General features: G+C 39.6%; 1 pseudogene; it reads right to left on the bottom strand.

Moving 5' to 3' along the window:
• Positions 1–25,348: 25,348 nt before the first annotated feature.
• LOC142840538 (T-complex protein 1 subunit zeta-like) lies at positions 25,349–59,886 on the bottom strand (annotated as a pseudogene).
• Between the last annotated feature and the right edge of the window lie 12,203 nt (positions 59,887–72,089).

Raw genomic sequence — 72,089 nt, 5'->3', positions numbered from 1 at the left:
AGGATGGTGGTTTTTTTTTTTTTTTTTTTTTTTTTTTTTGGTTTTTTGAGACAGGGTTTCTCTGTGGTTTTTGAGCCTGTCCTGGAACTAGCTCTTGTATACCAGGCTGGTCTCGAACTAGGATGGTGTTGAGTGTGGGTTGTTTTTTCCTTCTAGTACCTTTTGTAGAGCTGGATTGGTGCACAGAATCTTCTAATATTTGCTTTCAATTATGAAATATTTTTTCTTTCTCTAGTGATTTTGATTTATAATTCTGTTGAGTTAAATAGTGTGGTGTGACTTGGAGAATTTCCATCTAGGCTGTTCTGGCTTTAAGAGTCTCCATCGAGAACTAGGTGTTTATTTTAATGGATCTGCCTTTATATGTGACTTGGTCTTTTCCCCTTGCAGTTTTTAATATCTTTTCTTCCAACTGTACTTTTAATGGTTTGGTTATTACATGTCATGGGAAGATTCTCTTGTGATTTTGTCTATTTTGTGTTCTATATGCCTCTTGTTCCTTTATGGGAATCTCTTTCTTTATAATGGGGAAATTTTCTTCTATGATTTTATTTTATTTTTTTTACATTGAAGTGATCTTTTTTATTTAATTTATTTATTTATTAAGGATTTCTGCCTCCTCCCCACAACCGCCTACCATTTCCCTCCCCCTCCCCCGATCAAGTCTCCCTCCCTCATTTGCTCGAAGAGCAATCAGGGATCCCTGACCTGTGGGAAGCCCAAGGACTGCCCACCTCTATCCAGGTCTGGGTCTGAAAAAGCATGGGATAAATCCGGACTAGCTGAACATAGCTGACAATGAGGAATACTGAGTGAGAACTCAAGAACAATAGCAGTGGGTTTTTGATCCTACTGCAAATACTGGCTATGGGGGAGCCTAGGCAGTTTGGATGCTTCTATGATTTTATTAAAAATATTTTCTGTGCCTTTCACCTCTGCTTATTCTTCTTTCTCCATAACTATCATTCATATGTTTAGTCTTTTCACAGTGGCCCAGATTTCTATGATGGTTTGTGATTGTATTTTTTTTTATATCTTACATTTCCCTTGACTTGGTTTATGTATTTCAGCTATTTTGTCTTCAAGACAAAGCAGATATTTCCCTGCATGTTTTTTTTAATCTATTAGCGAGATGTTCCTCTGAGGTTTTTGTTTGACATGCTGAATTTTTCATCTTCATTTTACACACTTTATGTCAGTTTGGGTTTTCTTTAGTGATTTTATTTCCTTGGTAAAGTCTATTTTCATTTCTTGAGTCGGTTTTATTACCTCTTTCTACTGTTAGTTTGCACTCTCGTGGTCTTCATTAAAGCATTCATTCCTATCCTCTTTAATGTCCTTTAACATATTCATAATTTGTGGTTTGAAATCCCTGTCTTGTCCTTCAGCTAAATTGCTTTTCTCAGGGCTATTGGCTTTGAGAAGAGGCATTTTTTGTCTTGGTTGTTTGTATGGATCCAGGTATCCGGAGTCATGATGTTTGAAGTGTTTCTTGGTGTGGATGTCTAATCTTGTCTTTGTTAGGTGTGTTTTCTGTTAGTTGCTTCCTTTTGTCTGTTCTGGGTCCTCCTAGACACATGTGGTGGCTGTTTAGTCTCTGAATCCCCAGCCAATAGTGGTGCCTATGGGTCAGTTCTGCATTCCTGCCTAGTTTGGTGGTTCTAGGGTTCTTCATAAAGAACGATTCTTCCAGTAAATGGGAGACCAAAAAGAAATGGAGATGAGTTAGAAGGGTGATGGGGAGAGTTGGGGAAGAACTAGTGGGACCCTGGGTCTGCACCAAGAGGCCAAATCCCTCAGGGGTTGAGGTAGCTTGGTGGAGAAGCTTCTTCAGGCAAGCTGCAGCAGAGCTGAGAGCAAGTCCGGAGAGGTCAGAATGGAGGACAAAATGGAGGATAAAGGTCTCCTACCTAGCCTAGTGTAGTGGCTATGGGTCCCTGGTAGAGAGTTCTCCTTCAGGTCAATGGCATTACAAAAGAATGGAGATGGACTAGAAGGAAAGGCTAAAAGTTGATGTGCTAGTATCTCTTAGGTAGGTTAACATAGTGTCCTTGGTGTATGCAGTCAGGAGTCCTATGTCTGGATCACATGAAAGCTCCACCTTTGGTTTTGGTGAGCAGTCTATACTGATTTTGAAAGTGAGTGGAATAATTTACACTCCTAGCAAGTGTATATATTGGATTCCCTTTTTCTGGATCATTTCCAGCATTTATTGTTGCTTTTTTAAAAAAATTGTTTTTATTGAGTCATATATTTTCCTCCACTGATCTGTCTATAGATTATTGAAAAAAACACTCAAACTTAAAGATATAGTAGAATCAAAAGAAGAAGAAGGAAAAGTCTAAGAGATAGCAAAACTCTGCTAATGACTGATCATTTTCAGGTAGCATTTTAATTTCTAAAGGGAAGCATCTATGGGTGCCTCTACTCCCATACCTGACAGCAGTAGACTTGCAAAGGAGAGTGTTTTAACAGCATGTCTGACTTGTGCGTAATAGTCAAGAAAAAGGAAGACATTTTGTACCCTGGAAATGTTTGAAGGTCAGAAATTAGAAAAGATTGTAACTCCTCATGGCACAAAATTAAACTGGTATTTTCTACCCACTGTCCTAGCAAAATCCCTGGGTATCTTATAAAATTAGAAGTTGGAGACTTTGAAACAGAAAAATTTCCTTCATTTTTCTCCAGACTGATCTTAAAATAGTCTCTTAGGACAATTTCTGTCTTCTAGTTTGTTTCAAAGAGTAGTGTAGGTGGAGTTTTGAAGGACCATCCATTCCCAATATACCAGTGAAATAGACATGTCATCATAAAAAGAGAGGAAAGAGACTCATACGATGTGACCACATTGAGAAGAGGAGCCCTCAAGCCTGTCATTGGTGGACTAATATGAGATTGAGGTTTAAGTAGAGTAAGTGGAGAGCAAAAACTGCACATAATTCAGCTGTCCTGGTCAAGGTGTGGTCCTGCCCATCATTAACCCATCATTGTCTCCAATCTGTCTGTAGTGATAGGTTGTCTGATAAATTTACAGAATTGTGTAAAATCTCTTTTAGGATGCAAGTTATTCATATGACTGGTACCAGTGCCTCAGTCTTCCCTATTCCCCAGCACAAAATTCATGAAGAAATTTAAATTTTGGGGTTCACTGTTTTGATAGTCTGATATCCAAATAAAAACATAAACAGAATAGAAGTAGGAGCCAAGATTACTAGACATTAAGTTAGTGTTAGGTAACCTTGAATTAAAAAACAAACAAACAAACCACATTTCTCTATAACCTCTCACTTTTAGTTGCCATAGGATAGACTGGCACAAATGTCTCCTTTTTGGTTGCTGGTTGAAGGTGAGGCTGGCTTCAAATTTGTGATTTTCTGCTTCTGCCTCCTAAATGCTTAGATTACAGACAACCGTCATCATGCCCACTATAATTTGAAATTTTAGAGAGTAATGTACAGACTAATTTTTTTGTTTTGCAAGAGTGAAACACACACATATATGATACTTACGCAGTAAAGGAAGGTAGATAAAGTGTCTTATTTAGAAGGTGTGCTGAAGTGGCAGATAATTTATCTGAACATTATTTACTAAAAATAGCACAATGGCAAAAATATTTTGCTGGACATTTTATATGTGAAAACTGGACATTTTCCCTGAAGACACCCTGCTTAGTCATCAGGTGGTTTGATTGAAACCATCTCTGGTCTCCAGGAAGAAACCTCTTCCAGATAATCTGAGCTGATCTTAATGTTGGTGGAGAGGAATAGACATTAAGCATTTGATGTCAAAAAAGACCCTTTTACTGTCAAATCCAAACAGCTAAGGGGTGTGGAGCAGGAGGTCCTTAGGGTTACCCCACCTGGAGTATATTCCCAGGTTTGTTCTTCCTGTTTGCAGAAGCTGCTGCTCAAGTTCTTTTGTTAAAAGCTGTCCCTGTGCAGAATATCAAAAGACAGCCATTACAATGCTTTTCAAGACTATAAAGCACAACTAGCACCTTTTCTTTATTTAATCTTTGAAAATCTCACATCATGCACCCCAATTCTTCTCACCTCCTGGTCCCCCCATATTCTTGCCTCTCTCCTGCAGCAGCCCCCCAAACTAAATTGTTTTTAAAAAGCAAAGCAAAAGCCTGTTCACTCCTCCATCTTACCCACTACCCCAACACCTCTTGATTTCTCCTGGTGGCATTGGGGGCTATGGTGTGTCACACAGTATACAACCTGTCCAATCAGCTTTACTTGCAACTGTTCATTGCAGTGAATCATTGTTATGGCTCAAGGTCTCTGGTTTCTGGTCACCACTGAACCCTCACTGAAACTCCTCCACAGCCACCAGAGTCCCCTCATGAGTTCCAGCAGGTCCTAGATGGTGTAGATGTTAGAGTGGGCCAACCCCAGGCCCAGCTGTGGACCTAGCTGGTAGTTGAATTTGTCAGTCCAGGCAACCAGGGATGCTCCCTGCCCCCAGGTGAGGGAAGCAACCAACTCCCCTATGCTCATGTCATAAGGCCAACTCTCCTCGGCCCATGGTGAGGTGTGAGGCCATCTCTTCCAAGTGTAGGGACCCAGCTCTCCCATAAGGGGCAGGACCAGCTCTCTTACTGTGCCATCCAGTTAGGGTAAGGGTCAGCTTTCCTAAGGCCGGTGAAGGCCAGGTCCAGCTCAGCATGGCCCTCTGATTTCATCATGCATGGTTTCCATGCACCCCTGAGGTGACACGGGTGACAGACATCAACACAGACCCCAGCTGCAGCAGGACCATGGTCCCAGACATGGACCTTGGCAGCAGCTTGAGCCTGGATGCCATCCTGGCTCTGGTTGGAAGCACAGGCCACTCAGGATGGTTCTAGTGGTGTCACAGCCCTACACACCAACAAGGTCACCCATGTAAAGTTCCATGTAACCTTTGGTAGTAACACAGAACACAGCTATGGTGGAACCATGGACCCAGACATGGTCCTCGGCAACAGCCAAATCTAGGTGCCACCATGGCTCCAAGAAGCAGTGCAGGCCACTCAGATTGGCACAGCCCCAGTGACAGTGTGGCCCATGGACACTAACATGGCCCCATATCTCAGGCATCCATGTGGCCTTCGATAGTAATAGGAACCTGAGACCTCAATACAGACCCTGGCTTCAGTAGGGCCACAGATTCAGATATGGCATTCAGCTGCAGTTCTGGCCTTGATGTCACCATGTGATCAGGTGGCAGTGCAGACCACTGAGATCTGCATGTCCCCAGCTGCACCATGACCCTCAGACTCCTTCATGAACTCGGGTGACTGACCTGACCTTGGGTATGCAGATGGCCCTCGGTGGCAACATGAGACATGGACTTCATTCCAGACTCCAGCTGTAGTAAGACCAGGGGCCCAGATATGGTCCATGGCAGCAGCCTGGGTCTGGATATCACCATGGCCCCAGGAAGAAGCACATGGCACACAGTTCAGCATGGTCACAGTGGTAGCATGGCCCTCGGACACCAACATAGCTCCAGGTGGTGGTTCAGACCCCAGGAATCCATGTAGCCATCATGGCAACAGGTGTCGTGGACATTAACACAGACCCTGACTGCACTAGGGCCAAGGACCCAGACATGGTCCCCAGTTGCAACCCTGGCCCAGATGTCACCAAGGCACTGGTTAGCAGTACATGCCACTTAGATCTGTACGCTCCTGGGCGACAACATGGTGGCTGATCAGACCCTGGCTGCTGTAGGCCACAGACCCAGACTTGGCCCTCACAGCAGCTTAGGCCTAGATAATACCATGGCCCTGGGCATCAGCACAGGCTACTCAGTTTAGCATGGCTCCAGCAGAGGCAAAGTTCTTGGACACCTACATGGCCACTGGTGGCAGCCCAGACACTGGGCATTCTTGTGGCCTTTTGTGGCAACATGAGCCATAGATGCCTACATAGACCCTGGCTGTGGTTGGACAATGGACCCAGATCCCAGATATTACCTAAGGCAGCAGCCTAGGCTTGGACATCACCATGGTCCTGGGTGGCAGACAGGCCTCCTACCTCAGCCTATTCCTCACCAACTTCATTTTTTCCATTCCGCCTCTTTCCACAGCACAAGAACCATTCTGCTTCTCCTTCTCTTCTACTTCTCCACCACATACTGCTTTTGGGGCAGGCCATAGATGTCTTCCCACCAGCCCAGTCTTGAGGACCTAGGCTGGCCTTATTCATTGTAGGCTCAAAACAAAAAGTAGCCATGGTTAGAATCTTATGGACAGTTCAAGCTAGCCATGGTCCAACTTGAAACACATGATAATGATAGTGTAGAAGACACTAGCTTGCTACACTCTGCTTCCAAGCTTTGCACTCTGATGTCTATTTACTTGAAGAACATAAAAAAAACCATTTAACACATAAGTCAAAATTATCATGCAGAAAAAAGTTAATTGCCAAGACTGATATCAGGGTTCAGTCTCTGGAATCCGTGTGGTAGAAGAAAAGAACTGACTCCCACGAGCTGTCAGAAATGAACAAAAGTTCGGGGCAAGGGAAAGAGGGTGCAGGTCTTTAATCCCAGAACTCAGAAAGCAGAGGTGGGTGGATCTATGTGAGTTCTAAGTCAGCCTGGGCTATACAGTAACGTCAACAAGAGACAGAGCTATATATTGAGCTACCTCCAAAACTAAATGGCCTGAAAGAACCTACCTTTCGCTGAAGCTTCCACCAGCCTATTGGCTAATTGGAACTGCAGTTATTGTAGAGAGTTTGCAATGTTCCAAATCCACTACCAAATCATCTTGCACCAGCGGCAGTCCTCTTTGTACCTGACCTAACATATTTGTGAGCATTAGGTAAATCCATTGGAATGTACAAATAGCCTTCTAGAACTCACCAGCCAAAAGACTAAGAATGCCATCAGACAGCATCGGAGGCTGTAGCAGATTTTCCACTGCTTTTCTTTATCCTGTCTCTCTAATGTTTCCACTAACGCAGAAGAATCATACCCTGACTTATGACTTTCTTTGTTCTGTTACTATAAAAACTTCATCAAACCGTAACCATATTGGGGAATAAAATTTACAGTTACCTAAATCTGTGTTCCCAGGTCATGGTCCCCTGATAGTTCACTCTAGAATAAATATTTGAGGTAAGAGTTGTGTTTCTGGATCAATAGTTTCCATGGCCAATGTGGAGAACCCTAGAATGATCCACTTTTTACTGGAAGAGTCACTTTGATGGGAGTAAGATGCCAGAAACATGTACCCCTTGTCCAAACCCTCTAGCATTATATCCTCAGGCAAATTTGGACAAGTGTTTATAGGCCTTGCTTCTGCCTCCTTTGAACAGGTTAATTAGGATCCTATTGTAAATATAATTTTGGTTTGCCTTTAAGACACTTGATTTAAGGCATCGATTTGTTGTTGTTCTTGTTTTTTGAAAGCATTCTGGTTTCAGTCATTGTCTACCTTCTCTTTAAAAAAAACTACCTAAGTTACGCAAGCATGGCTAGATCAAGAGATACTACCCGTGGCCTTGGCATGTAGGCCTGAAATAACATAGCAAGGAAACATCAAGGAGGAAAGAACTGAATGGACTTTATTCAAGGAGAGAGGAGTCCATACATTTTACCAGGGATTGTAGCCCAGAACAATGCCATCTGGATCATGCTTTGATCTCAACTCAGCTCCTAGGTACAAGCTGTTGCAGGGAAAGGAACCCATGAAAGAAGCAAAACAATGGGGAATTGTGCTTAACACTCATAAGTGCCGTTGTTGCTTTGCGAGTACACAGAGAAACTGGGAAGGAGAAAGTTACCTTATGCCAGAGAGCAGACAGATCTCTGACCCTATGTTGGCAGGAATTCAAGAGCCTTTGAAACAAAGTTGCTAAAAAGAATTCAGCCTGATTTACAACCTCCTTAGCCTTGGGAGGCCCTTTTACCCGTTTAGAAAAGCAACTCTCTGTCTAAGGACCAGGTGCCCTAAGGCAGTGCCCTCAGTTTTGCCAGGGCCTGTAGGCCTATCCCAGCCAAGCCGCTCTATTTGATCTCTTCCTTTCCCTCAAAGCAACCGAATTCTTCCTGATTCTCTGAGGGGACAACAGTGAAGACAGAGAGAGAGAAAAAAAGAGGGAGTATTATACCCAGAAAAAAGAAAGCGAGGAGTTAAACTTAGCACTATTTGACCTTCATCACTGGGCCATCATCCTTAGGCATGTGGAAAGATAAACAGAAAAGGGAGGCCTTGAATGTGTATTCCACATCCTGCCACCACCCCAAGAAAGAAATCCTAGGAGCCTCATACAGCCTTGACTTGTGTTAGGTTATGCTACCTATAAACGGCAGACTTTCCTTTCCTGAGGAAGTGGCATTTTCAGCATCTTGCTCTACTATGCTTGCCTTGCTGCACCCACCTTCCCAGAACCCAGCAATTTGGGCTCAATACTGTGAGGAACATGAAAGAAGAAGTAGATAGAGCAGACCCTGCCTTCTGCTCATAGCTGAGAAGCACACCGAGATGGAATATCAGGGAAAGCTAAAACAAGATAGCTAGGAGTTTGCTCCACTCTCCTCAGCTTTCCCAGCCCAATGCACCAGAAAGAATCATGGAACATGTCATTTCTTTGAGAATGAAGGAGGAATAGCTCCTGGGAGCTGGAATCTTACCAGCAACTTATTGGCCATCAAAGCTGCCCCTATCCAGTGGCTTTCAAGTTCCTTTCAATCTTAAAAATTAGAATAATAATGTGAGAAAACAAAGTATTTTATGATACCAAAAATAGCTTTATATAATGTACCTTAGGGTGACAAGAAAGCCCAGTGGGTAAGGGTTTTGAGAGAAATGGATTATAAATTCGTAAGTGAAGAGCAGGTTCTACTAGTCTGTGGCTTCTAAATGGATTTCGGACAGAAACTGGGCTGAGGGTATGGGAAGAACAGCCAGAGCTCTTAGCTAATGCGTCATCACTTTCGTCCCTTCCATTTGAAACCTTTTTACAAAATTAATGTGTGTTGGGGGTGTGGGTGTAGGTATGCGTGCATTTGAACTCGAATCTTGAGACACATCTGTGGTAGTCTGAGAACACTGTGGGAGTCATTTCTCTCCTTCTCAGGTTAACAGGCTTGGTGACAAAGCACCCTTACCCACTGGGCCTTCTTGTCACCCTAAGGTACATAATATAAAGCTATTTTTGGTATCATAAAATACTTTGTCTTCTCACATTATTATTCTAATTTTTAAGGATAAGGATTGTGGTGCACGCCTTTAATCCCAGCACTTTGGCAGCAGAGATTGGCAGATCTCTGTGAGTTCAAGGTCAACCTGGTCTACAAAAGCTAATTCCAGTACAGGCTCCAAAGCTACAAGGAAACCCTGTTTCAAAAAAACAATAGATGGATAGATAGATAGATAGATAGATAGATAGATAGATAGATAGATAGCCAAATAAATAAATTGAAGTGAAATTGCATATCTCTTTAGAATCTGTTTTGGAAGAAGATCCTTTTCAATATTTTCCTAGTATGGTTTCTGTTGCTGTGATAAAACAGAGACCAAAACCATCTTGGGCAAGAAGAGGTTTATTACATCTTACGCTTCCAGGTTACAGTTCACCACTGAAGGAAGTCAAGGCATAAACTCTCGGGAGGAACCTGAAATGAGAAAGTGAAGCAGAGATCTTGGCTCCCAGGCTTTGGTCAGCTGCCTTTCTTATATAGCCCAGTCCCACCTGCCCAGGTGTGTCACTGCCCACAGTTGGCTGTATCTCCTACATCACTTTGCAATTATGAAAATACCCCCAAATATGTCCATGAGCCAATATAATGGAAAGAATTCTTCAACTGACGTTGCCTCAATTAGCATGTCAAGTTGACACAGAGATTCATCATATCCTTTTACCCCCTTGATTCCTGGACCTGGGAATCCTGATTAGAGAAGACACAGTGCCATGGCTTATATACTAATTCAAAGCATAGACGGCCTTCTGGAGAACCTTTCCTAGCCCTCAAGACTATTACCACCTAATTGTTCCTGTAACTGTGTCTTTACAAGGCCGTTCCACTGTTGTATTTAACCAGCTGCTTTCAAGGTGGTAGAGAAGATGGTATGAGCAGCAGATTCCATGAACATAGGCTAACTGTACACTTCTGGCTAGAATGTGAGTTCCTTGGTCAGACACAATCCTGAGAAATACCATAGATCATAGTTTTGTCTGAAGCATTATGGGCATCAAAGGCAAACCCACAGACAGAATAAATATCTACTCCAACGAGAACCAAATGCCGTGCTTTTTGCCAACAAGTCGCTGAATGGTAACCCCAGAGAATGACCGCTAGCACCCACTAAAAAGAATTTCTTGGCTGGAGAGATGGCTCAGAGGTTAAGAACACTGGCTGCTGCTTTTCCAGTGGTCCTGAGTTCAATTCCCAGCAACTACATGGTGACTCACAACCATCTAACATGAGATCTGGTGCCCTCTTCTGGCCTGCATGCATATATGCAGATAGATGTAAATAATAAATAAATCTTTAAAAAAAAAAAAAGAATTTCTTCCTTTTCCCTTGAGCTTACATGCTAAGGATCTAGAAGATTTGATTCCAAAAGAGAGAGTGTTTTTTATAGGAGACACAACAAATCTTCCTGTGATGATTTTAATGAGAATGACCCCTATATATGTTTGAATATTTGATTCTGGATTGGTGGAACTGTTTGGAAAGCACTGTATGTGGCCTTGTTGAAGGTGTGTCACTCGCTGAGGATAGGTTTTGAAGTTTCAAAAGCCCATGCCATTTCTGGTTAACTCTCTGCCACATGCTTAGAAATCAAGATGTAAATGCTGAGCTACTGCTCTAACGCCATGCCTGACTGCCAGCTCTTCCTGCTGTGATGGGGGTCATGGGCTCACCCACTGAAACTGTGAGCCCAAACGACATGCTTTCTTTTACAAGTAGTTTTGTTTTATAAGTTGATACACTTGGTCTCGGTGTCTTATCACAGCAGTAGAAAAGTAACAATGAGAATTCCATAGAAATGGAAGCTAAGACTCTCTTAGGCTATTTTGGGTTTCTGGAGCCCTCAAGAAGCTAAGAAAGAAATAGTAATAATAGGAGGGGTGATTGATCCAGACTACCAGGACAAATTGAACTGCATATCCACAATGGAAGCAGGGAAATTATGTCTGGAGTGCAGGAGAACCATTGGGGCATATGTTTATATTATCATATTTAAGTTATGACACACTAAATAACTAAGCATTCCTCAAGTGACTGTCAACTACTCTACAAAATAATACATGTATATATAGATGCATAGATACATCTAATAAAAGTTAATGAAAAGGAGACCATGAATTTGAAAGAGAGTGAGGAAAGGTATGTATAGGAGGTTTTGGAGGGAGGAAAGGGAAGGGAGAGACATTGTGATTAAGCTGCAATCTCAAAAATAATAGAACTAAATAGCTATATTTGCACATTTACAATGCATTTGCATTATATGTGTGATACTTATATCATGTTAGGTGGAATTATGGTCATCATACTGTTTTTAGTTGGAAGTTAAGCATAAGGAGATATGATTGAGTGTCAGGCTGACAAGGAGTAGAGTATGATAGCTAATATTGGTTGTCAATGAATGTGAATGTGCAATAAATTAATACAGTCTGTGTGGGACATCCTTGATTATATTAATTCAAGTGCTGGTGACACTTTCTGGTGGCAACCAGGATAAAAGGAAATGGAAAAACAAAGTTTGCTTTTTGCCTACTTGCCTTCCTTCATTCCCTCCAGCACGTTCATCAACTCTGTTGATGAGATGTCCCTTCACTGATATTTGAAACAGCTTTTTCAGACTTCCAATGTAGACCAAAGCTCAGTAGCTTCTAGGAATCCCCCAAACCTTCAGCTCCGGATTGGCACTGATGAGACATTCAGACTCATGGACTGAGAAACCATTTTCAGACTCATCAGACAATATCATGTAAACCAATCTATCAAGTCCCCTCTTTTCAAAAGAATAGTTCTTTTATGTATATGAGTTTTGCCTGCATGTATGTATGTATGTGAACAACATGCATGAAATGGCCTTGGAGGCCAGAAGAGGGTTCGAATCTTCAGGAACTGGATTTACAAAAGGTTGCTACCTGCCATGTGGGTGCTGGGAACTAAACCCAGATCCACTGCAAATAACAGCAAGTACTCTTAACCTCTGAGCCATCTCACCAACCCTATAAACTTCATAATATATCTATTCATTCTTTCAGTTCTGTTCTTTTAGGGAAACTATACTAATAAAAACACCTATGAAGGCAATACAAAATCCTCTAACTAAATAGAATTTTTCTTGTACAACTCCATGAATGCTGATTTTATGAGATCAAGCATTTTATTATTGTATTCAAAGCACTTTAACAGCCTGTGCAATATATTTAATAGAATGAATAATGGCATGTTAATAGGTTTCAAGAAGTTAAAAGCCCCTAAGTTTATAAGGCGCTATAGATTTATCAGGTCCTTGAACACATAGTTAAATCCAAATAACATTTATGACAAACTAATATCATCTGTCTCTATTTGAAATCTCTGTGTCAAATTACCTGGTTCTCTCCCTTGTAAACCTGCAGCAAGTTTTATGTCTTTCCTTCACAGCATCAGCAAAGCTGAACCCACACCATTCCACCAGGAAGATAAGCATTCACCCTTAAATTCATGGATTTTAGTTATGCCCGACCTAACAGAGATTAAACTTTGCAAAACCAGTTTGTTCTTCAGCCCCAAATTCTATCATTAACTCTTAAATGTTTGGATTTCACCCAGGCCTGAAATAAGGGCCTGGAATAATTTCTTTTTTAGAAGAGGAAAAAAGAGAAAGAAAATAATTTTTAAAAAGTTCAGAGTAATAGCTCCTACTTATTGTCCTAAATATAGTCCTAAGTCATCCACCAAACACTGAAATTTATACACACATGTTTTAAATTGGCTGCCAGAACAAGTTCGTAATTTTAGTTAAAAAATAACTCAAATACTTTAAAATATCATCCAAACTGGCACGAATGAAGGACAAAGCCTGGCCGGGGAGCCGCAGTCAAGGAAAGCTTATGAGAATCCTTGCTTCTGTGAATAGAGCAAGAAAGTAGCTGGTGCTGGATGATATGGAAAGATGGAAACAAAAGTCTCTCAAACTTGGATCCACTTGCTTTGAGTGTCTGACATCCTAAAAGATGGCTTTTCTCTGGATTAGAAAACCAAAATTGTTACCGAAGGATTCGGCGGTCAAAGTCTGGGTTCTAGCAGCCCCAAGAAGAGAGGCTCAGCCACTATCCCCAACATACCAATTAAAATATTAAAGAATAGTGGAAACCGGAAAGGAAAGTTATTCAATGTGGCCATAATAAGAACAGAAAAAAACAAAAGGGTCCAGTGATTTCTCCAAGTTTATCTTTGAGGTTCTGTCTTGAGGTTTAAGCTTAAATATGGGATAAGAATCATATATAATTAAGCAGTACTTGGCTCAGGTCTGTCCTGTGAAGTGATCCAGTATGTTTTGGAGACTGTGTGGAATCTTTTCTAAGAGGCAAGTTCTTCCTCTAGCTGTTACCAGAACTTCAGCCTTCTTTCCCTGATTGAGATTGAGATTGCTGGGGCAAGTTTAATTCTTTGGGATCTATTGTTTCGGTACCCTGGTAACAAAACTGAGGAGCATAAGTGTCTCTCTTTTGAATACTTTTTTTCTGCCAAGAGGGTTACCATGGAACCTCCAGGCTCCCATTATTTTTGAAATGAGGGTACCAGAAAAGAGAGTTTCTTGTCCCCCCTGTGATGATTAGCTCTGATTGCCAACTTGATGCAATCTGAAATCACCTGGGCAGAGAATTTCATTTGAACCATTTTCTAAACTGGATTTGAATTAGCTTGTAGACATGTCTGAGGAGGAATATCTTCATTAAGGTAATTGATCTGATGTAGGCAGCACCATTCCCTAGGTGAGGAGTCCTAAACTGAGTGGAGAAATTAAACTGAACATAGGCAAGCAAGTGGGCATGTAGATGTTAATTTCTCTGTGCTCTTGGATGTGAGTGAGATTTGAGTAACTTTTTAAGTTCCTGCTTTGACGTTCTAACCTTAGTGGATTGTAACATGGAATCATAAACTAAAATAAATCCCCTTGTTTTCTAGGTCGCTTTTTGTCAGACTATTTTAACACAACCAAAGAAATGAAGTTAGAACACACTCTATAAAGAAAATTCTAAAGGCACCACCAATACTATTGAACAGTTAGGGTATTGCCAGCAATTTTCAAGCACATCTTTGCCAGAAGGGATAACTCAAGAAGTACAGAAGCAGCCTAGCATGTGTGAGACCCTGCTTTCAATCCCTAGTCTATTTCAAAGACAGAACAAAACAAACCAAACAACAATAGGCCACTTCTTTTACCTAAACACAATCTTCTCAGTGTGAACTGAATTTTCATGAAAAATTCACAGCCCAATAGATGATTCTACAGACTTCAAGATGTCATTATTTTTTCTGCTGAGTAGTACTCCATTGTGTAAATGTACCACCTTTTCTTTATCTATTCTTCAGTTGAGAGGCATCTAGGTTGTTTCCAGGTTCTGGCTGTGACAAACAATGCTGCTATGAACATAGTTGAACACATGTCCTTGTGGTATGATTGGGCATCCTTTGGGTATATACCCAAAACTGATATAGCCGGGTCTTAAGGTAGATTGTTCCCTAATTTTCTAAGAAACTGCCATCATGATTTCCAAAGCAGCTGTTCCAGTTTGCACTCCCACCAGCAATGGAGGAGCATTCACCTTATCCTACATCCTCTCCAGCATAAGCGTCATCAGTGTTTTTGACCTTGGCCATTCTGACAGGTGTAAGATGGAATCTCAGAGTTGTTTTGATTTGCAATTCTCTGAGGATGAACAATGTTCAGCATTTCCTTAAGTGTCTATAAGACATTTGAGATTTGTCTCTTGAGAGTTCTCTGTTTGGATCTGTACCCCGTTTTTATTGGATTATTTGTTCTTTTGATGTCAAGTTTCTTGAGTTCTTTGTATTAGAGATGAGTCCTCTGTCTGATGGTTGGTGAAGATTTTTTACCCATTCTGTATGTTGCCGTGTTGTCTTGTTGACCATGTCCTTTGCTTTACAGAAGCTTCTCAGTTTCAGGAGGTCCCATTTATTATTTGATGCTCTCAGTTGTCTGCGCTACTGGGGTTATATTTAGGAAGTAATCTCCTGTGCCAATGTGTTCATGTAAATGGATTGATCTAGAAAAAAACATATTGTGTGAAGTAACCCATCCCCAGAAAGACAAATATGTACTCACTCATAAGTGGCTTTTGGACATAAAGCAAAGAAAAACCAGCCTACAGTACAAAACCCAGAGAACCTAGACAACAAAGAGGACCATAAGAGAGCATACATAAATCTACATAGAAAGGAGAAAAAAAGGCAAGATCTGCTCAGTAAATTGGGAGTATGGCAGTCATGGAAGAGGGTAGAAGGGGAGAGGAGTGCAGAAAAAATTGTAGCTCAATAAAAACAATAAAAAGTAAAAATGATTCTACAGTCTTACTGGCTAATTAGAGCTTTATGCTTATTGAGAGCTGACTAGTTGCATGTCTTGAATTAAAATTGCATTCAACTATCTGAAGCCTATTTATCCCCAACCTTTGTATCTTGTTCTAATACATTTTTACTATGAGGTAAAACTTTTGAAAAGTATTAGCTGAACAGACCACTAGCTTCTCCAGACCCCAAAGCTAAGATAGAGACAAGACAGTATCTGAAGCCAAAAGAAGAGACCTCTGCCTTTGCTGCCACTCCCAACAAGGTGTGTTGACACAGTCGTTTACAACTTACCTCTACCCACAGAATCTCTTCTGCAGTTTAACAAGTCACTCAGGGCCACCTGAGCCCAGTTTTCCTAGGACAGTACTTACTCAGAGTAAATTCTCTTTTAATCCCTTAGAAGCTGTGATTTGTGTTGACAGTTTTGGTGATGTAATGAGGGGCCCCCGTGTAGTATCTGCTTTCACCTGTATCAGTACAAAGTACCAGTATAGCCCCTTTACTCTTTCTGCCTCTTGGCTTGTGATGGTATCCATACTGGGGCCAGGACCTTGCTTTGCCTTGTTGACAGCTCATTGACTTATTGTAGCTGCTTGATGTATTGGAATTTCTCTTCTTTTTGGATCATTTATTAGAACTTTGGTTTGCCTGCACTTGGCATGTTTCTTCTGCCACACCTCCAATACATAATTTGGCATTTTTATTTTTCTATCTCTTTCTGTTGTTGCTTCAAACCTTGCCCCATCTCACTATAGAAGTTTTGTCAACCCCTTTTCACAAGGACCTCAATGATAAGAGAGATTTCTGACCTTCAACCCGGTGTGGAGATATAAGCAAGAAGTCTCCAGGATGTGCAATGGCCCATTCCTGTGTTACACATAACCTCAACTGCCCATCCAGAAAGGCACACTAATGGTGATAAGCCAAGGTTATTAGCCACTTTACATTCATATAAGGTACAAAGGAAAGAACTGACAGAAAATGGGAGAAACCAATGTTAGAGGAAGACGTAGGGAGATAGTTCTGTAAACAATATAGAAGAAACTTGATCCAAAACACAGAACTCATCAACCAGCATAGAAGGTTGCAAATTTTGGAAGAAGAGGGATCTACCCTAAAAATTGAGAAACAGAAATTCAAGAAAATAGTACGTGGTTGGAGAAGATTGTCATACTAGGATGTTTCATGTGGTAATTGTAATGCGACCTACAGCTTATTTGAAATTGTAAACTGTGAAATTTAAATTTTTTTTTCTTTTTGGTTTTTCGAGACAGGGTTTCTCTGTGGCTTTGGAGCCTGTCCTGGAACTAGCTCTGTAGACCAAGCTGGCCTTGAACTCACAGAGATCTGCCTGCCTCTGCCTCCCAAGTGCTGGGATTAAAGGCGTGCGCCACCACCGCCCGGCTGAAATTTAAATTTTAAAATGCCAAACCTTCCTGTAATTGCCTTTAAGACAACCCCATTGAATTTCACTTAGGAGAAATTATGGGCTACTGTTTGGTGGAAGGAGAACCTAGTGGGGATCAATGGAGGAGATAAGCAACCACATGGCAAGGAGGAGAACTTTAGAGAAAGGATGGAAGAACCCAAAAGAACAGAGATAGAAAAGGAAATATTACAGTTTTCTTAGTAGCTCAGTAAAGTGGGCAGTCTTAAGAAGCTGCATGGTTGTATCCCTTTAAGATACTGCACTGCAAGGTAGGCATTGTGGGAATGAAAAGTACAATCATTCCACCTATCTCTTAGCTTGGCTTAAGGTGAACCCACCTTGCGATGGGTGGTTCCACATTCCTGAGAAGTGGTCCATTATCCAAGTCTTTAATCATGCCCAATGGAATGATAGGGCTCCACCAGAGGTTTCATCTTCCTGACCTGAAGGAAATATTTTCTCTTTTAGGGTCTTTACTACCTCTTATGTCACAAACAAATAGAAACAATTGAGTGATTCCTATGACTAATTGGTCATTGTCAAAATTGAATTCTGAATTATTCACTAGTTGCTCAACAACTAAACAGATGCTAAATCATGGCCAATTAGATGTCTTTCAATTAGGTTTATAGGTAGAGGCAGCAATTAAGGCCTTAAAGATAGCATTAAACCAAGACCCTGCCTTAGAGCACTCAGTTGTGTTCTCTTTTTCTTCGAAAGAAGAAATGGAATGCATCATGAGTTCTGACTCATGGTGAAAGCACAGACTCTGGGAGTACCTCAATTAGCAATTAGAGCCAGGAGTCTGAGGACATCCTCCCTGAATGCTGGCCATATTTGCAGCTGCTGTGCTACTGAGAATGATTGAGAGATTCACTATTAGGCCTCCTCTTCCTGTTTATGTAGAAATTTAGCTAAATTTGAATCATAATGCCAAATTACTCAATAACTTCTTCAGATATTTTGCTTTCATCTTCAAATGTTTTCAAACGTATATTACAACTTCCTCAATTGTGCTACTACTCTTCTTTTCTCAGATAAACTAAAGGAGAATAAACATGGCTTCATTGAAATGAAATATATTCCTTCCTCTAGAAGAGACTTTGTAAATTTATAGTTCATTTATCCTATTAATGATTCTGGGGCGATAAGCAAGGGCAGTTTGGGGGGCAGAAGGTATAGGTGCCTCTAGTCTTGATATCATAGAGCCCTCATTTGCCAGGGTTTAAATCTCAGATTGATGAACTCAACAGCTGTAACTAGAACATACCATTCAGCAAACACAAAACGCTACATTCACACAGTCTATGCTCTTGGAGTAGTGCATGACAATGCTGAACTACAGAAATGAAGAATTTCTAATCTTCTCTATTAGTCTTTTAAAATAGTGAACAGATTTCAGAATTATTAGATTTTACACATCACCCAAATAACAGTCCATCATCAGCGCGTTAATCCATGAAGCAGGTCTCTAGGATAAGGAACTGCAGGTCCCAAAGTCGTCATTTCTGCTTAATCCTATTGTTTCCCTTCTTCTGGTTTAACACATTTCAACAAAGAAGAAAGATACCTGGGACAAAAAGAGTTGTAAATTGCATCCGCAAAATAATCATTGCTTGGGACATAATGAAATTGTATCTTCTGGAGTACATACCTAATTTAACTCATTGAGCACCAGAGAAAATAATCATTTGGAATAAAGACTTTGTTTAGAAACATGCCTCAGTGATAGCTTACAATGTATATTTAAGGTGCTCCATTTGTTCCTAATGGAGTTTTAGTACACTCTTTAATGGGTTCCAAGAATACTTCTCTTTAGCAAATGGGTTATTTAAAACTTGCTAGTTAGTTTCCCATTGTTCTGTATTAGCTTAATTAGCAAGTCACTATAATAAATAATCCATTCAAAAAATCATACAAAGAAATATTTTGGCCTTCTTTGACTAATGATATTTCTATGAGTTCTCTTAAATTTAAGATTTATCTCATTTCTGCATAACTAGTGGATGTCTATGGCAATGGTTGTAGGACCATATAAACCATCTCCATTAAGAAGTATTATACAGTATTATAAAGAAATTTTTGAAATTATAACTAAAACTTTAAAATTCAGTGAGTTCTTAGGAGATGAAGATCTGGATGAATGAGAGATGAAAGTAGATACAGGGTCTGGGATGTGATTGTAGACACTGGGACACAGATTATTTATTGGGACTAGAAGGTTTCACTAGCATAGTACCAGATAGAGTATAGAGGAGAGGTCCAAAGGAAAAGGAAGAGGATTTTAGACAACCTGGAAGAATAAGGAGACCTATTTTAAGGCATGTGGGAAGTGGATGAAGAGTGTCTTGAACGGTTGGGGAGTGAAGAAGGATATAGAGGATGAGGGGAGTGAAAATGGGAACCTTAGGTGTATTCGTTGGATAAGCTGGAGATATGCATCAGACCTGTGATGCCTGAGGTCTCTAAGTTCCTTGGTGCCTGTTGTTATCCTAGAATCTAAACACCTAGTGACTTAGCTTGTATTGATTGTATTGATATATGATAATCCCAAGTAAATGACCTTGAAACCCTTCTATCCCTCTAAAACTATTGCTATCAACTCTCATTTTTAGAATGTACTTCTTAAATGTTTTTATCCACTACAAATATATGCAGGGACAGAGAGTGAAAGAGAGTAAGATCTTTGAACTTGTATGAGATATTTGAAATTTACTTTGGTAAATTTTCTTGAATTATAAGAATGTAGATTTTTATGATTTTAGTAAAAGCTGCAAATGATAATTATATTCGGTCTTCTTATTACACATACCTTTGCTATGACTGTTTGATTACTCATACCTCCCACTTTACTTGAACCAAGTCTTCATATTTGGCAAGATTAAATTATTCACTAACCTGCAAAAGGTTTCTTTCATTAGCCAGTATAATTTAAATGAAGAAAAATTCCAAGATTTGACTGGGAGAGTCCTGTTTTAAATCGCTCTCAAACAGTTGGGAGTAAGGGGAGATGGGGAAAGAGAAGGGAGAAGGGGAAGATTGGGGAGAGCCTAGGGGCATAGGATAATTGAGATGGAGGAAGGATGGATATGGGAGCAGGGAAGAAGATATCTTAACTAAGGGAGCCATTTTAGGGTTGGCTCTAGAGGGGTTCCCAGGTGTTCAAGGGGACTTCCCCAACCAGGGCCGTGGGCAGCAGAGGAGAGGGTGCCTGAACTGGCCTTATCCTATAGACACTGATGAATATCTTGCATATCACCATAGAACCTTCATCCAGCGATGAATGGAGATAGAGACAGAGACCCACACGGGAGCACTGTAGTGAGCTTCCAAGGCCCAGATGAAGAGTAGAAGGAGGGAGAACATGAGCAAGGATGTTAGGACCATGAGGGGTGCGTCCACCCACTGAGACAGTGGGACTGATCTAATGGGAGCTCACCAAGGCCAACTGGGCTGGGTCTGAACGAGCATGTGATCAAACCAGACTCTCTGAATGTGGATGACAATGAGGGCAGACTGAGAAGCCAATGATAATGATACCGGACTTTGATTCTACTGCAAGTACTGGCTTTTTGGGAGCCTAGTCTGTTTGGATGCACACCTTCCTAGGATGGAGGGGGGGTTTTGGACTTCCCATAAGGCAGGGCACCCTGACTTCTCCTAGGACTGGAGAGCGAGGGGGAGGGGGTGGGGGAGGGGAAGGGAAATGGGAGGGTGGGAGGAGGTGGAAATTTTAAATAAATACATACATACATAAATAAATAAGAAGTCATGTCTGAATGTGTGACTGATTATAGTTAGGACAATAAAAGAAACAGCATGATTTTATCACCTGGCTTGCTGCTGTTCCCTTTATGTGTGAACCACTGGCTTAATGAGCTATGGAACTTGTCCCATTCTCAAATTTTGTGACCACTAATACCCATCACCACTGACCCTGTAAGTGACCTGGACAGCATAGCCACCCAGCACTCAGTTATCCAAAGAATCTACAGAATTTTATAGAGCAGGCCTCAACACCAGGGACAACCCTCAGTGAGTGAACCAGAAACCTGAGAATAGTGCACCAATCCCAAACAGTGCAAATCAGCCCACGGGCCCCACCTATTGACACAATGGCTTCTGGACCAATATCACCCCAGCCAGCCCCAGAAATGGAACAGAATTAATTCACATGAGTGACTGTCATAAGGATGCAGCACTGGGAGACTTGAAAGGATCAACCTAACTGCAGGAAAGCAGCACGAATTATAGTCCTGAGAGCGAGGCTTTGAGAGAACAGAAAAATCCATTGTAGTGGAGCTCACAATGGCGAAGAGCCAGATGAGGAACACAGACAATCTCCAGATAAAATTCAAAATGAGACCATTCAGGTTTTGCACAGTGTATCTGCGTGCATATTTCCTCAGTCCCTGTATCTATTCTTTTCTAAATATCCAAGGTCGGCTTAGCTCGCCCACTCCCGCTGTTCTCCTTTTATCATTGTCTCTCCTCTTCTCTCCACTCCCTGTTCTTTTTCTTGTCTCAGAGTTGACGGGGTAGGCTGGCTTTCAAGGTCTCTGCAGCTCATCTTTCTGAGAAAGGAGATGGGCCTGTGCTGACTGACTGAATTCCTTTGCCCGTCTCTTTTCAGTCTACCTTTAATCCAAACCCCTACATCTCTCCTACCTACTTTTTGCCTTACAGTTTGCCTTCTCTTACCTTTCCCTCTTTTATTCCGATCTATTAGTCTAATTCTAATCACTAGTCTCTGTGTTTATTTTATTTTCCTTTTAATTTCTCTTTCCTGTGTCTTTCTATTAATACCCATAAAGCTAATATACTACTGTACACTGTGCTATCAGTAACCCTTTACTCCCTAAATAATTGGTATTTGAGGGATGATTATTTTATACCAGATTGTTACCTTATTTGTGTAGTAGGTTCACCCCTGAATAATGATTGTTGCTTTAAATAATATTCAACTCTTAGGGAAAGACTGTGGATTGAAACTGGTACCTCAAACACCAGTGTAACAGAGGAAAATAGCATCTCAATATTACTAAAACCTAATCTCTCTTGAACATTGTAAACATGACCAATAAAAGAAGAAAAATGAGAGGACATAAAACAACAGAAATACCACCACCAACGACCTGAGTTTAAGTATACAAGTCACAATGGGAAAGTACAAGTAACATGAAAAACCAAGGTAACACATCTCCTCAAAAAAATCTATAAATCCCGGAGTAATGATACAGAATAATTGACTCAGATGGAATTTCATATAAAAAATACAAGTAATTGTGATAAACGTGTTCAAGTAAATAAAAGGGATAAAGAATACACTCTGGAATAAATTCCAAGAGAACAAAAAAGTATCACCTGAATGAAATAAAGAAATCAATGCAAGAGACAAAAATATAATTTGTTAAAGAGAAATACTGAAGGAAAACCAAACTAAAATAATGCTAGAAATAATTGTTTCAGCAAGTCGAATATAATTTCAGTAGCCAGTCATTCCAATAGTATAGATGACAGGGAAGACAGACTATCAGGCCTTGAAGACAAAGAGGAAGGATTTATACATTCAGTCAAGGACAGGTACTAGAAAAAATGTGCAAACGGTCCATGCATGATTTTTGTAACATAGTGAAAAGACTAAATCTAGAGAGTACAATGCAACCACAGAAGAAAAGCCTCTTTGCTGAGAGTATAGAAAAATATTTTCTAAAGATTTATTCATTATTTCTTTTATGTACATGGGTGTTTTGCCTGCATGTATGTCTTCATACCAGAGTATCAGATCCCATAGAATTACAATTACAGATGCTGAGCCATCCCTCCAGCCCTGAAAATATTTTCAATAAGTGCAGAGCAGAAAATTCTCCAAGACCACATATAAAAGACATCAAGAACAAGTAGACAAGACCAGAAAAGAAAATCTCCAAACCAAATCACATTTAAAACAGTAAATATAGAGAAAGGAGAAAGTACGGTGAAAGCTACAAGATAAAAACACTAAGGAACATATAAAGTAAAAAGGAAGGTCCTTAGAATAACAACTGCCTTCTCAATATAAATTTCAAAAGCCCAAAGGACTTGAAATTATTTATTTCAAGTTCTGATATAAAACAGTTGCCAACACAGACTACTATACTATGTTTCATGGTTAATGGGGGAAAGAAACATTCGATGATAAAAGCAGGCTTAAAGGATACATAATTGGTTAGGTAGCCCTACAGGAAATACCAGAAGGAAATCTTCAGACTGAACATATTAATAATCTCATCCAACAACTCCAGTGGACAATAAATTATGCTAGAACTTTAGTTAAACAAATGAGGATTAATAAAAGGCCAAACATTAGAATTTTCCTGAAGTAATCTTTGAAGTTTCCAGGAAGAAGATGGGGCCCTGTAACAACAACTCCGCCTGGTTGATATGACGTCATGATACTGATAGCGCTACTACAAGGCCTGTTTTGGGTGCCAGCTGCAAGAGATGGTTCCTACTTGGTTAGCTGAAATGGTGCACATCTTTTACAACATTCTGGCCAGACCTCACAAAATACTCAGAGACTATTTGCAATCTTATAAGACATTAATCTTGAAATTTAACCATCATTTTACTTTCACGGGATCCCTCAGAAAGAATGTCACCCCCATGACAGTTGGAAGTAATTCTAGAGGACGAAGTCCCCTCTCCCAGTAAAGTTTGTCCTCGGGTTTAGGGACATCATTTAGAGGTTGATTATAATTAGTATACTGTTGAGGGTTGGGGGAGGAATTTTATAAGCTCAGGGCTCTTTTTGGGAAAAAAAGGGAAATTGGGTGATAGGATAATAGATTGGTATTTGTGAGTTATTGTTTATAGATAATACATCTGCATAGATTTTTGTATATGGATACAAAATTAAATTATATTGAATATTGTATGAATGCATGCTTCTACCTACTATAGTTTGGTGCTCCAACGTGGTAATGAACTCCACGCAAAACCTAAGTGGGCTTAAAAAGGAATTCTAGACACAAATATAGAATCTAACACAGCTTTTTGCTGTTTTCTAGGGTGTACTGTAGAGACATTTCCTGATTCAGCAGCAGCAGCACCACATCATTTTAAAACGCGGCACGCCAGTGCAAACTCTGACTATAAAGCATTTCAGTAACATTTGTGGGACCTGGGTGTTTCAAGAATCAAAATAAACTTTTAATAATAATTCTGAACATTAATGGTCCCAATTACAAAATCAAAAGACACAGACTAATAGATTGGCAAAATATTTCTGCCTGTTGCCTAAAAATGCAACAAAACATATATATATAATCACAATACATATTCATTCTTAGGGTGAATGGATGGAAAATTCCATTCCAAGCAAACAAAACCAGGAAACAAGCAGGTATCATTATTCTAATATCTGACAAACAGACTTAAAATCCAAAGTAGACAGAAGGAAGAAAAGTAGTCAGAGGAGTCTAAAAGCATCACTTCATACTGAGGACAGGGAGAATCTATGAAGAAACCTTTATCATTCTAAGCAATCTGCAGTAAATACAGCTGCACACAATTTCACAAAGCAAATACTACTGGATACAAAACCACAGACTAACCTCACCACAGTGATAATGGATTATTTCAATACCCCACTCTCACAGATAGAAAGGACATTTAAAAATGCTGGGTGATCGTGGTGCACGCCTTTAATCCCAGCACTCAGGAGGCAGAGAAAGGCAGATCTCGGTGAGTTCAAGGCCAGAATGGTCTACAGAACAATTTCTAGAACAGCCAAGGCTATCCAGAAAAAGCCTGTCTCCACGAAACAAAAACCAAACAAACAAGCAAAAACAAGCAGGCAAACTTTGGAGTTAAATTATACCATAGATTAAGTGACCCTAATAGATATCTACAGAATATTTCACCCAAACACTCCAAAAATGTACATTCTCAGTAAATGATAAAGATTTCTCCAAATTGATTACATGTTATGACACAAAGTAAGACTCATAAATATATTAAAATTGAAATAGCTTTCTGACCTTTTTTCCAAAGTGCTAGACTTACAGGCTTGCTCCACTATGCCTTGTTTAGGAGAAAACCATTACAATTTTTCAAAGAACATTTAAGGAACAAGGTAGACAACACACTTATCTTAATATGTAATTTTGTATCATTGTAGCTGAAACTTCTTGTTCAGTGTGTCTGTTTTATGCATACACTCAGTGAAAAAAAATTTTTTACGGTATTATAATTTGAATAGGTGCCAAATGTCCTGTTCCCTTTTCTTCAACCAGGAAGAGAAAAATTCTTTTCCAAACCACTTGAAGCTCAGATAAAAATGACCATTTCCCCACATCATTTTGTAGTATTACAGATGCAGCAACAAGGGAGTCTTCTTCAGTCTTTCAGAGAGGACATCCCAGCTTCCATGATCTCATCCACCAGGAGAATGTTGGTGGCAATCACAGTACAGGAGTGAAGCAGCTGCTTCTTCACACAGCAGTTATCCCACACACCCATCTCTGCCGCCACCATCGGCTCACCTGTGTTCAAGTCCACACCTACTAGTTGACCTGATTCTAAATGCTCAGCTTGAACTTTAACTAGTGTTTCCTGAAGGTCAAAACCAGAGTTCTGCGCAAGAACCTTGGGAATAATGAGCAAGGTACCCACAAATGCCCGGACTCCAAACTGAGCCCTGCCCTTCACGCTGGGCTTGTATTTAATCAGAGCTTCTGCCACTGCCACTTCTACTGCACCAGCACCTGGGACAACACAGCCATCATCAGCGGCATTTTTGACAGCCCTCAATCCATCTCTTATAGCATCCTTGATTTGAGTCAGTGTGTGCTTATTTGGTCCTTTAACAAGCAATGTTACAGAATGGGGGATTGTTACATTTCTCAATAAAGGTGAACTTCTCTTTGCCCAGGGTATACTCATAGACAAGACCCACATGTCCCAAACATTCAGGATTCAGGTCATCAAAGGAATTCAGAGCCATCCCACCACTAGCAAGTGTCAGCCTCTCCATGTTTCTCCTCTTAGCTCAACACAGAGCCACAATGCCTTCTTTTGCAAAGGCGTTCTGCTCTAACTCAGGTTGCAGGAGACCCCCAGCTCAAAAGATTTTTTTAGTGGATGTATTATAAATTAGCCAACTAACTTTGTTAAACATGTAAGATTCTTACCAGTGCAAAACACATGTGGCTAATTTATGGTTTGCATAGTGTCTCTAATAAATACTTAAAAATAAAAAAATGAAATTCCCAAAAATACATTTTACCATTAAGAAAATCAAAGAAGTGGTTTTCTATCTAATACCAGTTTTCTTTAACAAAATTTAAAATATATGCATGAACACACATATAATACATGCATAATGTATGTGCACATATATGCGTATAAGGAACATTTTTATCTGTTCCATTATTTTACAACACACTTGTATCATATTTTAAATGTGATTAAATCTTAATTTGGTTCATTTATTTTTCAGATAAATTTAAAAAAAAGAAATAGATGGGGTGGAGAGATGGCTCAGCGATTAAGAGCACTGACTGCTCTACGAGAGGTCCTGAGTTCAATTCCCAGCAACCACATGGTGGCTCACAGCCGTCTGTAATGAGATCTGGTGCCCTCTTCTGGCCAGCAAGGATACAGGCAGACAGAACACTGTATACACAATAAATAAATAAATCTTTTTAAAAAAAAAAAAAGAAATAGCTTTCTGTAGTCTACCTGACTGATATTAAATAAAGCAGGAAGTCAACAGCAAGAAAAACTACAGAAAATACACAGAATCATGGGAATTGGACAATATACTGTTGAATGATGAATGTGTCATTGAGAAAACCAAGAAAAACATCAAAAATTCCTAGAATTAAAGAAAAGGAAAACACAGCATAACAAAACCTATGATAGAATGAAGGTAATCCTAAGAGGGAAGGTCTTAGCTCTAATTGCCCACATGAAAAAAAAAATCAAGGAAACCTCAAGCAATAAAATAATACATTTTAAGATTTTGGAAGCACACATGCATAGACACATATAAATGCATGAAAACACACACTCTCTCTCTTAAAAGCAGTAGATGTCAAGACATAATCAGCAACAGGACAGAAAACAATGAAGTAGAAAAGCTATCATTGGGCTGAGTTCGCAGAATCCAGTCAAAGACAGGGATGCACAATAATATGTGCAGAGGGGTCAAGACCATGATGAAACAACTAACCTGAGCTAATGGGAGCTCACTGACTCCAGGCTCACAGCAGGGGAACCTGCATAGGCCAAAACTAGGTTTTCTGAATGTGGGTGACAGTTGTGTGGCTGAGGCAGTCTGTGGGACCACTGGGAGTGTGACTAGGATTTATCCCTAGTGCTTGAACTGACGTTTTGGAACCTACTCCTTATGGACGGATATCTTGCTCAGCCTAGATATAGTGGGGAGGGCCTTGGTCCTGCCTCAAAGTGAGGTGTCAGACTTTGTTGACTCCCCATGGGAGACCTTACCCTCTCTGAGCAATATTCTCTTTTCATCCATGTGGTCCCAGGAGAGCTTCTCTAGGAAGTAGGCAATATTATTGTCTATATTTTCCTGTTGAGAAGTTATTGAGAACAGTAATTTCTGATACAGAGCAAATACTGACTACATGTTCCTTTAAGAAATGAATAGGGGAGGGGGAAGAGAGATGACTCAGTAATTAAGAGCACCAGCTGCTCTTCCAGAGGACCTGAGTCCGATTCCCAGCACCCACTTGGTAGCTCTCATCCATCAGTCACTCTAGTTCCAGGGGACCCAATGCCATCTTCTGACCTAAATGGGGCTAAATATAGGTGGTGCATAGACACATGCAGGCAAAACACCCATACACATAAAAAATAACAATAATAAGTAAAAATTAAAATAAAAGTAAACCATCTTATTATTTTAATTTTCTTTTTATTTATTGTTTGTGTCTTTCACATAACATTTTGATCCCGTTTATTTTCCATCCCTGTATATCCACCTTCTGTCCTTGCAGTGCCCCCCAATAAAACTTAAGAGAAAAAAAAAGAAAAGAGAAAACGGGGGAAATACTATGGAAGCTGTAGTGTGATGTAGTGAGTCAGGCAGTAAACCCTTTTGTCCATATATCTTCACTCGCGAGAAAAAGAAATGAATGGAAGTCAGGCATGGTGATGAAAGTCTTTAATCCTAACACTCAGCCGACAGAGTCGGTGGAGCCCTAACTCTCTGAGGTCAAGGCCAGTCTGGACTACATATTGAGTTACAGGACAAACAGAGTTCCAGAGAAACCCTGTCCAAAATAGAAAAACAGAACAAAACAAATGCATTCAGGGCCACTGCAATGGTGAGGTGGCTCAGCGGGTAAAGGTACTTACTTGCCAGCAAGCCTGATAATCTAAATTCAGCCCTCAGAAATATGGTAGAAGAGAACCAACTACTGAAACTTGTCCTCTGACCTCCACATGAATGCAATGGTGCACGCGCACACTCACACACACACACACACACACAGAGAGAGAGAGAGAGAGAGAGAGAGAGAGAGAGAGAGAGAGAGAGAGAATAAATAAATACATGAAACTTAAATTGCATGCTTTCAACATTAGGGAAAAAATAAATGGATGTAAAGAAATGTGCACAGAGCTAGTAGTGTTGGATTTCTTTTCAGCCTGAGGAGTCATTGCTTCAATACTGGTTGGTCATAATTGTCAATGGGCTTTACAGTCACTTTTTGGACAGACTTCAGGATGAGTATTTGAGGACATTCCCAGAGATGTTTAATTAGGGAGAGAAGCCTTGTCCTACATGTGGGTGACCACATAGGATGGTTCAGGGTCTTAAACTGAATAAAAATAAATGAAGGAAAATGCAAGATGAGCAGCAGGATTCATCTCCCTCTGCTTCCCGACTATGGAATAAAGAGCCCCGCCAACGTGCAAGCTTGCTACCCCATCTGAGAGATGCTCCAGCTGACTTACCCTCATTAGTTAGGACTTGTAATTTCAAATTGTGATCCAAGCTAAACCTTTCCTTCCTTAAGTGGCTCCTAGTCCCTTGGCAGATGTGCTCACAGCAAAGAGAAAAGTAACTCATGTAGGAAACTGACATTGCCACACTTCACCTTGTGCTTCATGGGCCTTTTTAAAATGACTTCCTGATTTGTAGGAGGGGTGTGCAAGAATTTGTAACTGCGTGATAAAGAAGCTACAGACTATGATAATCAAAGTGGTGTGGTTTTTGATTGATTTTGTTTCTATTTTCTGAGCTGTGGTCTTATGTTGCACAGGCTGGCCTTGAACTTACTAGAGGCAAAAATTGTACCAAACTTCTGAAACACCTGCCTCTTCCTCCTGAGTGCTGGGATTGCAAGCATGCAGTGCCATGCATGGTTTGTGTGGTGCTGCGGCTGAAACTCAGGACTTCACCAGGTGAGCACTCTCCCGGCTGAAGTAAAGGCAGCCCCACAAGCAGAGCTTAGCGAAATATTGAGATGGGAGTGTGGGAGCTCAGAATGTTAGAGAGGCTGTGGTAAAGACTGTAGTCTCCCACATTCAGAGGGTCCAGTTTGATCCCATGCTCATTCATTCGCAGTTGAATGGGAGTTGGTGTGCTCCCATTCGCTCATGTAGACTGTTTAGTGGATGAACCCCTCATGGTCTTGACCTCTTTGCTCATATTCTCACTCCTCCCACTCTTCAACAGGATCGTGGGAGCTCAGTTCAGTGTTCCTATGTGGGTCTCTGCCTCTTTTTCCATCTGTTATTGGATGAAGGTTCTATGAAGGTGATATTTAAGATAATCCATCCAGTTGCATGGCTGAGGCAGACTGAGGGGCCACTGGTAGTGGCACGGGGATTTATCTCTACTGCATGTACTGGCTTTTTGGGATCCTGTTCTCTTTGGATGTAAATCTTGCTCAGCCTAGATGTAGTAGGGAGCACCTTGGACCTTCCACAAAGTAAAATGCCTTACCGCCTCTTAGGATTAGAGGGGGGTGGGGTGGGGTGTGTGTGGAGGGAATGGGAGAAGGGGAGTAAGTGGGAATTTGGATTGGTATTCTTTTTTTAAAAAATCTAATAAATTTAAAAAAGACTGTAGTCACAAGGTCAGAGGGGGAAACAGGGAAGGACTTTATCAGAAACTGGCACAGAGTGAGGACATTCTCATTATGCTGAGGCAAAAATTCACACAGCTCTGCAGTCCCTTGTTATTTCTCACAGAACCTCATTCTTTTCTGAGAAGCTTACTTGTTTTTCTTCTTTATCTTGTTCTTTCAAACACTGACCAAAAGCCTAAGCACATACTTCCTGACTCTGGCCAGTCTATCTCTGTATTGCTGGCCCACTTTCTTCTACCAGGCCGCAGCCTGCTGACCTCTATTGCAAATGGCATTTTCTTTTTCTCCTCTCATCTAACCTCCTCCAGTCACCTGCCAAAATTTACAACTTGTCTGCCCTTTTGCTTTCCTCTCAGACTCTAATAAAATTGCCCTTGACCTTTCTTCTTACTTTGTTACAATACATTTTATTAACCAGACTTATAACCCAAAAAGGAATGCTCAGTTTCCCTAGTAATGTTAAATATAAGAACCCCTGGTATATTTGGTTCTTATTTGTTGAGATCAGTGAAATTCTACGTGGGAGGTTTCTCAGACATATTGCTTTTGGTCTTCTTATATTTTCCTGCTTCCAGCTCCAAGGGAAGCCCTGAGATGAAAGTGCCACCTTATTGTGAGTTGTTTTGGGATTTGAGGCAGACCCTTGCCATTTCTAGATGATGGGAGATTCTGAAAAGCTCGAGTTTCTGCCTTCAACACAGTGGCTGGGCTTTAAACTAGTAGAGGCCCTGTATCTAAGGCCATAGTTTTGAGAGGAATTCTGTTCCCCCAGACAATGGCTCTGTTGCTGTTGCTAAAGGTAGTTCTAACTAAATCTTTGTTGTTCTGATAAAACTCGAGATTCAAAGACTAGGGTGAAAAAAGCCTGTGAGCTCAGAGAGTTAGAGAAGCCACTGACCAACTTTCTCTCTTTGCTGGTGTCCCCAGTGCCTCACTCCTTCCAGGCTGTGTTTCTCCCTCCTGCTTGTCAACCATGTTTTTCTGAGTTCAGGTTAATTTTATTTAATTAACACAGATGCAACACATCTTTGCATAGCCAAGCGAATGCATCATAAACAAATGTTAATACATCTTTGGCCAGTTAAACAAATATTCCACAAGAAGTTTCAGAATTCAGGAAACATTGAGAAGTCTCAGAAATTCCCAAGTCTAGGCAACAGGATTCCAAACCCTCCCACTAGATAAGGCATAATGTCCTGCGAAGATTCTTCTGTTAGTCTGAGAGTCGCACAGATATTGAGAATGAGGCCACCAAAGTTAGATGAACTTCTTCCATCACTGCGGGATACAAGACGTTCTAGCTAGTTAGGGCCACAAGCAAGTCTGGTTCTGACACTGTGACCCCAGACAGAGAGAATAGTCCCTTTGTAAAGCAAAAGCTACAAGGAGGGGCATCAGGGGTGATACAAGAAAGAATTTTTACAATTTGAGGTTAAGTCTTGGGTGACGGTACATTCCAGGAATTTACAACTTGTGATAACATTGTACAACTGGTAGTACAATTTGTGAGAGCAAGGCATTTGTACAAACTTAACAGGGGGTTTGCAAAAGCTTGTTTACAAAAGTCTGTGGTTATCGTAACATATGACATAGCTGGGTTCTTAATTTTTATCAAACTGTTCATCTAGTAGCTGCAGAGAATATGGGACAAGAGTCATGCAACAGAAGAAGCAGGGTAGGTGGCTAGTGTTTTGCACTTATTGCAGACTCCACCCTTTTACTGCTCCGTATTTGCTGAAGTTTGCTTTTCTGGCACTTGAGAAGTGTTGGGAAGGATGGGATCCAAGCCTTGAAGCTGAAGTGAAGTCCTATTATTGTGAAATCCATGGTTGTAAGCACATTACTGCTGTAGGATTTCCTACCGCCAGTAGCCTTTAAGTTACCCATCCACTTGGGCGTGTCCTCCTATATTATATATGCTGATGTAAAGCACACATCCGGCCTCTTTTCTGGTTGGGGATTTGGTTGCTGGTCCCCATTCCAGTAGAGGATTGTGATCTGTGAGTCTACCCCTAAATAAATAACCCTCTATTATACTCAGTTCTGAGCTAGTATAGGATTTCTTTTAAGCGTACTTCTTCATCTGGCGCCCACGTGGATCTGAACTCCACAGCTACTAGGTAGATCAGCTTAAAGGCCTAAATGGTCCACAGCCCAGAAAGTCTCCCACCCCCAAGCCCTTGACTTGCTTCTACCTACTAAGTGGTTTTTTGTAAAAACCCCCACCACAGTGGAGCTAACTGCGTGTGGTGACTTGGAAATTTACCAAGCATGTGCACACCCTCCACCCCACCTCCACTGCCATGTTCCCTGGCAAGTGGTGACTTGCACAACTTCCAGTTTGTACTCCTGGCTCCTGAATTCCAGGCTTCTTGCCCCGTGTACGGATTTGATTTAATTGCTTTTAATTTGTCAAGCAAAGCATATTTCTCAGCATTTAACCAGCACCAAGGAGGGGAAATCAAAGCTGCTCAGGACTGTTTGTGGCACCAGGTTGCACCAATAGTCGCGACTCTGCAACCACGACACCTGCTGGACAATAAAGATTATTACAACTAAAACAATTTATCAGATTTCATAACAGGTAATTAATAAATCAATAATCTTGAAAGTTATATAATTGCAGACATTACCATTAAAACTTTTAGTAACTTTTTTGCTAATACTATGGATTTTATTCTGCAAGGCTTATATGGTTATGGTGATACATCCATTTATTAGATATTGGGACTCAGTTTTTTCTTCATACTGTATCCTTAAGAAAATAATTTGACCCTGGACCCAGCAATACCACTCTTGGGAATTTACCCAAGAGATGCTCTATCACATGTCAAAAGCATTTGTTCAACTATGTTCATAGCAGTATTATTTGTAATAGCCAGAACCTGGAAACAACCTAGATGCCCTTCAATGGAAGAATGGATGAAGAAAGTATGGAATATATACACACTAGAGTACTACGCTGCGGTAAAAAACAATGACTTCTCGAATTTTGCATGCAAATGGATGGAAATAGAAAACACTATCCTGAGTGAGGTATCCCAGACCCAAAAAGAAGAACATGGGATGTACTCACTCATAATTGGTTTCTAGCCATAAATAGGGGTCACAGAATCTACAATTGGCGAACCTAAAGAAGCTAAGTAAGAAGGTGAACACAAGGAAAAACATATCGTTATCCTCTTGGATAAGGGAAGTAGACAAAATTGCCGGGGAGAAAAGTGGGATCTTGGGGGTGGGGTGGGAAGGGGGTAAGGGGAGATGGGGAGAGAAAAGGTAGAAGGGAAGGAGGGGGGACTTGGGGAAATAGGAGGATCGGGATAAAGGAAGGTTGGATAGGGGAGCACGGAACCACAATCCTTAGTTAAGGGACCCACTTTAGGGTGGGCAGGAGAATTGACCCTAGAGGGGCTCCCAGGAGCCCAAGCTGAGGTCCCCAGTTAGTTCCTTGGGCAGCTGAGGATAGGGAACCTGAAATGACCCCATCCTAGCGCAATACTGACGAATATCTTGCATATCATCTTAGAACTTTCATCTGGCGAGGGATGGAGATAGAGACAGAGACCCACACTGGAGCACTGGACTGAGCTCCCAAGGTCCCAATGAGGAGCAGAAGGAGGGAGAACATGAGCAAAGAAGTCGGGACCACGAGGGGTGCACCCACCCACTGAGACAGTGGAGCTGATCTACTGGGAGCTCACCAAGGCCAGCTGGACTATTACCAAAAAAAGCATGGGATAAAACTGAACTCTCTGATCATGACGAACAATGAGGGCTGATGAGACGCCAAGGACAATGGCATGCAGTTTTGATCCTACGCAATCTGCTGGCTTGGTGGGAGCCTAGCCAGTCTGGATGTTCACCTTCCTAGATATGGACGGAGGGGGGAGGACCTAGGACTTACCACAGGGCAGGGAACCCTGACTGCTCTTTGGACTGGAGAGAGAGGGGGAGAGGAGTGGGGGGAAGGGGAGAGGGGTGGGAGGAGGGGGAGAAGAGTGGGAGGAAAGGGAGAAGAGTGGGAGGAGGGGGAGGGAAAGGGGAGGCTGGGAGGAGGTGGAAATTTGTTTTTTTTCTTTATTCTTCTTTTATCAATAAAAAATGTAAACAAAAAATAAATAAAATAAAATTAAAAAAAAAAGAAAATAATTTGATAACAGAGCCAAGAATGAGACACTTTTAGAAATTATACAGTCTTTTCAGACTAATAATGAACAGCCAGCTGACAGGATTAAAACCATTGAAAATCAAAAGTTACCTGAAAAAATTAATGCTATTGAAAAGGGTAACATTAATTTGACAGTCAAAATTGAATCCATGTCAAAGGATACTGAGAAATTATCTGAAAGAATTCATACTGTTGAATTTGACGATCAAAATTTATTAAAACGTTATGATAGGTTAGCCGATAGAGTATCTCTGCATGATGTCAATCTGCATGCTATCCAAATAATGTCCAAGGATAAGGGAAAACTTTACATCTTGGAATAACATGTGCAGAATGAGGACCAGAGGGTATGTGCCTCACTGAAATCACTATCTATCTATCTATCTATCTATCTATCTATCTATCTATCTATCTATCTATCTATATCTATATATATCAGGAGATTCAGGCTTTACAAAAGACAACAGTAAAAAGATTTGAAAGAATTGAGGAAATTATTGGAGCTGATGAACAAGGAAAGCTGATAAAAGGACAGGATTCAACATTGCCAAGAGCTGTCAGAGATGACTTACCCATAGTTTTAGCTTCCTACCCTGTAAGTTACTCTAACAAAGCATCAAGTTCTAAAGACCCAAAAGGGTCCAAAGAAGGAAGATGGATACCTATAGGAATAAATGACGTAAAAGTAATTAAGCAAGCTGTTGTAACTTATGGCTTGCATTCCATATTTGTTAGGGAGATGATAAAGACATGACCTTCTATCATTAAAGCGACACCACACACTGGGTGCTCAAACATGCATGCAAGAAAGCACTAATTTGCATAGGAATTCCCACCACCAAGAGCCTTTAAGTTACCCACCCAGTTGGGCCTGGCCTTTTATACTATTTATGCCAATGTAAAGCATGTGTCCCACCTCTTTCCCAGCTTCTGGATTTGGTTGCTGTTTCCCGTTCCAGCAGAGAACTGTGATCTGTGAGTCTACCTGTAAATAAATAACCCTCTATTATACTCAATTCTGAGCTAATGTGGGATTTCTTTTAAGCATCCTTCCTCAGATTACTGAGGTACTGTGTCCTACTGGAGTCTTATATTGTGTGAGTGGAAACAGCGTTGTCTGAATGATGACTTTCTCATAAAATGTCATGTTTTATTCTAACACCTAATGGAAAGGATACTTTAACCCAGACCTCAGGGTTAGCCAGGCTGTGACCTACAGATGGTGGAACTGCAGAGAAAATAGCTGATTAATTGCTCCCTGTCTATTCTATTCCTCTACATGTGAAATGTTTCTTGTTCAGGCCTTGCTCACTTCAAAATCCCTTCTGTTTAATGGAAATAAAAATTTCTGAAAGTGTGAAATATGGAAAACTGATGAGACCCATGATAGATTTAGTCCTGGGTATTTTAATATTAAAGTTTTAACTTTGATTAATTTTTTTATTAGAAATATAAATTAAAGCTTGGATATGGTGTGATGGTAAAGTGCTTGTCTAGAAATCTAAGCAGGTGCCACTTATTTGAAATGCCACTGACCAGAAGCATTTCCAGTTTGGGCTTTTTTTGATTCTGCTAATATTTTCATATACGTGAGATATCTTGGTGAAAGGGCATAGGTCTAAATGTGGAATTCACTTATATTTCATATGTTCAAAGTATTTTTTTTGCTTTTCAAGCATTTTGTATTTCAGAATGTCAGATAAGGGTATGTTCCAGTTGTCTATGTACTTTCTTTCTCCGTAAATATATTGTCATGGCCACAGATAGGCTATCAGGTCAAATAAAAAATTTATAACATAGTAATGAAAAAGGTTGATACTGCAGACTTCATAGAAAATGAACATTTTCTCCTCCAAAATCTATACTATTCCTCCCTCCTTAGGTTTCCCTCTATTAATAGTAATTGCTTTGGTTTTTCTGTCAGTTTTATAGTAATTTATCACTAGGCTTAAATTTTTTCCTAAAAGAATAGCTGTCCCTAAATCCTCCCTGTATGTTGTTTATGGGGAAGCAGTTTAGCTTCAAATTTGTATCTTTTCTATCAGAAAGTACACATTCCATAAAAGACACCCACTGAGGATACAAGACAAATTCCTTTCCAGAAAGTCTCAGAACAGATCTCCCTGTTCTCAAAAAGATAGATAGTATAGCTGTATTTAGATGAGGCTCCGTCCTTGATCATGTTTAAGTGTCCTCAGTATTTTACCACAGAATCTAGATGAGTCAAGATATTTGTTCTTAGTCTCAGTGATACTAAAACAGAATTGTGTAAAGCCAAAGAGACTTTTGATGAGTGATTACCCTGATGGTTCCTTATACTTCCTATTCAGTCATTTTAGGGTACTCTGGCATGATGTGACTTTGGATTTTGCCTCCTAAATCTGTTCCAAAGCTATCCTATTATTCATCATGGTCCCAAATGTCTGTCTCAGACCTCAGTTCATTCATCCTGAGGCACAAAATGGCACTGTGTATTCTGGATATTTCATGATTGGATAATAATATATATCAGTAGGAATATTTTAATCATCTTAATGTAATCTCAATAAAGAAAATGAGACAAATAAGTTAATAGCTTTTAAACTAAAATGAAGGAAACCTTTTTAAAACTTTTATCATATTTACTTTTTAGTTGTTTTTGTTATGCTGATTTTCTATTTTTATTGTTTCTATTTGTCACATAAATTAATTTCAATTTTACTGTAACTATTGTTGAGTAGCTGCATAGAGCACATTGGTATCCAGAAATACTAAAGCTTCCAAAGTTGAAAAAAATGATTCAGTTTTGTTAAATCCTTCCTTACATTAGTGTCCATAATGGTCCCTACCTATAATAAGAAATGACACTGGAGAGAAGTTGAACTCAGCTCCTCTTCAATATCTTACATTAATCTGCTAAACAGAGTATTTGAAATTCAAAATAAAATAGATCAAATAGATCTTGTCACAGAAGACAGCAGGTAAATGAGAACAGTGTAGAAACCTGATGGTCATATCTATCACTTTGCCCAGCTTCTACAGCTTAATATATATTATTTCTCTTCTCTAAACTATTTTAGCTATGCTTTGGTCTGAGTAATTTCTATTATTTGTTAAGTCTCCTGAAGTGATAGGTGCGGCGGGGCTGTGTTCGCAGCACCCCGGCTGCCTGCTAGCTTATGGCCCGAAATAACAACACACAAATTGTATTCATTTAAACACTGCTTGGCCCATTTCTATCTAGCCTCTTCTCGGCTAACTCTCGCACCTGGACTAGCCCATTTCTAGTGTAGCCCACGAGGTGGCTTACCAGGGAGATTCTAGCCTACGTCCATCCTGGGTCAGAGCTTCATCGTGTGTGTCTGCCCAGGAGTGGGCAGCATGGTGTCTCTGCTCCAGAGAGTAGAGCTGTCAGTCTGAGCTCACTTCCTCTTCCTCCCAGCATTCTGTTCTGTTTACTCCACCCACCTATGTTTTAACCTATGAGGGCCAGCCAAGCAGTTTCTTTATTTTTTTAACCAATGACCTTCCTCCATCAGTCTCCTTTGGAAGGTTATATGGCTTGGGTTTGGTTTTGCCCTGAAGAATTAACAGATGAAAGATGGATTTTCAACATGAATATTAAGTGGTTGTCAAGGTGTTTGGATTGTTGGAGAAATCTTGTCTTAAAGGAGACTTGGTGAGCCTTTGAGAGTGAGTCGTGGAAAGATAAGACAGGCCTGACTCCAGCTTCTGGCTTGTCTTGCATTGCTATCTCGTTTGCCATTTGCTTCTGCCAGCATGGTGCTTGCCACTACAAGGCTCTCCCCTTAGGCCAAAACAACAGGGGCCACCTTGAATTCTCTGCTTACAATCATGTTAGCTAAAGAAACATAGTTACTTCGCAAACTCTCAGCTTGCCACTATTTGCTATAGCAACAGACTAAGACAAAATTCAATAAGTTGGGCCCATGATATGAATGTTCAGAACATCCTCCTTTTCTTGGATACCGTCCATGGTTTCCTACAGTTTCTTGTTCTGCTGCCCATTTCTCTCAATACATTGTGAACTCCATAAGCATTGACAAAAGGATGCTTTCTCATATCTTTATAAAGAGACTACTTCAGTTTCCTTATGTCTATTTGTATAATGAAAGGGAATGCAATGGTTTGAAGTTTACTTCATAGATAAATAAAATCTAATCAGAAATAATGCATCCATGTAATTTTCCTCACTGTCAAAAGTGAGTGAACCACCATAATAAATGATATGAATCTACCTTCTTTTCCTTACTCCCTGCATTCTTGTCTTTTTAAAATTATTTTTGCTATTTTTAACTTTTTTCTGAAACCTTTGAGACTTATTATTTAGGAATTAGATATTTCTTTAGTGTGTTCAAATGGACATACATATAGAAGTACCATAAAATTTTAAATTCTTTTATTTAACATACATAATTTCTCTCCTTTTCTTTTCCACCTCCAATCTACCCTCCTTGTTCCCAGGCCTTCTTGGTATTTTTTTATGTTTTTGAAATTTAAAAAAAAATGTGTGTGGGTATAGGTGTCTTGTATGTATTTATGTATATATGTTTGTGTACTGTGTACATATCTGCTGCCCTAGAAATGATGTTACAGGTGACTATGAGTCTCCATGTGGGTTCTGGGAACTCAACCCAGGTCCTTCGGAAGAGCATTCAGTGCTCTTAGCTGCTGAACCATCCCTCTAGTCCTACCTTTTTTCTTTTCAGATATTCTTTCTCTCATTTTCATTTTCTTTTGCTATTCTTTCTATATTCTTCGTGTCTTGAGCTAAAGTGAGCCTCTTGTCTCAGAGTCCTTAATAAATGAGACTACAGGCAAGTACCATCATATGTGGTAGACATTTCTCTCTCTGTATTTGGTTTTTATTTTTTATTTTTATTTTTTTTTACTCTTTTTACTCCTTGGAGCTCTTTGGTCTTTTGCGTCTTTTGCTCTTTTGGCTTTTTTGGGGGGGCACCACCCAGTTCCCAAATAAATCGCACAGAGCCTTATTCTTCCTTATAAATGCCTGGCCTTAGCTTGGCTTGTTTCTAGCCAGCTTTTCTTAACTTCAATTATCCAAAATACCTTTTGCCTTTGGACATTTTCCTTTTCTTATTTCTATATATCTTACTTTCACTCTTATTCCATGGCTGGGTGGGTGGTTGGGTAGCTAGGTAGCTGGCCCCTAGTGTCCTCCTCTCCTTGTTCTCTTGTTCCTTTTTTCTTTCCAGATTTCTCCTTCTATTTATACTCTCTACCTAATAGCCCCACCTATCCCTCTCCTGCCTCGCTATTGGCTGTTCATCTCTTTATTATGCTATCGGGCATTTTAGAGACAGGCAAAGAATCACAGCTTCATCAGAGTCAAACAAATGCAGCATAAACAAAAGTAACACATCTTTACATCATTAAACAAATGTTCCAGACCATAAACAAATGTAATATACCTTAACATAATATGCTACAATATCTCTCTCCTTCCTTCCTTCCTCCCTCCACCCTCCACTCTCTGTCCCTCTGTTTCTCCCTTCCCTTTCCCCTGTGATTTTTGTTTTACCAAAGCAAACGTATCAAAATATCCTTTTCTTAATATGCTAAGTGGTCTTGGTAGCCTGGAATAATAATTTAAAAAACAAATAAAAATTCCAGAACCAGAACCAACAAAAATCCCAACTGAATATGGAACCTGATATGCATTTCTGAAATACTGGCTATTTTAATACAAATAGAAAATGAAGGGGCTGGAGAGATGGTTCAGTGGTTAAGAGCATTGCCTGTTCTTCCAAAGATCCTGAGTTCAATTCCCAGCAACCACATGATGGCTCACAACCATCTGTAATGAGGTCTTGTGCCCTCTTCTGACCTGTAGGCATACAAGCAAAAACAGAATAATGTATACCTAATAAATAAATAAATTTAAAAAAAAGAAAATGAAATGTCATTTTTATCTGCTTGACATTGGTCTTTTAGCTTATAATTGGTTTATGCCAGAGACTTCAACAAGTCAACATCACCTTTGTATCTTTCCAGTGTTATAAGATAGCATCCAATAATGTGATGTTACTAACATAATCCCATAGAGGGTGATATGCTACTGCTTGTCGTACCTTGTAAACCTGACCTGTGAGGACTGAATTTAGTTGCGGACATCTCAAAGTTACACATTCTCATTACACAACACAGTTAATGAAAGAAACTCTTGAAGTAGATTTGGGGATGTAGAGGAAAAGATAGAAATTCCCATTTCCTTACCTATGTTCCTGTGGTAAATTGGAGGATTTTTTTCTAAAAAAAAAAAAAGACATGTATGGACTGTCCCTTAAAAGCACAAGGATTAGATGAAGAAATCATATAGGTTATTAATATGTTGACACCAAAAATAAGAGCCACAAAGTATACAATATAAAAACTGCTAGAACTGAAGGGAGTGGTAATGTCAGTACCCCACACACAGCATCTAACAAAAGGTGTTGTAATAAAAGCGGCGGGGCTGCGTCCCCGGCACCCGGCCGCCCACATGGCTAGCTCTAGCTTATGCCCCGAAATAACTACACGGAAACTGTATTCTTTTAAACACCGCTTGGCCCATTATATCTAGCCTTTTCTCGGCTAACTCTCGCACCTGGACTAGCCCATTTCTTATAATCTATGTAGCCCAAGAGCTGGCTTACCAGGAATGATCTTAACCTGTGTCTGCCTGGAGTGGGAGAATCATGGTGACTCCCTGACTCAGCTTCTTTCTCCCAGCATTCTGTTCTGTTTACTCCACCCACCTATGTTTTAACCTATGAGGGCCAAGAAGTTTCTTTATTGCTTAACCAATGAAATCAACAGATTGATATATGACACTCCCACGTCAAAAAGGTATTTCTGAATTATGAAGCAAGGGTCAATTCTGTGGTGTGTTTCTGTGACCTGCTTAAAGGAAATATCTCATAAATGTTGAATTGGAATTATGTCACTATTCAAATATATTGTCACTCCTTTGAGGTGACTCTCAACAGAGGCACAATGCACATACCTGATGAACTCACACATGTCTATGTGACTTATTTTGTTCTGTAGGATGAATAGTACAAACTAAAATCTTCTAAATATCAATAACTCTATGTCAGTAAGGTTTATTGATATGTAAGATACATTTTATCCTAGGCCTTTCCAGTAAGTTAATGAAATTATCTCTTTTTACCTCAAAGAAAAAGTTTTAAGAGCTGAACAAATCTTAAATGGAAACTTCACCATGAAATACAAATATTGTGGAGAACAGGCATAGCCATTTATGAAGAGGAATGTGTGTGTGTGTGTGTGTGTGTGTGTGTGTGTGTGTGTCCTACTGTAGCACAGCACAGCTTTTCTGATGTTACAGATAAAGGTAGATGATATTTTTAACAAGCCTTTAATGCATTAATTTTATTTCTCTTACATTTATTTATTTATGGGGGTGAGTGTTTGCCATGTGCATGTGTGAAGATAAGGAACAACTTGTGGGAATCAGTTCTTTTCTTCATCATGTGGGTCCCAGAGATCAAACTTAGGTTGTCAGGTTTGGCACTGCTTGCCTTTAGTTGCTGGGTCATATCACAGGCCCTTTGTATTTATCTTTTTTCTGGTTTCTTTATTGATAATGTCCCATTTTGTGTTCCTAGGGTTTGGTCCTAGACTTTTTTAAAGGCTGGGTAAGCACTGTACCACTAGCCACAACAAGTCCAGATTACTTTCTTTTATTAAAAATATTACACGCAGGACTTCACTTTGTGGTCCAGATGTTCTGTTTCTGTTCCTTATGCATTGGCATCAAGCATAAAAATGTTTTGTTTAAGTCAATGACACAAAAGGAAGTTTTCTTCTTTTTTGTAAATTATTTCTCAGACTTACCCCAATAGATGTGTATTTGATTCATTTTTTTTAGTTCATTTTTGGGTAAAGTAGATAAATGGTTATCTGCCTGTTTTCTATGTGTGTGTCCTGTTGTTTTCTTAATGTGTTTGTAACTTATTTATATATTTTATGTGCTTGTCCATATTATCTTTGAAGTCATTGATAAGTTTTACAAGTAAAACTTTTAATTTCCAGTCTGTAATTTTTAAAATTTTGTGTCTTTAGATTTGGTAATTGAAGATGTATAATCACTTAGAAGAGATGTATAGCTTTGTTTTTTCAAGTTTCTGTGTTGCAATTTGCATATCTGTTGAGACAACTTTCTCTTATGTTATTTTGATGATTCTTAGGGAGCAGTGCACATTTGGGGCCTTAATACATGCTGCCACTCAGAGAGAAGAATAGTAATCATACCAAACCACTAGTTTGGAGCTATCGGTGTCACCCACAGTTAACCTGCATTGTAGTGATAAGGTGAGCAGGCCTGCTTTTCATCCCGCCCAGCTCCCACATGGCTAGCTTAGCCCCAGAATTAACAACACACAAACTGTATTCATTTAAACGCTGTCTGGCCCATTAGTTTTGTCCTCTTATTGGCTAATTTTCACATCTTGATTAACCCATTTCTAATAATCTGTATAGCACCACGAGGTGGTGGCTTATAGGGAAAGATTCAGCATGTCAGACTTGGTGGCTAGCTCCATGGTGTCTGACTTACTATGCTTTCTTTCTCCCAGCATTCTGTTCTGTCTACTCCACCTATCTAAATCCTGCCCTGTCAAAAGGCCAAGGCAGTTTCTTTATTAACCAATGAAAGTAACACATAGACAGAAGACTCACCTACATCATTGCCCCTTTTTCTGTTTAAACAAAAAAGAAGTCTTTAACTTTAACATAGCAAAATTACATATAACAGAACAGTTATCAAGCAAGAATTACAGTTACAATATTTATATCTACTTTATCTTTTATCATAACAATGGAAAACTATAACTATCTATCTATTTTTCAGCTCCATCAAAGATTCCAGAAGGATATAATACTACCTAAGTAAACAAGAAGTAAGAAACTGCCAAAACTCTAGAAATGACAGAGACATCTCGCTACCTGGACAGTCACCCAATGTTCCTCTGTACCATTGGGGCATCCATCTTCAGCTTACAGGCCCATAGTATCCAGCAGACATTTCCATGAAGCAGGAAATTTCAAAGGCAGTTCAGTCACTATCTGCTATGTCCTGCAGAATGTCTCACAGACTCTTTCATGAGTCAGGAACCCCAAAGAATCATCTCACCTATAGGCAAGTTCAGCAGTCCTCTCTCTGTGGGTTCTTTGTGTCCAGTTTATGCATCAGTCCAGGCAAGAGCAGTTTCTTGGTCAAATGGCTAACAAACTCCATAAGGAGTATCTTTGATGCCCATCTTCCTTTTGAAGTAGATTGGTGCTGCCAGGAGCAAACGTGTCTCATTGTCATAAACAACCCTAAGTTATTAAAACATTTAAAATGTCATATTCTGTAGTCTTTGAAAGATATGAAGAATGCCTATTTAACTGAAATATATCTCTATATATCTAGAAAATCTAACAAACATGACTACAAGCTTGACCATTATCAATGATTATCCATTAACAACCTATATACATTACATTTTTAAATGAACTACACAATCACAATACCTTAATCAAGATTAGAAATATGTATATACATATAACAAAATTGACCTTAAAATTACTGTATCTCATCAGAAAGTGTAGAACCACCAACCAAGAAGCCCTTTTCCATTTGTCTAAGTCTCAGGTTGCTTCAGTTTGACTCCATCTGACCTTTATCCGCTACTGATGGAGGAAGGTCATTGGTTAAATAAAAAGATACTGCTTGGCTCTCATTGGTTAGGAGATAGGTGGGAGGAGTAAACAGAACAAAACGCTGGGAGGAAGAGGAAGTGAGGTCAGACTCGACAGCTCTCCTCTCCAGAGCAGACGCTTCAGAGAGAGACGCCATGCTCCAGGCTCCTGGGCAGACACACGCGATGAAGCTCTGAACTAGAATCTTCCCGGTAAGACCGGTGCTCACAGATTATTAGAGATGGGTTGATTGGGATATCAGAATTAGCCAGTAAGGGCTAGAGCTAAGGGCCAAGCAGTGATTAAAAGAATACAGTGTCTGTGTAATTATTTCGGATAAAGCTAGCCTGGCAGGCAGCTGGGGTGTTGGGGACGCAACCCCGCCGCCACTCCTTATTACTACACACTACAGCTTTCCTATAGCCATTTCCTACCTAGAGGTTATGGTAGGTTCAGTATAGGATCCCTAACTTGAGATTGTTCCTTGTTCTCAGTTCTTTTTTTTTTATTGAGAAAAGGAAAAAAAACAAATTTCTGCCTCCTCCCAGCCTCCCATTTTCCTCCCCCTCCTCCCACCCTTTTCCCCCTCCTCCCACCCTTCTCCCCCTCCCCCTACTTGTTCTCAGTTCTTTCAGGGTGGCTCAATCTTAGGCATAAACTATAGGCTCCCTCTCAAGGTGTTACATGGCCACAGTCCTCCAGACATAGGATATGTCAAAATGTATCTAGTCTGCACTGCTGACCTGCTCCAGAGAATTCACTGTTTAAAACCTCCAAATGAATTTTTGATTTCTGAGACCTATAGGCTCATTCTGTACACAATTCTCTCATTCCTTTTTATCCATGCCTCTAGCTTGTCTCACGGATGAGGTTTCTATTTTTGATCCCCTCTACTTGAGTCATGTGGTGGGACCCTTGTGATTCTTCCTCATTTTGCTGAGTTTTTCTTCTTTCCATGCCAGGTAACCTATCACCCTGGTCTTGTGATTTCTACTTTTTCTCTCTGCAATAGAAACTTTTGTTATCCCAACATGGAACATAACATATACAGTCAGCTTAGTGTCTATCATTTACTCCAGAACCCCCTCTTCGAAATTTTTAATGTATTATTAAATATAGTTGCAATATTGGGTCTCTTGGACTTAATTTCTGCCACGTAACAGAAATTCTGTCTTCTGTCCAACATCCTCTAAGCCTTGACTCAGCCCTCTGGTTATTAGATTTCTATCCATTGTTTCCATGAGATCCACTGTGTTAGATTCCACGTTTCAGTTAAAACATGAGGCATTTGCCTTTGTATGTACCTGAACTGGCTAACTTAACAAAACATCATCCACTTTCTTCCTCCTTTTTACAGTGGCATAATCCCCTTTTATAAAACTTACCAGTATTCCTACCATGGGAGACCACCAGACTCTGTTTTAGTCCTCCCTCACTGAAGAAAGCAGAAGCAACCAGGTCACTCAGCATGCTCAGTTCCTGTATTTTACAATCACTCGCTTTCATTGACTTTATGCCCACTTATAAACAGAGACTGTTTATGTTTTCTGGCCTACTGGACCCAAATAACCACATAGGAACCATATTAATTGCAACACTGCTTGACCAAAAGTTTAGGCATATTCCTAGCTAGCTCTTACATCTTCAATCAATCCATTTCTATTCATCTGTGTATCACCATGAGGCTATGGCCTACTGGTAAGGTTATGGCATCCTTCTCCTTCAGCAGACACATGGTATCTCTCTCTGACTCTGCCTTCGTTCTCCCTACATTCAGTTTAGTTTTCCCCACCTAGAACTATTCTGCCCTGACATAGGCCAAAGCAGATTCTTTATTAACCAATGGTAATAAAACATATTCATAGCATACAGAGGGGAATCCCACATCATCCACAACCTCAGAAATGACTATTTTATATAAATTGATGACTTGTTGCATTTAATTAAAATGTAAAATACTTTTTCTTCTGTTGTATTCAGAGATATAATTTCTTAGAGTTGGAAACCCTTTTCTGTGGAATATAGACCATCTGTATTTAGCAAGATTTTTATTATAACTCACAAAATGAAAGTTGGAAGTAAGATTTGTAGCATACTGTTTTTAGAAAAAGATTTCCTGCCTGTCAGAAAGAGAGATTTCAGAAAAGCATTTCCTTAATGGTGTTGTTGTGTCTGGATTGAGACCTGAAATTTACTGTAAAAGTAAGAATTCTGACCATGGTGTTCCATGAAGTAGAAATACTTAAAGTCACAAATTAGACTTCTACCCTGGACTGTGTGTATATATGTAGACATTGTCACTCCTGGAGTTATCCTGACAGTTTCTTTCTGAAAATGGCATTTCCTCTGTACCCCCAGGATGCATTTACTCTGGTCTTTCTGTATACCAGAGATTAGTCAGTATAAAAGATATATTATGACTTCAATTGTGCAGAAATTGCACATAAGGTATTTGTTAACAGTTAACAATGCCAATGTCCCCTGTTGTGTGACTTCCATATAGTGAAACTGAATGACACATAACCAGCTACCTGGAAGCCATAGTACAAAGCTGCATTTTCTAAAATTGTCCCCAGAACTTTCTTTCATGTCTCATGCTGTTATGCAAGGTGTCACCTCCTCCACCTAGAGATGCAGCTTAATTATCCACGTGAGTCTGAAAGGGCTTATGACTCACCTCCTAATCAATGAATATGGTGGAAGTGACTCAACCTGAGTTTTGTGTGTTGGTCATAGAAAATGATGTGACATCCACCTTGTTTACAAAAATTGTTCCTCGGAGTCTGAGTCATTAGGTATGGGGCCTGACTGCTGTGAAGCCCACCAGAAGTATCATGAAAGTCCAAACAACAGTCCTCTCAAGATGGCCTGCCAAGGACATTAATGAATGTTCCTCAGTGGATCCAGTCCTTCGCCGGGCTTTTCCAATGAAAAGGATGGGGGAACAGATCATATCTGCTGTGTCCTTGCTGGATTCCTCACTTTGAAATGCCATGCTTAGAGTAAACGTTTGCTGTTTTTATGTACTAAGTTTGTGGTGGTTTGTTATTCAGACAAGAATGTGAACATGTCATGTAACCACCACTCAATTCTCAAAGTCATCTGTCAAAGTCAAGTCATGCATCAATGGTTAAATTACATTGATGGATTTCTTTATGTTTATTTCAAGCATGAACACATAAAATATAATATACATGCATATTATGTTACTCTTCTGTTGCTGTGATATAATACTATGGCCAAGGGCAACTTAAGAAAGAGTTTGTTTTAGCTCTTGGTTCCAGAGGGCTAGATTCCACAAGGGCAGGGAAGGCATGGGTGCAGTAGCAGGGAGCTGAGAAGTTACCCTCTGCTGCACACATAGGAAGCAGATACAGCAAACTGAACGTGAGGCAAGAAGTCTTCCCCCAGTAGTGTAACTCCTCCAGCTAGTCTTCACATCTGGGAAGTGGCATATCCTATCCAAACAGTGCTGAGAAAGCAGGTACTCAAATATGCAAGCCTATGGAAAGGTTTCTTATTCAAACCATCACATTTATAAATAAGATCATTTGTCTTTTCCATTGATGTGGGGGGAGCTTTTGGGGCATCAAATTCATAGAACTCAGAAACCAGATATTTATTGAAACAGTAGTTATCAAAAGGTATTAAATTTACGCTGAATAAAATAACTTCAAGAACCCTTGTTTCCACTGCAAAAACAGGCACAATTACCTTTTCAAATACTCAGATACCAAATTTATCCAACAACCAATTTTTCCCACAGACAAGCTATCATCTCATTCTATCTATAGAGCTGTGGTTCTCAACCTTCCTAATTCTGAAACCCTTTAATACTGTTTCTCATGTGGTGACCCCCCAACCATAAAATTATTTCCCTTGCTACTTCTTAACTGTAATTTTGCTACCACCGTGAATCATAATGTAAATATTAATGGAGATAGAGGCTTGCCAAGGGGGTCATGACCCACAAATTGAGAATCACTCATCTAGAGCTTGCTCTTATGAGGGTCGTTCTTTTGATTTTGAATGAGAACTGTTATTAAGCACGTAGCAAGCAAACAAACGTCAAAGACCAAATAGCAAGTAGCAGATAGCATCACCTAACTAGGTAATACTATCGAACAGAGTTCCTGAGAGTTCCAAGTAGAACAGAGTGCTTTCCCTTCAGTGGGGCATCTAAATAAAAGAGCAAATGTCAAGCAGCAGAAAGACAGCAAAAGATCAACTCAAGGGTTTGCAATACCTAGCACGAGTGACTGAGGAAGTCCTAATGAAATAGTCCTGCTGGAGTTCCTGATTAGGAGGTTTCTAGAACAGAGCGTTCTCTCCATAGATTTGACAGTAGCCATGCGTAATTGTTCATAGGACCACCTCTGCCCTAGAGCTTCAACTGAAGGTTGACTATTGTCCATAGTGTATAGTACCCACTGGTTTTGCATGTTAATCTTTCCAGGCACCTCCAGGCTCACGTTCATTATACAGGGCTAACCTCAGGCAGGGTGGAATATGGGAAACAATCTGAAAGCTATTTAGAAGTGTAATGCCTGACACCATTGCTGGGAAAGAAGGGACAGCCATTAAGCTGAGGCAATGATTTTACTACCTTCCTTTCAGGAGTCTTGCCTTTGCTCTCCACATTCTGATGTGTATGCTTTGTTTACTTCTGCTTCATCACACTCTAAGTGCTCCGAAATGCTCCTTGGTAATATACAGCCAGCATTCCTATCCTTGAGGATATAGATTCAATTTCCCAGGTAATAAGACATTCACTGCTGTGTGGGAGTATAAAGAATACCCACCCATTTGCAGGTTTTGCCTAGATGATGATCAAAACTGAAAAGAAAGAAAAGAAACTCATTCATACAGGAAAGCCTCTCCTTTGAACTTCGCGATCTGATAGCCAAGGGCTCTTTTATGAGCCTCTTAGCTACAAGACCAATTCCACTGAGGTACAAGCAGTAACCTCAGATATGCTCTTAGTAGAAACTTACATGTCAGTACGGTGGAATCAATTTCCAGGACCGAGACAATGGTAGTGATAGGTTCAAGCAGTGGCTGGAGACAGAATAAGCTGTGAAGAGTTGGGGGGAGATGAGTGTTTCAAATTCTTCTCTAGCTACATTCAGACACACACAGGAATGCTCGGGTTGTGATTGTGGAATAGAGAGCTCCAACCTGTCACAGCTCCTTGAGGACTCCAAGTGGAAACAAATACCTCTCTCTACTCCTGACCCCCTTTAGGTATCGCTCTGCCTAGTACCATCACAGGATAGTCTCCATTCTCCTCCCGTTCCCTCAATTACCCTTTAGGAGTCATGAAATTTGATTCTGAGAATACAAAATTTAAAAAAGAAAAGAGAAGAAAAGAAAAACCCAAAAAATCCTTGATGGTTTCCCTAACATTTTTTTAAAAAATTATTCATTTCTTTTCATATGTATGAGTGTTTTGACTGCATGCATGTATGTGAACCACATATGAGCCTGGTACTTGTGGAATTTAGAAGAGGGTGTCAGATGCCCTGGAACCGGAGTTCTAGGTGACTGTAAGTCACCATGTGGGTGATGGGAACTGGACTCTGGTCCTCCGCAAGAGCAATGAGTGCCTCTCCCAGTGCTTTTGCTGAGCTCTACATCTAGGTGGGAGATGTGGCTTGGACACTGACACTAAGGTGTTCCTTAGTAATAACGACAGAGTTTAAGTTCTGGCTCCTGGACCCTCCACCACAAGTGCTTCTGTCAGGGCCTTTCTGGATAATTTCTGGGCCCCAAATGCCCCTTCCCTGTCATGTGGCTTCCAAACTTTACTAACTTGGACACACAGCAGCATGGACAGGTGGGCCCAGGGCCACCTTAACTATACAGATCATGGGAAGGTCCCATTCACTTTCACCCATGACTTGGAGCTGTCAATGTGTTCCTTACTCTGCCCACGACACCTTCAGTTGCTAATCGAGTGTCCACCACTGTTCATTTTTTTTGCAGATGCTGAGAAGGCTCCAGGTCTGTACCAGTGTGACTGGCTGCTTATTAAATGATGTAGAGATCCTTTAAAGTATCTATCAAAATAGGCTATTAAAGCTGTCTATGCTCCCAAAACGCAGTCACCCCCAAAGTATATGCTGTGCTATGCACTGGGCTCTGGGGCTATGTAAAATTCAGTATCTCCAAAAAACTCATACAGAAATACAATCACCAAAAAAGTGTGGTATGGGCAAGAACTGAGGGCTCAGGGAACCAAGGGCTCAACTGGGTGTACCGATTGGAAAGAGTGAATTGGAGTAGCCAGGAAAACTATAGAGTTTTACAAGATGGATTCATTTTTTGTAATGCTTTCTTTCTACCACTAATAGTTTTCCTTCTAATTAAGTCCATTTTAATACTAATGTGCTTTCTATTTTTTTCAAAATTAATGTTCAAAGGCTCATCAAATGACTCAATGAATAAAGGAGTGTGCTGCCAAGTTTGGCAACCTGAGTTCAATGCCCAGGACCTACAAGGTAAAAAGAGAGATCTAATTTCTATAAGTTGCCCTGTAATTCTCATATGCACATAGTGCCTTGCAGGCACCCATACACAGACACACATGTAAAAGAAATAAGCAAATAAAAATGCAGCAAGGGACAATGAGATGGCTCAGCATTTGCTGTGAAAAGCCACCTACCTGAGTTCCAGTCTAGAACCCACAGTAGAAGGAGACAACAGACTTTCACAAGTTGTCCTTTGATAGCCATACACATGAGCACCCACATCCACAGCCCCCCACAAATACACACAAAATATATCAAAGGTAATAGAAGCAGCATGACCATATAAAATGTAATAAAATTTTTATAATAATGTTCATACGATGTGATTTTTTTCCTATTGGTTTTTATTTTATTCTATAAAGTTGGGATACATTTTTCTGAGCTTTCCAATATCTGCCTTTTAAATTAGTTATATTGCTCATTTACATTGCCATATTTATTATATTGGTAGTGTTTAGTCCTGCAAATTTATTAGTAGTCTTTGGTTTCTCTGTGTTAAATCCATTATTTCCCACTTTTCTGTCTCTCAATGGTTTACTTGAAAATATCTCAGTTTTCATTTTGAGTATGAGTGTTTTATTTTGTAAAATTTATCAGTGGTTGGTATAGGATTTACAATATACTTAAGTGACTTATCACAGGCCACCAATGTCCACTTTCCATCCCTCTTCATTATTCAATCTCTGTTTCGCTGTTGCTCACACTGGGTTTAAATGCTATTGGTCAGCCTTAACTGTGCTCTCTCATCTTACCTCTATTCCTGGGCCTATATTGCAATGCTTCAAAATTTGCTATTGAATTTTCTTTATTCATTAATTTCTTTTAAAATAAAATAGATTTCATTATTGAGCTTTCTTATTTTTGTCTGGTTCTAGATTGCTTGTAATTGTTAACTGAAGCATGTTGATGATGGTTGCTCTCAAATGTTTGTCAGATAATTGCAAAATTGGATTCATATCTTTCTTGACACAATTTGATTGTCTCGTCCCATTTGAACTGTAATTTTCCTTCTCATTGATTTATGCCAGATATTTTAGTTAGCATCTTCGCAGTCTCTGCTCCTAGTTAATGTTTTAATATTGAAGCAACCTGTTTAAGTGTAGCATGAAGATCCTGACATCCATTTTCAGAAGATACAATTTTCAGAGTTTTTACTGTGATACTTTCTTTGCTTGCTTTATTTTTTTCTTTTAAAAGAATTGTTTAGTTTATGTGTGCAAGTGTTTTATTGTTTGTGTGTATTTTCACCACATGTGCCTGTTACCCCCTGGACCTGGACTTACAGATGGTTGTGAGCCACCAAGTGGATTCTGGGAACTAATTTAGGTATTCTGCAAGAGCAGCATGTGCACTTAGCCACTAAATATCTCTCCTGGTCGGTCTGTTTAGTTTATATGGTGGTTTTGAGGCTCCAAGTCTTCTGTGCTGATGGATGGCAAAGGTAGAAGAAGCTGTTTATTCATGTTCTGTTTCCTGTTCAGAATTCCAGGCTACACATAGTCTTTATGTCATCTTGATTTCTCTTTGCTATGAACATTTCAGAATACGCATGTATATGTGCATATACATACATATGTCTCTCTATATAAACATGCATATACATATGTATATGCAGGCGAGAGTATGGAAAGCTAGTGGTAAGATAGTCTATAGAATAATCTCTGCTGCTATTATTTTTGATATTTTCTTTGATCTGTAGTGATTTGACTGTAATAGAAAGAACACAAAATCCATTTATATCTCATCTTAAAGAGTGTGTAATATCAACATAGATTTTGATTGCTAACGTTGACCTTGATTCTATGGCCGAAGTAGCATTTTTCAGGTTTGCCCACATTAAGCTGCTTTCTTTGTCCATTTAAATACTGTTTTCCTCGTGTTATCATACTCGAGGGAGGGAGTCATAATTTGTGCCTTAAGTCCAGCCACCTGTGCTCCATAAGCTAATTAAAATAGTCAAATTGAAAGTAAAAGAGAGAAAACAGGTTTATTTAAGGTCTCACATTGGGAAAAGTGACAGTGAGGTCTGGCAAACCACTCAGGTCCATCTTCTTGATCTAGAAACAAAATCAAAGTGAAATAAAGGAGCATGTATATGCACCTCTAATAGGTCTGGGTCCTGCCTGCCACTGGCCCATCACTGTCTTAATTTCTGTCTCATCCTGTAAAGTCATCTAAGGTTTTTTAAACTGTTTAACCTCTCTGGGAGACAAGTTTCCTGTCAGACTGGGGTCCTTTTCTCTCCCAGCTTGAGATTCCTGAGGAAGTTCCCATTTGTTTGTGTCCATTGTTTCCACGGTCTGATAGTCAAATTGAGAGGCACAGATGTCTCCCTAGAATGTCTTCGCTGCTGCCAGGCCTGTCACACATTGAATAAAGTCTTTTTTTTTTTTTTTTTTTGGTTTTTCGAGACAGGGTTTCTCTGTGGCTTTGGAGCCTGTCCTGGAACTAGCTCTGTAGACCAGGCTGGTCTCGAACTCACAGAGATCTGCCTGCCTCTCTCTCCCGAGTGCTGGGATTAAAGGCATGCGTCACCATTGCCCAGCTGGAATAAAGTCTTTAAGAAATGGACCACACATAACTGTTGCGGAAGAAAGTTACAAAGTTTTTCCTCAAGAGAAAGAATGTGCATAAATTATTTTTTGAAAAAATGGGGGAGGGGACATCATGTGCCCCAGCACCCATGTGGAAAACAAAGGACACATTTTTAGAGTAGGTTTTTTTCTTTCCACCCGAAGCAGGATCTCCCTTATTGTTTCCGTTGACAGGCTGTGTACTCCAGGCTAGCTGACCCATGACCTTCCCTATTGTTTCTGCCTCCCATCTTGTGGCAAGAGAGTTGGGATTGCAGATGTTCATTACCCCGTTTTGCTTTTCACATGGGGTTGGGGGTCAAACTCAGATTTCCAGGCTTTTGTGGCAAGCACTTTTACCTGCTGAGCCATCTCTCTGCCCCAAATTCTTTGAAACTGTTTTGCATACAAGAGGATCACTGCTTCTCTATTTATCTGTGATTTCATTCAGCTAATAAAGTATGGTGAGGCTATGATAGATACCTATTTTAGGTTAAAATCTAATCTTTTTATTGTTATTTTTATTGCTTTATAAATAATACTATTCAAAATTTCCACTTCCTCCCCTCCTCCCCCTCACCTACTCCCCCTCCCCCTCCCACCCCAGTCCTAAGAGAGGGCGGGGTTCCCTGCCCTGTCGGAAGTCCAAGGCCCTCCCCCCTCGATCCAGGCCTAGGGAGGTGTGCATCCAAACAGACTAGGCTCCCAAAAAGCCAGTACATGCAGTAGAGACAAATCCCAGTGACATTATCATTGGCTTCTCAGTCAGTCCCCATTGTCAGCCCTATTCAGAGAGTCCGGTTTGATCACATGCTCATTCAGTGCCCTTCCAGCTGGCTTTGGTGCTCCCAATAGATCAGGCACACTGTCTCAGTGGGTGGACCAACCCCTTGCAGTCCAGACTTCCTTGGTCATCTTCTCCCTCCTTCTGCTCTTTTCTGAGATCCTTCAATTGGACCTTGGAATCTCAGTCCATGCTCCGATGTGGGTCTCTGTCTATATCTCCATCCTTCACCGGACGAAGATTCTATGGTGATAATCGAGATATTCATCAGTATGACTATGGGATAAGGACAGTTCAGGCACCCTCTCCTCTGCTGTCCAAGGACCTAGCTGGGGACATCCCTGTAGACACCTGGGAACCCCTCTAGAGCCAAGTCTCTTGCCAACCCTAAAATGGCTCCCTTAATTAAAATCTTCTTCCCTGCTCCCATATCCGCCCTTCCTCCATCTCCACCATCCCACTTTCCCTTCTGCTTGATACAGACAGCCGTTCACATGGCTTTTTTCTATTTCCCTTACCAAGACGGTAGCAGTAGCAATCAAGCACTGTCCATTAGATGTGCTTCTTCTTACTTGGTACAGCCTTTCTTGTGCATCTGACTAGAAAGAACAAGGAATTGAAGATGTACACTAACCCATACACACACATTGTTACAAATCTAAATAAAAGTTCATATGAGTATATCTAAGAAGCTTCAGATGCATTCAAGTCCATATTTTTGCTACTATTATGACGTGAAAAAGTTTGGCTTTGCCAATTTGTTATCCGTTCCTCATACCAGGGGTGAGAGTTCTACCATTCCCCATCTAACCATCCATTTACTCACCTCTTACATTATGTATATGAAGGATTCAGTTTGCTAAGCTGCCTCCACAGTGGCAACAGATTTTATCAATAGAATACAATAACCTTTTGTTTTTAGCTTTATCGGATCTAATGTTGTTTAGATTTGTGTTCTTTATCCTATTTACTAAAGACTTTCTCTCCCCCCCCTTGTGTGTGTGTGTGTGTGTGTGTGTGTATGTGTGATCAGTTTATTTTGAAACACTATGCATTCCATTCTCATATTCCTGATATCCTTAATAATGTCTTAACACTTTGGTTTGAAGTTTTATTTATTTATTTATTTATTTATTTATTTATTTATTTTTGCGCATTGCTTCTGTGACTGTTGAACGAAAATAGCCTTCATAGGCCATGCGTTTGAATACTTGACTCTTAGTTTGTAGAGATGTTTGGAAAGGATTAGAATGCCTTAATTGGAGGAGCCATGTCACTGAGGGGGGGGGACGCTTTCAGGTTTCAAAAGGTTGACACAATTCTCTTTGTCTCTCTGTCTCTCTTTGTCTCTCTTTGTCTCTCTGTCTCTCTCTGTCTTTCTCTCTGTCTCTGTCTCTCTCTTTCTCTCTCTCTCTTGCTCTCTCTGCCTCCTACTTATAGATAAAGATGTGAGCTTTCAGCTGTTACTTCCACCATGTTTTTTGCTCCACCATGATGGACTTTAACCCTCTGAAAACATAAGCCTAATTAAATGCTTTCTTTTATAAGTTGCCTTGCCATGATGTTTTGTCACAGCAATAGAACAGTGACTAATACAGCTTCTATGTTGTTATGTTTGATAATATGTGTCCTGTGTCCAAGGATGAATTCTGATTGTAAACACAGCTTGTTACCTTGAGAAAAGGGAATCTTACTGTGGTTGGGTATGGTATATTCTATAAATAGCAAGCAGATTAAGATGATTGGTGATGCCCGTCAGATTATCTGTCATTTTTATGGTCATTTCCTTCCTTGGTTTAAATTAATTAATATAGAAGAATGTTCAAAATCTCCCACTACCACTGTGAACATTTCCATATGCTTTCCAGACTTTCCCTTACTTGTTTCAACACTCGTCTTTAGGGACAAACATATGAGGTCAGAGCCACGTAGAAGACTGACCCCTTAGTTTCTATGTAATAACTTTCTTTGGTCATTTTCCTTGCTCCTGGAGTTTGCTCCACTTGAAATGAACATAGCTGCTGTATCGTTTTGAGGTACTAGTGCCAGAAATGTAAACTTTTCTTTATCACCTTTTGAATCTTGGAATTTAATGTGAATATGAACATCCTGCATAAAAACCATAGATAGCTTTTGTAAGTCATTCTCAATATTTATGTTTGTAAAGAAGTATGCAATCACCATTTCAGGTAAATTTTATGTAGTTAACACTATATGAATCATATTTGTTGTCAACTGATTCTCTTTATTCTATTTATTTTTGTTAATGTTTCTTTGTGCCCCTCTTATTTGAGGCTATTTTGGCTTCAATTAACCTCATTTATTCACTACATTAATTAATTAATATAATACACTTATTATGTTAATTATATTCCTTTTCAAACTATTTTTCTGGTCTCCGTAGACATAAGCCCACTATCAAATATTAAATAACATTTAGTGCTTCTGTCTAATAGCGAAGTGTTCCCAGCAACTCTCTACATTCCAACAGTCATTTCACTCATTCATAGAGCTGCAATCACATATTGTTCTGCTTAGTCACATTTTGTGACACACAGTCTAAAATCTATAAAACAGTGACATTTAATTCCATTTGTACCTTTACTGACTCTTGCTCTTTCTTTATGAAAAAAATCTATTTTTAAAAAAGATTTTTATTTATTGCTTTTATTTTAATTTTAACTTGTAAAATTTACTTCGGAAACAGTAGGTTTCCATACGAAGTATATATCAACTTCAACACTTTTAACATGCTTATTTTCCTTGTGATCTTAAAAACAATTCTTTTGGGCCATTTTTCCTATGGATAAATTGACTTTACTTTTATTTCCCTGAGAAAGTTTTGTTTCTTTCTTAATGAGAGAATCTTAATGACCACATGGAATTTATAGAAAGTATGTCTTTCTCTTAATGTCATTTGCCCCTCTGTTTTTTTGCATGAGTTGCTATGAGAAATATGCTATAATTCTGTCCCATCTTACTCTATCAGTGAGGTTACTTGAAGTTCTGGAATACTCTTTCAAGATTTCCCCATTATCTATTGATTTCCACAGTTTGAATATGATTTAAGGTGTGATGCACATTTGCAAGTTGTGATATGCATTTATTAGTAATATATGTACTCTTTCTTATTTTTTCTTTCTCATATTTAGGTCAAAATGTCAAAAGTTTTGCAATGTTTTTTTTGTGTGTGTGAGCATTGTTATAGATATGGAACACAAGGCTTCTCACATTCTACAAAGAGACCCACTGTGGAACCTCATCCCGAGCACAAACGATGTTTTGGAGTTCTCACATGCTCAGGTGTTCACTTTCATCCACACACCACCCCAAGTTTTGTCTATAAGTATTTCAGTTTCATATATTTCTCTTCACTGAAATACCATTTTAATATTCCAATCCTGTCCATGTCCATCTAATTCTAATAATGACCCTCTCATTCATATATATATATATAATTTTTTACACTGAATTTGATTTCTAGTATTTTCTTTTAACTATTCTCAGAATTCCCATGTATCTCCAAGCAGTACCCTTTACTCTTGCATGCTATCTACTTTTACATGCCATCCCTTAGCATAATAATTATTGTTTATTTAAATTCCCTCTTTGATTGTCCTAATGTCTGTGTCCAATCAGAAATTCATTTACTACATGCTTCTACTGCACACTCATTTTTATTTTTCCTCTTTTGTGGCAGGATCTCACTATGTAAATCTGGTCAGTATCTAGACCAAGGTGGTCTTGAACTCACAGAGCTGCACCTGCTGCCACCCCGCAACTATTGGCATTAAAGGTGTGCACTCCCATGTCTGGCATTATCAAGCTTTTGGTTATTGCACAATATAATGACTATTACTGTGACGTTTAAATCCACTATGTGAATATATATGTATTAGTTAGAGTTTGATAGAGTGACAGAATCTATATAACTGTTTATATAGATAGAAAGGGGATTTATTAGAATGACTCATAGGTTATTGTCCAGCTAGTCCAACAATGGCTGCCTATGAACAGAATGTCCAAGAATCCAGTAGTTCTTCAGTCCACAAGGCTGGATGTCTCAGCTGGTCTTTAGCTTATGCTGGAATCCCAAAGGAATAGGCTACAATGCCAGTGAAGGGGTGAACTTTCTAGCAAGATGTGGGCAAGGAGATAAAGAGCAAAAGCTTCCTTCTTCCATGTCCTTATATAGACTTCCAGTAAAAAGGTGTGGCCCAGATTAGAATTGAGTTTTCCCATCTTAAAAGATCTGGATTCAGGGGCTGGAGAGATGGCTCAGAGATTAAGAGCACTGACTACTCTTCCGAAGGTCCTGAGTTCAATTCCCAGCAACCACATGGTGGCTCACAATCATCTGTAATGAGATCTGGCGCCCTCTTCTGGCCTGCAAGTATACATGCAAGCAGAACACTGTATATGTAATAAATAAATAAATCTTAAAAAAAGATCTGGATTAAAGGGATGTCTTCCTACCTCAAAGATCTGAATCAGAAGTGGATCTTCCCATTTCAAATGATTTAATTAAGCAAAAAGTCTATCACAAGTGTTTCCAGCCATGTTCTGCTTTTAGTTAATTATTGATGTTGTCAAGATGACAACCAAAATAGCCTTCACAATATTTTACTCATAACTGCTCCCAATTTCAAACCCATCTTTCCTATACTCTCTCACTTGTTCCTCCTTTACCCTCGAATATGCCTCCTTCTGCTTTCATCACACAAACACACACACACACACACACACACACACACACACACACCTATAATCAAATGAATTTTCCTCATAGGAGAGAAACCATGTTATTTTGACTCCCCATTCTTGATTTGTGGGTGATTTATGGCAGGCATTGTTTTTTATTAAAAGGGGCTCTTTCCTTTGAGACATGAGATTTGATTGAATGTGCTGATGTATTGTGAACATTCATTCATGCTAATGTGTTTGACAGGTGCTGTGCAAGTAAGTTAGAGGCTTCTGATTACATTAGAATCCTTGTATCAATCTCCCTCTCCCGAGTATGCTCTTCCCAAAGAATTTGAAAACAGAGTTTTCATTTTGGACTACTTTAAGCTGCAGTTGGCTGTAATTTTCTTTGCACGGGTTCCGGGGAAGGCAGCTACAACTAAGAAGCACGTAACTGAATCTCTGACTGTAGGAGGGCCACTAGTCCTGGTTTGTAATTTTCAAAGGTGACTTTACCTTCATCTCATGCTTTATTTCCTTTCCTTGGCTACAGTGTTCTCACGTTATTTCCTTCATCTGAATGTTTCTTCCTTAGATGAGGCAGAGCAACTAGAGGTGAATGAAGTGGGCAGAATGCCCGTTCTCCATTTAGGATTAGGCTATGACAAAATGGTTACAAAATGGAAACTGTAACAGGGCCCCAGATCTCAGTAGTCTCCCAGACCTTAGCACAACTGACTCCATAATGTAAGCGCCATTCAGGCTGTAAAACTCAGCATGTAGATAGCAGCAACTGCCAAAATAAGAACAAAGACCCAATCCATCAAAATTCATATAGTTCTGGAAACATCTCAAAACGTACTAACCTTGCTTTTTAGCTTCTGTTTTTCTGCTTCTGACTAACTGTTCTTGTTAACTGAAGTATGTCAACCCAGGACATTGTTTATTGCTTAAAAGCTCTCCTTGAGAAAAATTCGGGGTTATGTTGACCACAAACACTCTCAGATCAATTTGGCTCGTTCATTTCAGGTAAATGACGTAGGAAAAATAATTGGTTTTACACAACTTGCCATTAGCAATTTGCAGTAAATTGATTTGGAGTCTGAAGAGTATTTCTAGCCTGTCAGGGAGTGTTTCATATGATTTTTCCACTTGAAATGCATTTCACCGAAAGTAAAAGCAAAGAGAACAGTGCACAAATGTGAAAGGAAAGCAGCTTGTCAATGGTTTAACATAGACGCATACTTTTCCAAGCTTACAAAATAAACATATTCATGTACCTACCACATTGCCCATGATTTATTATGTGACTGGCACCTCCAACTTGCGTACTCTTACCTGCTTATTCCCCTTATAGTTAGCCATTTTTCTGACATAGGTCACTGGAGGTTTACATTGCTTATTTTAAAACATTATAGAAAAATAATTCTCATGCCAGATGTGGCGCATGCTTTTAATCTCAGTAGTTGGGAAGCAAAGACAGGCAGATCTCTGTGAGTTCGAGGCCAGCCTAGTCTACAAAGTCAGTTTCCGGACAGCCAGGGCCATCTCCAAAAAAAAACATTAATAATAGCTATTATTATTATTATTATTATTTTATGTAGGTCCGTTGCATATATAATTGGATTGTGTGATAACCAGAATTCAGTGATGAGCTCTAACTGCATTGGTATGTGTAATTTCTTACCCATTAATCTGAGATTGAACCTGAATATGTGGCAAAGCAACACAATATTGCTCTTTTTATGTTTTACTATGCAGTATTTTACAAATATAACTAAAGATTAATTAATGCCACAGCACAGTGCTGGTAAAACAACATATTATTGAGAGTAGGAGTTTGAATAACCTGGTACTTATCCTTGACTGGGTAGCATGGGGCCTAGGCTATACAAAAGAGGGCATGGTACAAAGTCATGGCATTGCTGAAGAGCAGTTTGAGCCCTAGGTACAATGACAGAGAACAAGGTTTTTGGGGTGTATTTGGGGAGAAAGACCTCACATAGATTCACAGCACAGACGGACATGGTCTGGCCCTACGGATATAACTCTGTGGAACACTGAAGATAGTGGCTGCTGCTAGGTTGAGACTTTGGGAAAAGGGTAACTGAGGCAATGGCTGTCTGGGTCCAGTGCTAGCCCCAACCATAAATTGTCTCTCTGGACCGGCGTGGAGGCGCGGGAATAAAGACACAACTCCCACGGCTTTATTGGGAGGGAGATTTTCAGTGATCCTTCAAGAAATCCTGAGTTCACATCCTGAAAAAGTCCTCCTTTCGTTTATTCTCCAAACAGCCTTATATATCAAAACATAAACTGAGGGGGAAATTCGTTAGCATCCTGTTTCCTAGTTAACCAGGTGAATGGCTTTTAGTCACATCCACATTTACCTATGTGTCCTCTGTCATGTCTTATGCTAGCTTAGTCACATAGGCTTGAATTAGCATCTCTATTCAGGTATCTTCCAAATTACAGAGAAAGGAGCAAAACAACATCCTGACCTTTTGTTAGGGTAGCGACAGCATGTCTGGAAGGTTACATGGCCACCTCAGGTACTAACTCTGGCCTGAGAGCCTGGTTGTCACACCATGTAGAAATAAGGGGCTACAAATGGCTAATGAGGTACATGGGCCACAGCAAGCAGATGTTGTCAGGAAGTCATTGTGCAACTTGGTTACAACAAGTATGCATCCTAGGAAGATTTTGTTTGTGTATCTGGATCAGTGCTGAAATACAAATTAGACAAGTCAGTGTACTAGAGTTGCCTCACCCTAGCATGGTGGTCGGTCCTGGGCTCCACACATCTAAGGTTTCCATGAAGGCTAAGGCTTCCCTGTAGGATAAATTGTTACTTTACAGGAACTGGCACCATGGAGGGTAACAGGGCCTTCACTGGGTACTAGAACAGGAGGTGACATTTTCTTTAATAGTGTAGCTACTGATAAGTTGTCAATATTCTAATATTTAATCTCCAACTCACACACATGAAAACAACTCAATGAGTTAACGAACTAAGAAATGAAATAAAAACAAAAGCCCATAACATCAAATCAGGAAAGGACTGGTTCAGAAAAAGAATTTCAATGGGAAAGAAAGGAAGAAGAAAGAGGGTAACAGGTACATGTGTGAAAATGACCAAATTTCATCATGAATGAACACTATCAAAGAATATGAAAAAAAAAACTTTTCCTAGAAATAATTGTCTTAATACTTTTGACAGAGTGGGATACAGTGTTTGAACCCAAGGAGGGGCACCATATTTGGAGTGATAAATATTATAAAAAAAGAAAGTAGAATTTGAAATTCAATGCAGAATGGTATAAAATGGAGACTGTGTAGAAACTGGAATAAAATATGTACTTGTACAGAATATGGAATGAAAAAATGAGTGGAATTCAAATGAGAGGGTAAGGAAAATATTCAGATATCTAAAGAACCAGGTAGGCTGACTGCGGATCTTCTCCTTTTCTTCTGTTCCTCCAAGTCCAATCCCCCTAGTCTCATCACCAGCTCTTCAGCAAAACGTCTGTAGCAGCTGCACCCAATATCATCACTCATAGATCCCCCAGATCTTTCCATCCTAAACGCCTTTCCCAGACTCATTGATTTTTCTTATCCCAGAACTCCATCAAGCACTCCCCAGGAAACCACAGACCACACTGGGCAGAGAAGCAGGTAAACTAATTGAAGACCACCACCTGTCTCTCTCTGTTCCTCTAAATTAATACCTGAGTCTCATCCCCATGTCTGTAGCAGACCTTACATTGTGACCTCTCCTCTGATTCCCAGATGACTAACTAGTTTACCTGCTTTCTTCCCACATGTGAAGCCCCTTCACGGCTCCAGCCCATTCTCATTCTTAAATCTCAGATCCCAATACTCAGAAACACATTTTATCTTGAAGCCCCAGTGCTCACACCTATTAAGTACATACAAAATTTCATACTAGACAACACACAGCCACCATATTCTCCTAATGAAGAGGTGAGGGAGAGGCAGGAAAGACAGAGGAGCAAAAGGGTTTGTTTGTTTGTTTTTCATTAATAGTCTTAATTTTTAAAATCTTTACCTTACTTTTATTATCTCTCTTTTAGTTTTCCAGGTGGGGCCTGAAGGGAAGATATGGTGGGAATGGGAAATAAGTGGGATTAGGGTGCAAGATATGAAATTCCTAAAAAATTAAAAACTATGTTAATAAGAAAAATAGTAAAACCTAAAAGCAGATGCTCATCACTCAAGGATAAATAAATGTCAGTTCATATAGTTGAACATAGTTAAAAAGAATTCTATGAAAACATATACAGTAGAGTGAAATGAATAAATCCATTCAAAACCTGAAAAGTGGAAATGGGATTGATAAAGAGAACCCTAACCGAGGGAAATCTGAAAAACAAAACAAAACAGGAACTTGAAAGGGAACAATAGAGGCAAGCTTCATGAACAGAATACAAGAGATGGAAGAGAGAATTTCAGGCAATGAAGACACATTAGAAGAAATGGATACCTCAGCCAAAGCATATGTTAAATCTAAAACATCTAAGAAACATGGGGCACTATGTAAAGACTAAATCCAAGAAGAATAGGAAGAGAGGAAGGAGAAGAAATACAAGATAAAAGAACAGAAAATATTTTCAACAAAGTCATAGAAGAAAATTTCTCTAACACAAAGAAGGAAATGCGTATAAAGACACAGGGAGCACACAGAACACCAAATAGACTGGACCAGTAAAGTAAGTCCCCTTGGCACATAATAATCAGAGTACTAAGAATACATAACAAAGAAACAATATTAAAAACTTCAAGTAAAAAAGGCCAAGTAACATGTAAAGACAGATCTATTAGAATTATTCCTGACATCTCAATGGAGACCTTTAATCCAAAGGAGCCTGGACAGATGTGCTGCAGACTCTAAGAGACCACAAATACCAGCCCAGAGTACTATACACAGCAAAACTTTCTATCGCCATAGGTGGCAAAAATAAGACATTCTACGATGTGGGATTCCCCTCTGTATGTTGTAAATATGTGTTATTACCATTGGTTAATGAATAAGGCTATTTTGGCCAATGGCTTAGCAGAGAAAAGCCAGGTAGGAAATTGAAACAGAGATATACAGAGAAAGTAGGCAGAGTCAGAGAGGCCATGTAGCTACTGAAGGAGGCAGACGCCATATAGTCGCCCATGAAGTAAGAGGTAACAAACCATGAGCCTCATGATACAATATAAAATAATAGAAATGGGTTAATTTAAGATAGAAGAGTTAACCAGGAATATGCCTAAACTATTGGCCAAGAAATGCTGCAATTAATATAGTTTCTGTGTTATTATTCAGGTCTGGGCAGCTGGAAAATGAACAAGCAGTCTTCATGCTACAATCCTATGATGAAATCAAAGTTAAACAATATATCCCTACAAATATAGCTCAAAAGAAAGTACTAGAAAGTAAACTCCAACCTAAATAAGTTAATACATCTAAAAATGGAAAATAAATAATCTCAGAGCAGAAAAGTCAAAAGAAGGGAAACACACACACACACCACCACCACCACCAATACCATCACCACCACGCTAAAAAAAAATTACAGGAATCAACCAACACTACTCATTAATATTGCTTAATATCAGTGGTCTCAATTCACCAATAAAAAGATACAAACTAACAGAATGGATGCAAAAAATGAGATCCATTTTTCTGCTGCATCCAAAAAATGCACCTTAGCATCAAGGAAAGACATCAGCTCAGGATAAAGACTTGGGAAAAGATATTTCAGGCAAATGGTTAGTACAGTCATTCTAATATCTGACAAAATAGACTTCAAAGCTAGACTAGATAGGGAAGATAGGGAAGGACACTACATATTCATCAAAAAATGCACCACGAATACAATGTAATTCTTAATATCTCTGCCCCAAATACAAGGGCAGCCAAGTCTGTAAAAGAAACACAACTATAGCTTAAATCACACATTGACCCTCACACACAGATAGTGGGAGATTGTAATACCAATAGACAGGCCATCCAGAAAAAAACCAAGCAGAGAAATAGCATGGGTAACAGGTATTATAAGCCAAAGTGGCCTAACATATTTACAAAACATTAATATTTCACCCAAACACAAAAGAATATACCTTATTCTCACGGGACTTTCTCTAAAATTGACCACGTACTTTGACACAAAACAAAGCTCAACAGACACAAGAAAACTGAAATAACTCCCTGCATTCTATCAGACCACCACAGATTAAAGCTGGATATCAACAACAGAAACAACAGAAAGCATACAAAACCATGGAAACTGAACAGCACTCTACTGAGTAAAAAATGGGTGAAAACAGAAATTACTTTCTAGAATTGAATGAAAATGAATACATAACATAGCAAACTTATGGGCCATGACGAAGGCTATTCAAAGAAGCAAGTTCATTGCACTAAGTGCCTACATAAAATAATTGGAGAGATCTCATACTAGCAACTTAATAGGACACCTGAAAGCTCTAGAACAAAAAGAAGAAATAGCACCCACAAGAAATAATCAAACTCAGGGTAGAAATCAATCAAATGGAAACAAAAATGAAAAAAAAAATCATACAAAGAATCAATGAAACAGAGTTAATTCTTTGGAAAAACAGTAATTTTGACAAACCATTATCCAAACTAGGTAAAGATTAGAGAGAGAATATCCAAATTACCAGAACACTGTTAGCACAGGCACCAAAGAACAATTAATAAATAGACCACATGAGCCAGAGAAGATTCTGCACAGCAAAGAACACTGCCAATAGGAAAAAGCAGCAGGTGACAGAAAAAGACTTTTCCCAATTACACATCTGACCTAGAGTGTTAATAACCAAAATATATAAAAAACTCAAGAAACTAGATATCAATAAAACAACCCAATTAAAAATAGGGTACAAAGCTAAATAGAGAATTCTCAATAGAGAAAATTCAAGTGGCTGAGAAACACTCTTGTTGAATAAATGGGACCTCCTGAGACTGAGAAGCTTCTGTAAAGCAAAGGACACTGTCGCTAAGACACAAAGGCAACCCACTGACTGGGAGAAGATCTTCACCAACCCCACAACTGACAAAGGCCTGATCTCCAAAATATATGAAGAACTCAAGAAACTAGACCGTAAAAGGCTAATCAACCCAATTATAAAATGGGGCATGGAGCTGAACAGAAAATTCTCAACAGAAGAAGTTCAAATGGCCAAAAGACACTTAAGGTCATGCTCAACTTCCTTAGTGATCAGGGAAATGCAAATCAAGACAACTTTAAGATACCATCTTACACCTGTCAGAATGGCTAAAATCAAAAACACCAAGGATAGCCTTTGCTGGAGAGATTGTGGAGAAAGGGGTACACTCATCCATTGCTGGTGGGAATGCAAACTTGTGCAACCACTTTGGAAAGCAGTGTGGCGGTTTCTCAGGAAATTCAGGATCAACCTACCCCTGGACCCAGCAATACCACTCTTGGGAATATACCCAAGAGAGGCCTTATCATACAACAGAAATATATGCTCTCCTATGTTCATAGCAGCATTGTTTGTAATAGCCAGAACCTGGAAACAACCTAGATGCCCTTCAATGGAAGAATGGATGAAGAAAGTATGGAATATATACATATTAGAGTACTACTCAGCAGTAAAAAACAAGGGCTTCTTGAATTTTGCATGCAAATGAATGGAAATAGAAAACACTATCCTGAGTGAGGTAAGCCAGACCCAAAAAGAGGAGCATGGGATGTACTCACTCATATTTGGTTTCTAGCCATAAACAAAGGACATTGAGCCTATAGTTAGTGATCCTAGAGAAGCTAAATAAGGAGAACCCAAAGAAAAACAGATAGGCATCCTCCTGAATATTAACCTTCATCAGGCGATGAAAGGAGACAGAGACAAAGACCCACATTGGAGCTCCGGACAGAAATCTCAAGGTCCAAATCAGGAGCAGAAGGAGAGAGAGCACGAGCAAGGAACTCAGGACCGCAAGGGGTGCACCCACACACTGAGACAATAGGGATGTTCTATCGGGAACTCACCAAGGCCAGCTGGCCTGGGTCTGAAAAAGCATGAGATAAAACCGGACTTGCTGAACACAAGGGACAATGAGGAATACTGAGAACTCAAGAACAATGGCAATGGGTTTCTGATCCTACTGCACGTACTGGCTTTGTAGGAGCCTAGGCAGTGTGGATGCTCAACTTACTAGACCTGGATGGAAGTGGGTGGTCCTTGGACTTTCCACAGGGCAGGGAACCCTGATTGCTCTTCAGGCTGAGGAGGGAGGGGGACTTGATTGGGGAAGGAGGAGGGAAATGGGAAAGCGGTGGCGGGGAAGAGACAGAAATCTTTAATAAATAAATAAATTAAAAAAAATGTTCAACATCTTTAGTTACCAGGGAAATGGAAACTACTTTGAGATTTCATCTTACATCTGTCACAATGTCTAAGATCAAGACAATGAGAAAATAACAGCTCATGCTGGTGAGGAGGAAGAATAAGAGAAACATTCATCTATTATTGATGGGCGTACAAACTTGTACAGCCATTATGGAAATGAGATGGAAGTTTCTCAGGCAATAGGAACCTATGTACCTCCAGATTCAGCTATACCTCTCTTGGGCATATACACAAATGATTTTCCATCCTACCACAGAGACACTTGCTCAACCACATTCATTGCCTCTCACTTCATAATAACCAGAAATTGGAAACAACTTAGATGGCCGTCAAAAGGAGAATGGGTAAAGAAAATGCAGTCAATGGCTCTCAGAGTTCATCTGAAGAATGGATAAGGAAAATGTGGTACACAATGGAGTACTACACAGCAGAAAAAAATAACATCTTTAATTTTGTAGGCAAATGGATGGAGCTAGAAAACATTGTTTTGAGTGAGATAATCCAGATACAGAAAAACAATTATCACATGGACTCAATCATAAGTGGTTTTTAAACATAAAGCAAAGAAAACCAGTCCACAAATCACAATCCCAGAGAACCTAGACAATAATGAGGACCCTAAGAGAGACATGCATACATCTAATCTACATGGGAAGTAGAAAAAGACAAGATCTCCTGAGTAAATTGGGAGCATGGAGACCTTGGTAGAGGGTTGAAGGGGAGGGGAGAGAAAGGGAGGGGGATCAGAGAAAAATGTAGAGCTCAATAAAAGTAATAATAAAAAAGAAAATGAGGTCAATTTACACAATAGGCACTGAAATAAATAACATCATGGAATTTTTAGGTAAATAGATGGAACTAGGAAAACATTATTCTGAGTGATGTATCATACTCTCAGAAAGATAAATATGGTATATATTTGCTTATATGTAGATATTAACTGTGAAGACAATGATAACCAAGCTACAATCCATAAAACTACAGTGGATGCATATAGAGTAAATGACTAAAGAGAACAAATAGATCCCATTAGGAAAGGGAAATAGAATATTCCCTTATGGATGGATGGGTTGAGGTCTGGAATGGGAGGATCAAGTGGGGAGGGGAAAAAGTGAAGGAGTTTTGAGGGAGGATACAGGGAGAACTAGCTAAAATTAAGGGGCATTTGAAGTGTAGTATGAAATCCTAATACAATAGAAGCTACCAAAAACATATAGTTATATGAAGGTGATCTAAATGAAATCACCAAAGATTGGGCGAGACAGTCCCAACTGGACATCTCTTGTCACCCAACCAAGCTCCCAGTACTAGGCTTGGTTTATATCCAATTGAATTGTTGGCCAAAGGAAACAAACAGGAATCCTTAAACAACCCAAGATGTTACCAGGACTATAGGTTACACTCTACTAATTGATAGCAGAACCCTATTGCTAATGACAAAACTCCCACAAGTTACTGAATATGGAGATGTTGAGCTAGTGCCTATATAGAGCTTTCACCTCTACATTCCAGCATTTTGATACAGGAATGTACTCCATATGCTCTCAAAAGAGAAATGTAAACACCAAGCCAGCCATAAATCCTTTATCTACAATGGTATACTATAGGAAGATATATTAGGACAACGGTGGCAAAAAGACTGTGGGAGTAACCAATCAATAACCAGTTTGACTTAAGGCCCACTCCATGAGATGGAACCCATCCTCAACACTGCTTTTGTGAGCAAGGACAAGAAACTTGATAGTCCAGTGACCTAGGGTAAAACAAAATACTTATTCTCTCAAAAATGTAGTGATAAAATGACCCCTATTCATATTCTAATATACTACTTACTCATAGGTCAGTGCATGTTCAGTTCAGTTATCATCAGAGGAAATTCCTCCTGCAGCAGATGGAACGAATACAGATACCCAAAGCCAGACATTACAGAGAACGACAGGCCTGGGGACACGCAGCCCTAAATGGGCTGTCTCCATCAAATCCCACACCTCAGAGCTCAGGGAGCCTGCAGAAGTGGAGCAAGAGTAGAAAGGGATGAAGGACACCAAGAAAACAAGGTCCTCTAAATCAACATGAGCAAAGCTCATCTGAACTCACAGAGACTAAAACAGCAGCACGCATAGGGCCTGCACAGGTCTGTACCAGGTCCTCTGTGTATATACTATGGCTTCCAGTTTAGTATTTTTATGGAACTCCTGAGTGTGTGAACTAGTGGGTCCCTGACTCTTGTGCCTTTTATTGGGCTTTTTTCCTTCTGCTGCTTCTTTTTGTGCAACTTTGATGTGATAGCTTAGTTTTATTTTATATTTATATTATATTTATTTTGTTATATTTTTTAAAAAATGAATGAATGAAAATCTAACCATTAGGGTAAAGGCTAACAAATAAACTGCTGCTTATATCTGCTGGGAGAGGAAAATTCAGGTTTTTTTCCAATACAATGTAACACTGGGTATAACAACCACTCCAGAAAAGGCCTCATGTTCAGGGGAAATTGATCAACATATAATAGACACCACAGCTGTTGTTGTTGCTGTGTGTGTGTATGCATGTGTGTACTTTTTTATTTGATTATAGTTTTGTTGGATATTTTTCCTTTTTTAAGGTGTAGTTTACTTTGTTTTCTTTGTTTTGGGAGGCTTTGTTGTTGTGTTGGCTTTTGCTTGTTTGGTTTTTTTTGATAAAGAACTTAAAGTTAGATGGATAGAAAAGGGGAGAGTATCTGAAAGGAGTTTGGAGAAGGAAAGAATATGGTAAAATATATTTAATTTTTAACAATAAAAGAATAAAGACAAAAAATCTAGATATCTAGTGCCATATGGTGGTTATAGAGATAAAATGTATATACTATAAAGAAAAGAATATAGCATATAGTGAAATAAACACTAAAGAAAATATGAAATAATCAAAATTAAGTAGAAATAAAATGAATGCTGAAAAGGGAATAACATGAAATAAAATATATTTTTTAAAAAGAGTATAAAATATTCTTTTTCAATTTAAAAAATTATAATAAATAAAAGTGAAAATACATTTGAAATTAAATAGAATGAAAAGATAAGAATGATTAATATTAGATGAAAAATTAGGTTCAGCAATGGAGGATGAAATACTGATGAATTAGAAGGTGTATTTCATAAATAAGAAATAAATAGACTGTATTTCTGTCACCAACTCCATTATTTATTGTCAGGTAATGTCGGGGACCAGCCTCAACAAAAATACCTCTCACCAGGATAGAGGCATGGGGATTTAGAAATATAATAAAGAATATAAAGATGTGAATAAAATAATAAAGCAGAAAAACATAGAATTGTATCAGGAGGGAATTCCAGTGAGTACTGGAAATTCACCCACGGTTAATTTCCAACTGCTTAAAATACCCCTGGCCTCAAAAGGTAGGGGTAAGACAAAGGACTACATTAGCATACAAGGAAATGAACATACCAATTGAGGGCCTGGAGCTACATTCATAGTTAAACACCCTGTTGCTAGAACAAAACAAGTCATGCTCACACCCTAGACCAACACATTCTGTAGGCAAACCACTCCCTGGGTGGAATTCCAAGTAATTGCCATAAAGAGAACTGGAACTTAGTTGATTCCTTAGACTTTTGTTTGTTTGACATAGAAATATATCTACTTCTCTATTCCTGGAGCACAAAGGCTGATTATTAGCCACAGCTGTTGACAATAACCTTGAGAGAACAGAACTCTCTGCTCTACAACTAGGTAAGACCTTTGAGGTAGAAGCACAATAACCTTGAAGGAACCAGAGGAAAGTTCCAACTGTCCGACCTTTGGTCAATGTGAAAATAGGCTCACATTTTTGGGCCTTCACAGGGTAACAATGATACTTTGTCATGCTTCCGCATTTGGTACAGCTGGCATTATCCAGTTGATATGGGACCTCAGCTGGAAAACCTGGAATGTTGTGAATTTACAAGCAGATTTGCTACATCTGAGCAATTGTATTTGGGTGGGTCATTTTGTTGCTTCCTGAAACAGGGAAGCTCTGCTTATTTGAAGAACAGATTAGAGAGACAGTACAAATGGCAATTCTTCTGTGAATTGTTGCTGCTATTCCTTGTGGTAAGTTTCTACTCTAGGTGTTCCATGAATTCTACAGGTAAGCATTCACCTGCTTCATATGTTCATATCTTCTAGGAGGGCTTGGTTCACTTTTCTGTCTAGAATTTTTTTATACCTCATTTCTGAAATCTCTCTAGGCCTTAATCATGGTCTCTGACTTAGTAACACATTAAATGTTTCCATATTGTTGCTGAACTTCTCTGGGAGCTGAGACAGGAGTATTACAGTGAGTTCAATGCTGTCTTAGGATTTCTATTGCTTTGAAGAGACACCTTGACCATGGCAACTCTTGTAAAAAAAGACATTTAATTGGGGTGGCTGCTTATAGTTTCAGTTTAGTCAATTATCATCATGATAGGAGCATGGGGGAGTATAGGCAGACTTGGTGCTGGAGAAGGAGCTGCAACATGTTGATATGCAAGCAACAGGAAGTAGACTATGTGTCACACTGAGTGAAGTTTGAGCAAAAGAGGCCAAAGCCTGACACTTCTTCCAACAAGGCCACATTTATTTAAACATGACTGCCCCTCCTAATATTGCCACTCTCTTTAGGATCATTTTCTTTCAAACCACCACAAATGCCCACTTGAATTACATAGTTTGAGACAGGTTTAGACTGTATAGCAAATATGTCTGTCCATCTGTCTACCCATCTGTTTGTCTGTCCGTCTATATATCATCTATCTATCTATCTATCTATCTATCTATCTATCTATCTATCATCTATCCATCTATCTGTCTCTCTGTCTGTCTGCCTGTCATCCATCCATCTATCCATCTATCCATCTATCTATCTATCTATCTATCTATCTATCATCTATCTATCTATCTATCTATCTATCTATCTATCTATCTGCCTACCTACCTATCCATCCATCCATTATTTGGATGTGATGTGTCCCATCCAGGTTCATGTGTTTGAACACTTGGTCTCTGACTTGTGTCATTGTTTTGTGACATTATAGACCTTTGGGAGCTATGCTCTAGCTAGAAGAGTAGTTTATAGCAATGCCTCACTTCCAATTTCCTCTGTGTTTCCAGATTTATCCAGGCCCAAGAAGGCAGTCTAC

Source organism: Microtus pennsylvanicus, chromosome X (assembly GCF_037038515.1).
Source record: "Microtus pennsylvanicus isolate mMicPen1 chromosome X, mMicPen1.hap1, whole genome shotgun sequence".
In the NCBI taxonomy this organism is placed as follows: Eukaryota; Metazoa; Chordata; class Mammalia; order Rodentia; family Cricetidae; genus Microtus; species Microtus pennsylvanicus.
This window is presented reverse-complemented; position numbering and strand designations above follow the sequence as displayed.